This window comes from Tyto alba, unplaced genomic scaffold (assembly GCF_018691265.1).
Source record: "Tyto alba isolate M040663 unplaced genomic scaffold, T.alba_DEE_v4.0 Super-Scaffold_6, whole genome shotgun sequence".
NCBI lineage: Eukaryota > Metazoa > Chordata > Aves > Strigiformes > Tytonidae > Tyto > Tyto alba.
This window is the reverse complement of record NW_024881327.1, coordinates 32,625,296-32,697,384: the sequence shown is the minus strand read 5'-3', so window position 1 is coordinate 32,697,384 and position 72,089 is coordinate 32,625,296.

Genomic DNA, 72,089 nt, shown 5'->3' with positions numbered 1-72,089 from the left:
GGAGTAGTTCTCTGTTAGCTCTTTAGATTCTGCCTCATGTCTTAAAGAGACAGAACTATCAGAGATTAATCTAAAGAGACACTCAAATATTTTACCAAGGGGCATTTTACTTAGTTGGGTTTTGTAATAAGAATCAGTCTTCAAAAATACTTTACTGAACACAGGTTCTGTTTGAGAGGTTTTGGTTTTGATAGACTTCCCTTGGAAATGTGTTTTAGCATTTTTCTAATCACTATTGATATTTTCTTACTCTAAGTAGAAATGTTAATTTATGTCATGTTTATCTAAAAAAAAAAAAAAAACAAACTAGAATATATATATAGTTAGTATTAAGACACAAAGCAAACATTTCAATGTAGAATGGCTGTAGCTTTGAAATCAGATTTCACTTTAGGGACAGGATTTTACACAATTTGTTTAACTAGTTATTGAATACATTTTGATGTGTAGCTCTAGGAACAAGAGATCTATAAAACTATTTGGAATATAATTTATTGTTTCATATCTTATCACTAAGTCCCTTCTGCCTTTTTTGATGTTCATTTCAATATTATCATCAACTTATGGCTTTCTTAATATAGACAGTGAAGGAACTATCTTGCATTATTTACAAGACAAACTAAAAAAAAAATAATAAAAAGAAGAAATGTGTTAAAATAAGTAACAGATAAGATTAGTTTTTTTACTAAAAAATGAAATGGAAACATGTGCAATGTGAGTTTCAGCTCAGTTCATTAAAATGTTAACATTTTCAAGTATAAGGGATGCATGTTCATATATGTAGCATTTATAGGCAGAATATTGGCAGAAAATTCAGTTATAATAGTTGCTTATATATTAATTTCTAATAGAAATACAATGAAAGCTTCTGTGAACCCGAGAAAATTGAAGAGATTTGTGAGACTCTTAGGAAGGAATATGTTATACAATGTGCAGTATTTGCTCTGGGATGCAGTAGTGGCAATAATTTATGTGCAAGACAATTAAAATATTCCAAATCATCCAATTCAGAATTCTCTGCTATACTTATAAGAATCCAGAGCTTATTCCCAGGTGTTCTTGTTCAGTCGCTTTTTCCACTGGTTTATGAAGGATTTTTCAGATTCGGGCATTCAGAAACTGTAGGCAGTCTATTTAATAACCAGTATTGTGGATTTGACTGGAATTGTTAAAATTGAGATTTAAGACAAGCTTCTGAATTCAGTTGCCTGATGTTATTTACAGGTTTTTTGTGAAACTGTTTAGTGTGAAATGCATAAGTAGTCTCCAGAACCAATTAATTTGTTAAGAATTGGACTACAGCATCATCCTCTCAGTCTTTTTCTTCCAAATGAATGTTAAGTTTCTTTTTGCAAAATGGAATTGGTTCAGACTAATAGTTATATGATTTGGATCATTAGATGGGACTGTAGGGAAGTGAAAGCTTGGTAACAATTTCACAGCTGTGATCCTTAGAACTTGGCTTTCTGGATAAAGATTATGTTTTTATAAATGTGGTCTATGTTCCTTGTTTCTACACATACATCTTTCCTATTACCTTCAGTAATAATTTCACTCAAACCTTTGCCTGTGTAGATCCATTTTACATAGACAGACTGCTACACATGTTGTTTCTGTTCTTGACTGTATTTACATGGTTTCAATTTATCTATCATCACAAGATTTTAACAGCAGTTATTGTGGATTTCTTTTGATTAATTTAAGAGTAATCCCATTGGATGCGCAATAAATAAATTTGTATTCAACAATAACCTCCTCTGCTGGTCAGACCTTTACCACAGGAGGGTTTCACACAGCTTTGGAGGAATGTCCTCGGTTTGAGTGGTGGGGTTTTTTGGTGGCAGGGGAGGGGGCTATAGGGGTGGCCCACTGTGAGAAGCTTCTCAAAGATCCCCCAGCTCCACGTCAGCTCCACTTCTGTTTGGAAACTGAGCCAATCAGCTGTGCCTCTGCGATAATGTATTTAAGAAGGGATGTGGTGACGAGCAGTTGGACTGGTGAGGAGGAGTTGCTGCAGCTGCATGAACACCAAGGTCAGTGGAGGAACGGAAGAAGAAAGGAGAAGGGATGTGTGCCAGAGAAGAGACCCCCCTGTATCCTGTGCTGAGACAGCAGGGTGGCCCCGCCCTGCCACACATGAAGATCTATAGTGGAGCAGACATTGATTTATGGCCTGTGGTTTCCGCCTGATTGATCAAGGTCTCTGTGCCTGAAGAAGACCGGGGTCTTGTGGGAAAAGGTAGACCCTGCTGCTGTAATTCAGCACAGGGAGGATTGCAGCATGCGGGGGTGTCCCACGCCAGAGCAGCTCGGGAAGGGCTGCAACTATGGGAAGGACTCCAGTTGAAGAAATTTGGTGTCCCATGCTGGAGCACTGTGGGGAATGCTGCTGCCCGTGGGAGGAACTCATGTCGGAGAAAGTTTGTGGAGGACTGTCTCATGTGATACGGGGATCACAATGGAGCAGGGGGAAGAAGTTCCAGAAGCTCCCCCCACCGAAGATGGAGAAAGTGGCAGCACTGACTGCACCCCCTATTCCCTGCCCCTGCACTGCTTGGGGGAGGCGGTAGAGATATCGGGAGCAGAACTGAACCCAGGAAGAAAGGAGCAGTGGTGGGATGGTGTTCTCAAGATGTGGCAATGTTTCTCACTGTCCTACTCTTTTAAGTGTTTTTAGTATCTGTAATAAATGTATGTTCTTTTTTTTTAATTCCCCTAACAAGTCTGTCTTTTGCTTGTGACAATAATGGGTGATCTATCCCTCCCAGTTCTACCCCAAACCCCAAGCCTGGCTCATCTGTCCCTTCTCATTGCCAGAAGAGAAGGAGGAGAGATTGTCTCTATGATGTTTTGCTGCTGACCAGGCTCAAATCACGACACTGAAATAAGTGAGACAGGTGAGGTAAAAGGCCTGACAGGGCCCTGAGGTCACCACCAGGCCTGATTGTCCCTGACCATCACTGTACTGCCTCCCCTACCCTTCCCACAGCCAAGAACCTCAATTCAGCCTTCCTTCACCACACACAGTCATCAGTCCCTGCCCCAGCAACACATTAGCAGGGCTGGTCACCAGCTCCCCACTGCCCTTCCCAGACTGGCCACGGGCCCAACCAAGACAGACCCCACATGTGGGCTTAGTCCTGGCCCTGTCCAGCCATCTTGGGGCTATATCTGACTCTGGTTTCTCTCATCAGGCCTGATCTTGGGTCTGCCTCCAACTGCCCTGCAGCCTGAAATAAATACCACAATGTGAAAACGATGCCTTGCCTGCCCAGAGCACCTTGCTCTGTTTTCAGAAAGTAATTGTTATAAAAAGTGAAAATGTAACAAATAAATGGAAAATATGTTTAAGATGTCAAAAATTGCTGATTTACAGAGGTAAACATGGAGTAAGCCTCTAGGGTGACTATTACCACTCAGTTCCTACAACAAAAATAATCCAGTTACAGTTACAGAAACAATCAGTTATTGGGGTTCAAGAAAGCACTTTAAAATATATTAATTTGTCATGTTTTGTCATTTGCTTTTACTCTGAAATACCCCAAAATAATACACATTAAAAAGTAGTACTGTCAAGTTTGCAGTGAGTGGTACAGAGAATGATTAAGTTGTCTTTCCACCTACAGCTTGGGGGTTCATCATTGTAGCATATTTTCTTATACAGTTCAAAAGATATTTCATCAATGAAATACATTAAAGCCATTTTCTCACTGTTACAATGTTTATTGAAATGTCAAGTCTTTTTGCTAAGGAAAGTGATATAAGCTGATTAAATATAGTTGGAAGCTTTTGATATTGAGTAGCCAGTTTGATTTCCATCTCTAACTGATTTGTAGTAGTCTGTGCATGTTTCCCCAGTGGATGGTGTCACTTCTGAGCTCCTGTACTGTACTATACATTCAGTTACAGTTCAGAATAAGTTGTAGGCTGGAGCATTATGAAATATGATGTAAAAAGCTTTTAACATTTTAATTATTTTATATGATTTTTTAATAGTGTGAAAATAAAATTTTAAAAATCAGTAAATTTTGCAAATAATTTAAGTGTTGACATCCAGACAGAATGAACGTAGTGTGCTTATGGATGTATCTTTTCATAAATTACTAGCAACCTGGATCATATCAGGATATATAATGATAATATGGCCACTTCTGTCACTTCCATCATGTGACTAAATCAATGTTGGAGGTAAATTACAGTTATGTAAATACAGTCTATTCTCTACAAAGAAAATAGTAGTCTTTCTTAGAACCTACTGTGTTCTAAAAGTTATGAATGATTGCCTCCATGCTTTGATGTGCTTCTAGGCAAATGGAATTAGTCTGGAATGCTGGATTTATGCAGTGAAATTTATAGAAAGTGGTCTTATTTTCATGTTTTTTCTCAAAAGAAAGGTGCCCAAAGTAGGACTGATGAGTATTTTAAAGTTGCAATACTGAAGATTCCCACCTGACTGTTCATTTGAAAGCTTGAATTCCACAAGCACTAAGGTATTATCATCAGAAGCACTAGAGACATCAAGGTATTTCTGAACATAGGCAAGGATTTCAATCCCACGTTTTCTACCTCTTGAGAAGATGCTATAACTACTCGTCATAGAAGAAAGAAAACCCAGAGAAATAACTCTGGGAAGAGAAACTGAGATTTAATTATCCTGAATATATTTTTCTTGCTACAAGCAACTAAGAATCCTATTTCTGCTGTCACAACACATCTTTCATTATTTTCCCTATAATGATACAAATTCATCTGATTATAGTGGATTGACCCCATGCATTTACATCCCATAAGTATAACCCTGTAGCCCAGTAATGCAGTTCTGCCCTAGCTAGTAAGAAGTTCCAGGATTTGTGCTGAGTTTGCAAGGTCTTAGGATGGAGACATGTAAGATTTGCTCAGTCTGAACTTCTGATCTGCCTGGATCTTTGTTTTCATTTCATTTATCTGTAACAACGTTTTTCCTAATGACCAGGTGGTTATGGTTAATTTATTTTACTTTTGTTTACTTTAGCATGCTAAAACCTTTTTTTTTTTTTTTTTTTTTTTTTATAGTTAGTAGCAACAAATAGTTGATATGTGTAGAATAAGATGAAAATAAGATGGTTTTGAGCCTACAGCAATGACCCAGTACAAGTACCTTACAGTAATGATGCAAGTGCGATGATGCAGCCCTGGTATGACAGTAGAGACCTTGAGAAGTGGGGACAGAGGATGCAGTGTGTAGGACTACAGACATGAAATGGTAAGAGATGGAGCCCAAGCAGACACCATGGCTAAAAATAACTCCCCAGTGATCAACTGAAGTAATGGAGATGTTGAGCTGGACAAAAGCGTTTTACAGTTAACACAGAGAGTAAAGTAATATGACCAAACGTATGTAAACCATGATGTATATGTTAATATCAAATGTAATGTGGACTTGCAGATCAATGGAGAAATAACAAAGTGCAAAGGCATGTTAGCAAACATAAGAAAAAGTCCAAGCAGATCCTAGTGTGAGGAAAAATAATCCATCAACATCATGCTCCTCCTGGTGAGGTACTTGGGATACTGAGGACTCATGCTACCATTCTCCTCCCAACACAACCCCACTCCCCTCCCCGCCCCATTCTGAAGCTATCCACATTAGGACCTCAAGCAGCTATGAAAAGATAAGTGTAATTTCAGGAAAAAGGATTAGATAGTAAGAAGAATGTGTATAAAAATATGAATTATATTATTTATTTTGAGATTTTTTTTCTCATTAATAGTAATCTTTTTCTCTTCTTTTCTCTTTTCCTTTTTTTTTTTTTTTTTCCCCCAAAATTTGATCTTGAATAATAATTCCTTTTTAGACTGTTAAGATTTCCACCATATTAAAAATAAACTCTTGACTTTGCAAAGGTGCGCCTTCTTTTTTGCCTATAACCAGATTTGTTATAATAATATAATACAGTAACACAAAATAACAAGGCTTATGTTGTGGAAGTTGTAGGTTTTGGTATCCCTAGGCAAGGAAGAAAACTAAATCTTTGGTGCTATGATTCTGACCATATTCCCTAATCTTTTTCTTATAAAGTTAGTACAGCCCTTTTTAAAACCTACTGTGTTCTAAAAGGTGTAAGCGATTGCCTTTATGCTTTGAATCCTAAGTGACTGATGTGCTTCTCTGCAGTCCTTAGTATAGAATTAGTATAGAATTCAGCCAAGGCCTGTGTTACTGTCAGGAAATGTTCAGTGGTTCTGAGTCCAAGCAGAACTACCTGGTTCATAGTCACATAACTAAACTTTCTTTTACTCAAAGATAGACTACCACACTCCAAGGACCCATTGGGAGTGGTACATGTCACGTATATGCTCTGAGGGTGCCCAGGATTTTCTGGGAAAAGGCCAGTTGACACAACAGAAAACATTGAAAGGAAGTGTCAATTAAGTTAATTACCTAGTATAGGTACTTGCAGAACAATGCTTGAGCTCATACTTTAACTTTGGTTTATTTAAAGTGTAGAAATATTGTAATACAGCTCTTAACATTTATTCTTGACCAGCTCTAAGTAGCTGTATGTATTAGGTGAAAAGAGGTTGGGATTGTATTCTGAGACAACCAGCTCAAATAGCTTTCCCATGTCATTGGTTTCAGCTAAAAGGCTGGTATTGTGACCTTAAACTGTTTTTTAGGAACACAAGATTTCTATTGTTAGGTTATATATTTTTTTTCTTTTTTAAAAGTAAAAACAAAGTCGAGGTTATTATTTTAGAAAAACACAGTTCACTCATCCTATAACAAATTCAGGATCACAGAGAAGATGCATACCGATTAAAGTTAATATAGACTGAAAATTTAACTTTATTCAGAATAGGATTGTTCCACATTTTCCCATTTGAACGTCTCCACAACAACAAAGTATTGCAATCTTGTGGTACTCAAAGATATGTTTTAAATTTTAGTATTCTTCTAGGTCAAAGTAAATCCTTAGTGATCCTGAAGTATCTGGGTAATTTAATGTTCACTTATTTCCTGGTATGAATTTCTAAATACTTTATGTGAAACTCATTTTCCCCCTTTCTTTTCATATATGTAAAATATTATTTTGATAAGAACTCAGTTTGGATACCTTTACCATGTTTCTACTCCTGCTATCTCTGTTTTTAATTGATACCCCTGATTTATACTTCCATCATTTTTTGTCCACAGGGAACAATTATTGTACAATCATAACAATGTTGAGTAATCAAATATTTATATGGAACAAAAGTTAAGAGCTTTTTGATTGCTTTCACAATCATAAAAGTGTTATATAATTAATTATAAAATGGATTTCAATAGGTTTTGGCTATAAATAGGAGTTTATGGAAAGTGACAAATTCTGATTCAGCAACTGACATTCTAATGATACTTTGGACCTGATGGAGTCACTATCTACATACATGTTATTTTTTTTCTATTTTCTTCTGAGTTGTTATAAACCCGGTTTGTGGACTATATGAGGAGTCACTTTTTAGTGCCACATAATCATTACTGTGTTTTCTCTTCTACCTTCACATTTGCCTCTTCAAATAGAAATTGCTGTTAGAGTGTTTCCATTACATGATTAACCCAAAATTAATATCTTCAGCTGACTATTCCCCAGTTAGAACATAATGGAATATTTTTTCCAGCCTTCCTTACAACCTATTTTCCTGCAAGTTGTAATTTTTAGCTTGATTTTTTTCACTTTTTACATCAAAAATCCTCTAGAGATTTGATCCCACAGCCAGCTGAAACAGACATTGGTAGCTCAAGAACATAAATTGTCTCATCAAAATAAAATACCGTTGAGTATTCCCATGTATTTATGCTACATAGAACTGAAAAAGATACAAGTTTGTGAGAATGTCAAGAGAAGCTGTTTCACACTAAAAGTTACAGAAAATTCTAAGGAATGAAGGAATGAACTAAAAAATTCCTTAATGCTGAGTTTTATAGTGTCAGTTTTAGATAGTATCCAGAGGTGTTTTCCAGAAAGTTTTGCATGTCTTTATCACAGCAATGATATTTCACTAGTGACTCTTTAGCAATGATTCAACCTGTAAGCATTTGTTTTTGTAATCAACGGGCATTATAAAATATCTGACAAAGATCTCTAATGACAAGAGGAAAAACACAGGTAAAAAATTAAGGAAATTTTATTTAAAATATTTATTTTAAAAAGTAAGGAAAACGTCTGTAAGGAGTTCTATTACTGTTTTTGTCCCCAGCTATGAATGAGTTTTTTTAACTATAGGATCCAGAACCATTATTATATTAAAAAAAAAAAAACAAACAACAATGGATTTTTAATGAAAGTAAACTCTGAAAAAATAACTAATATTAATGAATTTTTTGATGGCATTTTAAAATTTTTTATTTATTTTTATCCATCCCAAAGAAAAATGCCATTATTGCTACTTTCTGGTACTTCAGGAAGACCTGAAGTTTTTATTCCACAGAATGAGATGAAAATATCTAAGAAAAATCTAGTCATCTCATCATGTTTTATGTAAGAGAAACATAGACACAAGTGTAAATATCATAAACTTCTTAATTGCCTTATAATTTTGAAATAACTTGGGCTGCCCTAAAGCAAGGCATAGACCTTAATAAAGAATAAGTCTTTATGACTGTTTCAATTGATTGCTTTTGAACAGAGGAAAATGAGGAATCATTATGTGCACTAATAGTATCATTCTTTTAAGTTCAGTTCAGTTCAGTTTAATTCATGTCACCTTACTCATGACAGCAATAACAAATAAAGAAACTGAAGATGGATTCCTGAGGATAATTAAGCAGTGTTGATCTCGGGAAAGTTGTCTTTTCAATTAAACACTGATTGCATTGTTCATAACAAAACTACCTCAGCATGACAGAACTAATTAGTGACCATCTGAACTTACTTAGCCAAATGAAAAAAGCAATTAAAAATGCCATCATCACTGAATCTACCACTGAACAGCTGGTTATATTGATAAGCAGTACAGCAAGTTAAATCTACTTTGGAACACAATGGAACTTACTCTGCTTGCTAAGTAGTAATTAGAAAGCAATAATAGAATATGAGATTACTGTTGAGAAACTGGTATTATTATGCAAACAACTTTCAAAATACAGTTTGATTCCCCACCCCACCCCCCCCCCCCCCCCCCCCAAAAAAAAAAACAAAACCAAACCACAACATTTTTTAAATGAGAAAAGTGGATAAAAATCTAAATTTCGCAAGAGTGGTAGTGATAAAGCCTCTAGAAGGTTTTCACAGATTATATATTCTGTGATTTGAAGAGGTTTGTGGAGTGTAAAAAGCGTGATAGGGCGTATCTTGCTTACCCTTTGCAGTAAGGATGACCACTGAAATAGACTGGAACAAGTAGTTCAGAAGTTCTTCTGGTGGATTAGTCAGTCCTATAATTAACTTTCTTATACATTACTTCCAAAAAGTAGTTGGAAAGAAAAAAACAATAACATATCCTCTCAATATTTTGAAAAAGATTCAAAAACTTACCAAAAATGAGGAAATAAATAGTTGATATTATTTGTATTTTTTTCTCTAATATGTTTTATTAAAACACAAGCAAAGTAGAAGTTTTAAAAACTTTATTTTCTAGTAAAAGGGGTTTTGTGGGATTCAATGTATGTGTGTAATAAGCTTTCATTGAGTATGGAAGAGTTGTGTACCTTATATATATAAAAAAAAAAAAAAAAAAGATGTAATGACTTTGTCAGAAACTTGAAAAAGAAAACAACATAAAAGTTTGTCAACCACTGATTTTGAGGTGGCATGTAATAGGTACGATATTTTTTCTAGGCTTTCTTACTGGTGACACATACTCAAAAAAACAGATGCTTCTCCCCAGCAGGTCAGTCCTTCAGTCCATCTTTTCTTGTAAATATAAAGTTAGTATTTGTGCCTTAGCAACAGAGACACTGATTTATATCAAGATCCCCATTCAAAAAGATATTATTCTGAAAAGGTGCTGAAAAATGTGATCCAATATTTGAATATTAAGATATTTTCAATATTTGCAAATATTTGCAAATATCAAGGTACTGGATTACCTAACATACCCTGCACAGTTTCATTTGTAGGTCTAGGGACACAATTCAGGAAAACACTAACCATTCTAGTCAATCCCTAAACAAGGGAAAATTTAATGTTAAATACATTAATGCTACACAGAATGTTTCCAGTATACCAGATGACTAATTCAATACTAATTGTAGGAGGCTGTGTTGGAACTTAGTAGGTTATGGCTCAAATACCCATGTGTTTTTTTCATGCTTCACAAAACTACTTTTTGTTCCATGTTTATGTTTAACTGCTTCTTTTATTATGTCCCTTCATTAGCCCAAGACTGACAGCTATTGCATGATTCTTACTGCTTTCTAGATTTAGGAAGCATAGTAATTTATGAGGACTATTGTAGATTTTACCCCATAACAGTAATAGAAGAAAACCACCAGTAGTTAACAAATCCTGTACGGTAGCTACTTGAGTGATGATAACAGTATAAGTATTACCTTAAACTTTTTTAAGAAGAGTATAGATCTGGAAAAGAAAGTAACAAAAAAAGGATGTGTGGACAGCTTTTTAGATACAAGTTTTGTTAGATCCAGAGAATGCTGTCATGATCTTTGGAAAACAACAGTTTGTTCTGCTTGCCATATAGATAAGGAGTAATCTTGAACACAACTCTGTCCTTCTCCCCCAGAATTAATAATTATTGTTTTCTGACTTTCTCATAGTCCCTACCAAAGATATCCATAGGTAGTTCTTCTCTTGGCTAGTTACTTTAAATATAGGCAAGCCCACTCTCTAGATAAACAAACAATTCATATAACCCAAAGGCTCTATAGTTGTGATTAAACTTTGCCATGTTATTTAACCAGTTTCATTTTATACCATATAAAATATATTTTGGGCATATAGGTCTTCATTGCAATTTTGCCCCAACCTGTTCAGTCTTACATTCATATGAGTCTTTTCTTCTGCTCTTTCTTCTCTGCACAGTTCTTTCTCTTCATTCTCCTCAGCACCTCCAACATTTATTTTATCAATTACAACTCAATTTTTCAAAAAGATTGAAGCCATATAGCCACTCTTTCAGGTTCCATCAACTCTCAGAAGACAGGGAAACAGACAGATGAAGAAAGACTGTGTGGAAAGCTAAGGCAAAACATATTTTCTCTTAGATTATCAGTCTAAACTGTGGTGCCTGGTATTGGAGGAGACAAGGCGCTCATTACAGTTTAGTACAGGGCAACAGGACAATTATCTCAATTTAATACAATGTAATGGAGTTTGACTCTCTCAGTGACATTAGCCAAACACATCTAGAGCAGTAGGATAAATTTCCTGGTAAGCAACAGGGAGAGGGATAAAACAGAATAGAAAATGTAAGAGCAATAATCTGGATCTCAAGGACAAAAGGCATATATAATTCTTATCACTCTCAAGAATCCACTTTTTGCAGAATCAAATCAGCAAAATGATAAATGAATGTATCAGCTGGGTTTCCTGCATATATATATATTAAAAAAAATAAAAATGGTAAAATTAATGGTCTTTTCAATTCATGAAATGCAAATACTGTATAAATTAAACTGTTTATCTGTAGAGGTCTGTCGCATAGCTTTGGTAAAATTGCTTTGTTTTCCTAAATGGACTCTGTAAATGTTTAATTTATATGTTGACGTTTTCTCTGACATTGAGGCATGACAATTTTCAAGGATGCTTCTACTGCTGAACTTGGTTTTGTTTCTGCTGATGTTCTTCTGCCTTTATTTATATTATGAAGCCATTAGAAGACTTGCAATCAGGTTGCTTTTTGCTAGATGAAAATGAAGAAGTGTAACAACAATAATAATTTAGTTTCATCTTCCAACTACAGTTGTCAGGTAAGTTCTTTCTTTAGAAGTTTTCAACCAAACTATAATCTGAAAATAATTTAAAGGAAATGTTTTGTGTTTATTTTACTGTAATTGGATTGAGTTTAGTATGAATTAAGGTTTCAGTTTTTTAATGATTTATGTGTAAAAATGTATCGTGCTTGTCTCACTGGGAAAAAGAAAGCAGATCACATTTGTCATATATCTTAAATAGTGTCGTATTGATTCTCTTTGTCTATTTTAAATATCTTAAATGGAATAGATTATATTTTCGTTGTATGGGCAAAAACTTTCTGCTTCCTGCTCAACTTCAGCCTCATGGATTCGCAGACAGAATATGTGTTTATTTAAACATATAACTAACCAACTGCCTAAAATCAAATATCTGCCTTTTCCTATGTTTTAATCACTACAGAAATATTGTCTAGTAGTATTTTTGAAGGATGAGAATTTTGGACTAGAAAATTTCTACAAATTCATACAAAGTAAGAAATCATTGGAGCTAAACACAAATATTTCACACAAGGAAAGTCAAAAGTATTATATTTATTACCTCTGTATTGGTTTTGGTGATTCTACTTGTCATTAAGTTAATGCCAGTAATAACAGGAAATGACTGTTAATGGCACTTCATTAGAATTCCCTTTATGTGTTGATGGTACATAATTTTAGTGGCTTTTATTTAATTTGCTTTCCATTGTGTTCAACATTTACCAAAGGAATAATAGTAATAGCAATAGCAATAGTAATAATAGTAATAGTAATAATAAGTGAGTTCAAGTTAGCATTGCAATTAATCTTAACTGAACTATTGCCTAGCAAATCCAGTTAAGGATGAAGACCTCATTATTTTGCATATAAAACAGATAGGTAGTTTATCTCACCCTATATTTACTTGATTTCCATATCTCTTTAGAACAATATAACTAGCTTGTTAACAGGAAAGATGCCATTTTAACAGATGGTTGAGAGTGTAGAAACCAAAAGACCATGAATGAACATCATATGCATTTGCTGAGAGCATGAGTCCCAGTCAGAAGCACCCAAACATCTGCCTGTCCTAAGGTTATCAGCCTATGGTTGAGGGGATGTGCCATTACTAATCTATTTTTTCAGCAGAGATGTTTATATGAAAACTCATCAGTCAATCACTAAAAAAACCCCAAAGAATATTCTATTAGGGAGAAAATAAAATACAAATTAAATTGTTGCCTTATAAAATTTCCTAGATAAAATGAAAGGAGCCAATGGCTCTAGCTTTTTGTATATTCGTGAGTTTTTACAGTAGTTTATAGGCACTTTGCCATAAACAACTGTAAGCTCAAGATACTGTTGTATTCTTTCTCCAAGCTGTTCTGACCAAGTAATTTTCTGTCCATTTAAAAATGCCTTCAGCTATAATAAATAAGAAGCTTTTCTCAGTGGTCCAATAGCAGAGCATATGTGAATGAGGAGAGATTCTCGCCATAAGACAATTGTTACCTTTAAGGCTAAGTATATTAGTAATGTACCACAATAATTATTTATAATATTTTTTCTCTAACAAAACAGTCTCTAATGCCATCAACTCTACCAAGTTTTTCTTTTCTTTTTACATTACTATAATTAAATAATAGCAGAGGATAATTCTTTTCAAAATCAATATAAATAATTATCTCCCTACTAAATTTTTTTTAATTAGAAAATTAATTTCATCAGAACATACATATTATCATAACATTTTATTGATTCATACATTTGTCACCTTATAATTTTGAATTCTTACCTGGCAATTAAGTCATACTTATAAGAAATAAAATCTTCTGCAAGTATTTTATTTAATGATATTTGTATATCTATCTGATTATTTTTTATATAAAATACAAAAAGTATATATTAAAAATATATAAACCATTATATTATTGGCATTATGACTTTTAATACACTCCTATGAATTCTGTACAGACCATGTATTAAAAGTTACTGATAATGGGTTGTAAATGCAATAATGGTAAATGACATTATTAGTCACTAGACAAGCTGGGCCAAAAAAAAGCTACTCAAACTAGATTTAACATTTGTTGAAACTACATATTATAGCATTTATTGAGTAAGTACCGATGAGGAAATTGTGTAAGATATACACATATTTCTTTACAGTGCAAATTAACAGTAGGTTTTCTGACTATTTGATATCCTGTTTTTTTGCTTATCTTCAGTCCATAAAATTGCTCATTGAAAAGGTTAATAAACAGACTGCAAAAGGACTACGAGTAATAAGCTAAAAAATATTGAATATTATGTGAAATCTATTAAGATTGTATACACAATAATTTGTTCTATTATACCTATTTTTAAAAATGTTTGTTTCAAACATATTTTCAAAGCTGCCAAAGTCTACAGTTATTTTGTTACAATGCAGTCTAAAATGTTTTTGATGATACATGTTACTTTGTAGTTCTAGAAAAAAAGGATTTGGGGAGAGGATCTTCATAGAACTGACGGAGATAAATGCTTTTTTAAATAACCAAGACCTAAAACCTAACGGGGTTTTATAGAGCCAGAATCAGTATTCTGAATGGCAACTTCAAATGAATAAGAGCACAGGTGTAAGAGCCTTAATGCAGGTGAGAAGGATTCTAGTGTAATCAGCATTCCACTTTTACCCAAATTACAGATGTTCTACCCAACAACAAGAAGAGGTAGGGAATTTTATTTATTTGTAAATGTACATAAACATATCATTATGTATATAGTAAATAAAATTTATTTATATAATTTGAAGCACTTGCCTTAATAACATGATATAGAACAAAATAGTTAATTACTAAAAGAAACAGTCATGAATAATCAATAGACAAAAATGTGTTTGTAAAAATGTATTTTATAAATAATTATGTAAAGAAACAAAAAAACATTGTAATTGAAACACTTCATGTAAGCTGAAGTCATGGTGGATTCTGAAAGAACAAAGTTTGCTGTGCCTGTTTTTATCATTTGTAGCATAAAGCTTTCTTATTTATAACAACAATTTATTTTACAATTAATAGACTTTTCTTCTTCATTTTTCTTCCCTTTTCTTTCCTTAAATCACCTCATTCAGAAGGATAATAAAATATATACTTACAGTTAAAAGAATGCATCTCTTGATTTCAACAGAAATAATCATGTATGTAAAGACACTTGTGAACATAAATATTTCATTGAATCCTTGTTATGTGAAAGCGGTCTTCATGTAAATGATCAGCAGAGAATACAAAATTCTTAATCTTAAAGACAGTATTACCCAGTTAACAGAGCTTACTTATTACTGACAAGATTTGAAAAAAAAAAAAAAAAAAAAAAAAAAAGAAATACAAGCTTTCCTTAAAATTAGAGAAAAAGACGATAGTGGGCAAAGATATCAGTTGGTAAGTTTTTCCACAAAATTCATGAGGTCTTGGATTCATGAGGACTGTGAAATTAGGCTAATGGATGATTTTGAGTTTATGAGGACTATGTTGTGGTGAAATGAGTGTAATGGACACAACAGCTATCCTCATAAATAAATGACATCTTACTCTTTTGGTCTCCATCTTGGTAAGTTAGTAATGCAATTTTTGATTTGCAAATGTAATTAGGGAAATATTTGAGATATATTTACATCAAGAAGGTTCTTTCTATCCTCACTTTTATAGTGATGTTCTCTAGGGAATTTATGTTTGGTATAGATTTTAGATCAAGCATATGTTAAATTTCAAAATTGTGGATAAGTTAGGAAAAAAAGCTTGTTTTATTTATTTGTCTCCAAAACATTTTTATTTATTTTCTCTGTTTTTATTTCAGACTGTATTCATTAGTAATCTAACATTTTATTTGCTACAGATTAATTTTCAATAGATGTTTCACTGCTTTGAAGGGGAAAGAAAGGCAGAACTCTAAGTACTCTTATTTAATTCTAAGGCAAAGTTCTAAATTCTTAAAAAGATCCCTGAGAAAATTTCTTTATGGTGTGATGTATATTAACATTTAGTTTCTCTAGTTATTTGAGAGATTTTATTAAGCTCCATGAGGTAAGAGTTACTAGTTGCTCTGTTGCTAGTGTGGTACTCTAGGACTGTCATTTCAGGTATATTGTGTTTTATCATTTAAATGCAATTAGAGGAAGAAGCCCACCATTCTGTACCTGTTTTTTGTTTGTTTATTTTCTACATTTCCCTCCCCCCACCATATGTTCTTGATATCCTTAAACAAAGAGAGTGTATTCAGTCTCAGTGGGAATGTGCAAGAGCCCCTGAAATAGAAATAATGATTTAATAAGCAGTAACAAATTCTGTGGCTTTAACAACATAGTAGTTCTCCCTGTCTGTAGATATGTCCCTCAATATTAGCCATGTTCTGGAAATACAGGTTTCTAAGCAAGGAGTAATACCAAGAATCTTGTTTAAACACTAATTTACTATTTTCCCCCCTCATATTACAGAAATTTCCTTAGTGACACTTATTACACAAATTCTTCTAGGGGAAATAAGTACAATTATTTCTATTAGCAAATGTTGTGACTGTGTCAATGAAGGAAGAAAAAGCACTAGTGGAATAATTACAAGGGAAAAGAAGAAGATTTTCCTGTTAATTACAGAGAGAAAAAGAAGCATATAAAACCTCTTTAGACTATTCAAGATTAAATTACAAAAATAATCCTAAATCATATGCTTTTCTTTCTCAGCAAGCACAATATGACAAGTTCATTATTCTGAACAGCATTCATAAAACTGATATTTGATCTAAAGCACGTAATCAAAATAAGAGACTTATTTAAAAATCTGCATAGATGTTGCGAAATCTTTTCATGGAACATTTTACATTTAAAATTATCTGGGGAGATTCATATTTTCTTTTCTGAAGACAGTAGTGGTTCAATTAGCTTCAGAATGGATGAATGGGTTAGTGAGTTAAGTGACTGGGTTTGTTTTATGGTGGTGAAAATCAAATAGGAAAATTTAGCACAGTTTCAACAAGTATCAGAGTAATACAAGAGAGAGGAACTCACATTCAGTTCTGTAAAAAAGCCTCCTTTTTTCCTTCTTTCTATTTCCTTGGTACTTGCAATATAAACATTCTTTGATAAAGGTCATACGATCATTTCAGAAATTTCAAGGATTGTAGTTTATATGTAAAATAACTTGTCGTGGTTTGAGCCTGGTCAGCAGCTAAACACCACGCAGCCACTCACCCACCCTCCCCCCACTTGGGAATGGGGAGGGAATCGGAGGGGCAAAGGGAGACTCGTGGGTTGAGATAAAAAGAGTTTAATAACAGTGACAGAATAATATGGTGACAGTATAAACGGGTAATGTACAATACAATAGCTCTCCACCCACTGATCAACACCCCGCCTGTTCCAGGCTAGCGATCCCAAAAGGCACCATGGCAACACTCCTGGAAGTGAGAACACCTCCTGGCTCACTCCTTCCTTCATATAGTGAGCATAATGTCACATGACATGGAAGAGCAGCCAATCCAGGCCCAGCACTCCAGCTGTGCTCCCCCCTGCCCCCCACACGCCCACACACAGGGAGGGCACACGGAGCTGGAGAGTCCCTGAAATCTCCAGCTACCAAAAGAAACGTGAACTCTATTCCAACCTGAACCAGGACATAAATAATAGAGAAAGAAAAAATATATATATATATATTTAATATATATATATTTAATATATATATATATTTAATATATATATATTTAATAAACAAACCTTGAAATTACATTGGAGTTCAATTTAAACATTGAAGTTAACTGATATTTTCATTTTTGCAAGCACTCCCTTAATTTTCTCTAGTTATTTCTTATTACTTTCATAATCTTACTACTATGGAAACCGCAGTTCTTAAATTAATGTTTTTCTGGAGAATTAAATAACCAGGTTACCACTAGATTAGATGTTCAAAACTATGTAGGTATTTGTCACAAAAACCTTCCATCTCAAAATATTTGTAAGAGTTTAATTGTAATATAACAGAAAATCCAACTCTTACTATGAATAGAAACACAAGCTATGTATTGGATGTAATGTCAAGGTGTTGGCAGCTAGCAGGGACCGCAGTGGTGGCCCCTGTGAGAAGAGGCCAGGGGCTGCCCTGTGCTGGACACAGCCTGTTTCAGCCATCTCTGCAATCAACTTACTGCAGGACACAGCTTAGCCCATCAGTCAAGTGTGTGGCACCTCTGGGAAAACATGTTTAACAAAGGGAAAAACACTGAACAGGCAATGAGGAATGAGGAAAAAAGTATGAGAAACAATTCAACAGACGTCAAGGTCAGTGAAGAAGGAGTAAGAAGAGGTGCTTCATGTGCTGGAGCAGAGATTGCTTTGCAGATTGTGGAGAGGATCATGCTGGAGAAAATATCCACACTGCAGCCCATGGAAGACCTGACACCAGAGCAGGTGGATATTCCCTGAAAGAACTGCTGCTTCCTGTGGAGAGCACATACTGGAGGAAGTTTATCCTGAAGGACTTCAGTCCATGGGAAGGACCCATGTTAGAGCAAACATGAGGGGAAGGATTAGCATAGAGGAACTGTTCTGGACTAAACACAACACCTAACTCCCCAGCCCCTTGTGCCAACTGGGGTGAGAGGCAGAGGAGCTGGGAATGGATGATTGAAGTTGAGACTGAATAAAATGGGATGATGGGGGAAGGTGTCTTAATTTTTTGTCTTTGTTTCTCATCATCCAACTCTATTTTTAATTTGTAATAAATTAAAATAATTTTCCCCAAGTCAAAACTGTTTTTCCTGTGACAGTAATTGGTAAGTGCTCTCCCTGTCTTTGTCTTGACCCATGAGCTTTTCCCACAGTGTTTTCTTCCCCTATCCTGTTGAAAAGATAGTGGGTAGGTGTATGGCAGTCAGCCAAGGTCCACCCACCACAGGCCACTACTAATATTCCAGCCTTGTCAATAAGTCATACATGTCACTAATTTTGTGTCAGTTCTAATTTATGTTTATATCTTTTTAAATTCCATAAAACTGTTTCACAGATTAATTCTCATTTTCTTTATGAACTCTAGTAAACTACTCTAGGATATTACAAAGCATTTATGAAGTGTATCCTCCTGACTGTTTTATAATAGACTTCATTATTTCATTATTACTTTCTAAAATGATGGGTCCGCCCACTTGTTCAATGTAAAACTAGGTATTTTGTAACTGATTTTGAAGGCAGGATGCAGAACAGTGTTTATTTTTTCTTATCATGACAATTTTCTCTGGTTCACCTCTCTATTTGACATTCCTTAGGCTTTTTTGTACGAGATGGATCCAGGAAGCTACTGGACTTTGTGAATATTAATAAAGATACATGAAAATTTCTATCTTCTAAGAGATGATAAAGATATGCAGTATTACATCTAACAAGTGTGTTCCCATGGGCACTAAGAATATGATTTAATTTATTTAATTGGAAAATTAAAGGAAATAAAACTGCAATCCCCATGGGTAATGGATTTGATATACTCTAATCATCTGTTTGAAATATAAAAATTCCCATGATACAAATATAAATTAAAGTATTGTAAATTGTGGATCAGGTTGTAATCCTATTTACATGACAGTAAAGCTGGAATAACAAAGTGAAAATCAATGAAGTTACTTTTCAATGTACATTATCATACACATTATGTAAGTTTAAATACTTATGCAAAGCTTAAATTTCAGTGATGCCAGCAAGACATATTTCATTGTTATTATTATAAACATGGCACATAGATACTATCTTCAAAACTGTGAATAACTAAATATATAAGTTCATTTAGTGTTCATTTTAATGTTCGTTTAATAAAAAAAAGTTTTAAAATATATTTTCATACATAAAATTAGAATTAATTTTGCAGCCTTTTTGATTAATCAGTTAATATCTGGCAGTCAAAAGAAAATACACAGATGTTATCTATGTTGCAGTATTAACTGAGTTCTGATAAGAGACTACATAGTGTAGAGTTGTGTATATATATATATAGAGAGAGAGTGAGTCATGCCTGAAAAGTTATGTCGCAAAAAGCAGTCTGTCAAACAGCCTGGGATTTTTTTGTGTGTTGCTAGTGTTGCTAGATCTGCTACATCCTTAACTGAGAAAGGTGGATAAAATTAGGGCTTGAATTTCACCTGCATTACCTTTATCAGAGATCACATATAACAAAAGGAGATCCCTCTTTAACACAGTATCAGAGTGAATTTGTGAATTTGTAACTAAAATTTGGATGTCATTAATTATACAGTCACTGTGGAATTTTAATAAAGAAATTTCTGGAAAACATATGGCTGTTAATATTTTACCACTATCATTTTTTCCAACAATGAATGTCAGAGCTATTCAAGTTCATCTTCCATGCACATGTGGAAACTGTTTAAAGTCCATTACCTAGAAATCATTGTAGACAGACTAAAAACTGTTGTGGAAATAGTGGAAGATCCAAAGGCTGTGAACAGCAATGAGACAGCTAATAAGAATCTTAAATTCTGTTACTCAGACGAAGTAGATGAAGATATGTAGAGAAAGTCTGTATTAGTATTTAAGGAAGTCTCAATGGCCCCCTGGGAATACTTTTAAAGAAAATAATTTAGAAACCCCAGATGTATTGGTGAAAAATATTTTTCTGTCACACTGAAATGATAAAACCATTTGTTTTATCTGTTCCCAGCACTATAAGCAAAAATTATATAAACATGTTCTTCAGCATAAATTTACCATAAAATTCATTTAGTTACTTTTTTTCTCATGTTTCACTTTGTCTTAGTTTTTCAATCAGTTCAAAAGCTGTTATTTTTTAGTAAAGTGTTTTCTGATATCTTTTATAACATCTCTTTTGTAAATGTTTTGTAAACAAACACATTGTAAAACATTTAATTCAGAAACTAATAAAACATGATATATATCTTAAGAAATAAAGGTGGTGGTGATATGTCCTGGATTTGAGTGAGTGGTGGGTTTTTTTTGGTGGCAGGAGAGTGGGCTATAGGGGTGGCGCCCTGTGAAAAGCTTCTCGAAGCTCCCCCAGCTCCAAGTCAGCTCCACCTCTGCACCAAAACTGAGCCAATCAGCTGCTCCTCTGCAATAACATATTTAAGAACGGATCTGGCAAGGAGAAGTCAGACTTGTGAGAAGAAGCTGCAACAGCTGTGTGAACACCAAGGTCAATGGAGGAACAGGGGAAGAAAGGAGGGTGGTGGTGTGCTGGAGGAGAGAACCCCCTGTATCCTGTGGTGAGATGGCAGGGCGGCCCCCCCACCACCACCCATGAAGATCTACGGTGGAGCAGACACTGATTTATGGCCTGTGTTTTCACCTGGTTGATCAAGGTGTTGTGCACGAAGAAGGCCGGTGTCTTGTGGGAAAAGGTAGACCCTGCTGTTGTAATTCAGCACTGGGAGGATTACGGCATGCGGGGGTGTCCCACACCAGAGCAGCTCAGGAAGGGCTGCAGCCGTGGGAGGGACTCAACTTGGAAAAAGTTGGTGTCCCACACTGGAGCACTGTGGGGAATGCTGCAGCCTGTGGGAGGGACTCATGTCAGAGAAGGTTTGTGGAGGACTATCTCTTGTGAGAGGGGGACCACAATGGAACAGGGGAAGAAGTTCCAGAAGCTCCTCCCACCGAAGATGGAAGACGTGGCAGCACTGACTGCACCCCCCTATCCCCTGCCCCCTGCACTGCCTGGGGGAGGAGGTAGAGATATCGGGAGCAGAACTAAGCCTAGGAAGAAGGGAGGGGTGGGGGGAAAGGTGTTCTCAAGATGTGGCAATGCTTCTCACTGTCCTACTCTGTTACTTGTTGTTAGAGTCTGTAATAAATGTATGTTCTTTTCTTTCTTCCCCTAATGAGTCTGCCTTTTGCTCATGTTCATAAATGATGATTTTTTTCCCCATCCCAGTCCTATCTCGAATCCCCAATCCTGGCTCTCTGTCCCTTCTTATTGCTGGAAGAGAAGAAGGCGGAGAGAGTGGCTGCGTGGTAGTTGGCTGCTGACCAGGCTCAAACCACAACATGATGGTTCATTTTTATTTTTTTTTTTCCATGAAAGGCAACAGGCTGTAGAGCAACCAGCAAACTTGACAACAGTGACCTGAGGAATATTGGGTGGAGGCTTATCTTTCTTCTGATGCATCATCCTTTTCGTAACTTCTCTATAAAATAATAATGAAAATGGTCTAATAATGAGATTTACCTAATTTTCTTGGAATTTCTTGATTTTTACAGTAGGACTCTGGTTCTCTAATTTTAATCTAAAAGGCGAGAACATTTACAATTACATAGACAATAGTCTAACAAGAAATTCACATCAAAAAAAAAAAAAAATTCATCAGTATCCCTGTGGTATTGCAGAGTTTAAACACCTCAGAAGTGTAGCCTTTCAAGTATGTTTCATTCCTTTTGGAAAACAATTTTCTGGCCTTTTGAAATAGAGGAACACAAAGTTTCAAGGGATTTCATCATTTCACTCACTTTTACTTTGCTTTCCAAGGTGGAAAATAGATACACCAAATTTCACTTTATGCATATGGAATTTAGAATATTTCTACTTTTGCAATCCCACTAGACATGCCTTTAGAAAGCTCCTTTATTTAGATGTCTCTCTGCTTCTAAATTACCTCAATATGTATGAAGCTCACATACTCCTTGTGTGTGACAATTCCCAGCAGCTTCTCATGATGTATTTGGTTATCTTAATGGCTGTGGTTTTATCTCAATTAGCTGTATAGCACTACAGTGGTTCTGGCATGAGGAAAGACAGTGAGACTACTATTTTACTTTATCCTGACTGAAAATGAAAGCTAAAGTTTTAAGAAATATTTATGAATTAAAGCTTATCATAAAATATCTTACTGAAGTTCAAGCACAATCATTTTGAACATTTAAATTAACATTGACAATATTTCTTATTATATTGCAATCCCTTTTTTAGAAAATCAAGATCTGATTTGACAGCAGGTGATCTCTGTTAGGGTCTTTAAAGACCATTGAATCAGATTTTTGTAAGAAGATAGGTACTTTTGCTAGTGATAGGCCATCAGAGACAATCATGTTCATTCAATGGCATGACTCAGGAAAACTCCTAAAATATTGTCCCTCTGTAATGCAATAAAATAATTCATTTTTAAAAAATAATATTATGTAATAACTTGGTGCTGTTCTTTAACTAGTTATGTAACTTAAAAGTTGAAAGATATTTGTGAGCATGAGTTATCTGTATGTTTACGAGCTGTATGTACCTGAGCTGCAAATTGACATGATGATGTTTGACAAAGCAATGACAAAACATTGTTCATTAGTAAATGTTAGGAATATTTCTTCTTTTTAAACAGGTCTTAGAAGTTCTAGTTTATTTATTAAAAATGCTTTCTTTCAATGTTGAGCTACCTTGTCTACTTCAGTATGTGTATGCTGCTCAGTTCTGTGAGGTTGACACTTGCCCTGGGTGAGTTTGAGCTATGGAAGTTAATAGAATCAACAGTTGATTGAGGCTAATTTCTCTTACATGTTACCTTAGTTACAGAAGATTTGGAATATAAGATTCCTGCTGAAAGTAACATTTTTTTTTTCTGGTGTTGGTTCACTGTGAATGCTACTAGAAACTAATAAATAATGTTAATGTATATCCTAGATTACAGTGTTATTTCTAAGAATTAAGTTGACTGCTAAATGGAACAAAAATTTACCAGGAATTTGAAAATCATATACTTTCCTCTCACCATGACATTTTTTTCCAACAAGTAATCACAGAGGTAAGGTTAAGATCCTCTGAAAGATGGCTGAAACCAGTTGCATTCTTTTGCTGTGCCTCTGATTTACTATCATGTCTAGGAATTTCTTAGACTTTAATTTCCAGATATTAAGGTTTCTACCTATAAACTTTCCATATGTTTGGTACAGACTCATGCATTATATCTGTTCTGACAGATAAATATTGATCTGTGCAATCTGAGAAAATATGTTTAATTAACTTTTAAAATCTCCATTTCAAAAGTAATATATAGCTCCTTTGTACCCTTTTTGAGAAAGAAGGTAAAGCCTGTGGGATGGAAAGATGAATATCCCTAGATTAGTTTAGGATGTTATGCAAGAGGATGTTGGGAAAATAAAATAAAATAAATCATTAAAAAAAGATGGGCTAGTATATATTTAAGAAACAGCATTTCTAAATATCTGAAATGTTTAATACACAGTATTTCTAAGTGCCTATGTTCAGCAAAAAGGGCTAATGAAATATCCATGGAGAAGATGAGTGATCTTTGAAGTGCTGTTTATGCACCTGCACACTCTATTAATGTCCTGCTGTCTGGAACCTACTGGGAAGTTTTCTTTTGCCTAAATCAGCAGACACAGGTTATGGCAAGTGTCATTGAGGGACTCCAGCCTGGGGCAATAGCAGCAAAGAGACCCTAGGAACGTGGATGTTACAGTGGTAAATGTTATATATTACCAGCCTACTCACACACAAATTCTTATTTTTTCACTCATAATTTCAACAAGTCTGAAAGGCTTCAAGTGTTCTCCAGCTTCTCGGGATTTTTTCACCTTGTTGTACAGCTCAGTCTTTTCCTTATTGGGTGTAATGATGATTTATAACAGCTGAGGACTTGTTCATTTTTTTTTTTTTTTCTTAAATTTAGTATTTCCTTTTTTTCTCTGAAGCGACAGGAACCAACACATCAAAATAAAAATGTTGTAATTGTTTTAGGAAGTCACTGGCCAAAATAAATATTTATCATTTCTAACATTTTTGTGTCTCTAAAACCTAAAATGTTTTGTTTAATCAAAACTCCAGATAAGACTTCCTTTATTTTAGGAGGTGAGTAAATTCTGTTTTGAAATTAAACTTCTGATTTGAAATTTTTAGGAAAAGTTAGTTAATATTTAAATTGGCAATATCCAGGATTTTTCACTGTTACTGTCAGGTAAGTGTGCAGCAATCATATTGCATTAAAAATGTAAAAAGGATATGAACAAGCTCTTTATTTCATGCTAATCATCTTTCTGTACTTGAACATTCATTCTACCTTTAAGACATCAGAAAAACTACTTTTATACACCTTTTCTTGTAGACGTCAGACTGCCTAAAGCAAAGCATTACTGGCAAAGTAATAACAGACAGACATCTATGGGTGTTTACTGCAACAATCTAAGATGAAAATATGAAGTAGTAACGTCAACAAGAGCAAGTAAAGAAAAGGACCCCACAGTGACTTCATAAGTATGAATTTTATGTTTATTACACATTTGTTAAATGCAAAATTATCTGCTGCCTTTCAGCAAACATCTGACCTTGAAAATACATTTTTCCTGTTTTACAGTATTGTGCTGACAGTAACATAGGGCTGGAAGATACACCCTGTTAGATGGAGATTGTAAGTATATGAATATATTAATGTCGTGGTTTGAGTCTGGTCGGCAACCAACCAACTCATTTGGTCACCCACCCTTCCCCCCTCCCCACCTGGGAATAAGAGAGGGAATTAGAGGGGTAAGGGGAGACTCGCAGGCTGAGATAGGAACAGTTTAATAATGGTAATAAAATGAGAACAATGACAATAATAGGAAAAAAAAAAAAAAAACAAACAAACAAACAAACAAACAAACAAAAAAAAAACAAACAGGCAATGCACAATGCAATTGCTCACCACCCACTAAACAATACCCAGCCCCTTCCCGGCTAGTGACCCCGAGATACCAAGATCCCACAATCGCAATCCCAGAAACGAGAGAGAGCTCCTTCCCGACCACCCGTCCTCTATATAGTGAACATGACGTTCCATGATATGGAATATTTCATTGGCCAATTAGGGTCAGGTGCTCTGGCCGTGCTCCCTCCCTGCTTCCCGTGACCTTGTGCACTGGCAGAACATGAGGAGTTGGAGAGTCCTTGAAGTCTCAGTAGCAGCTGAAAACATCAGTGTGCTATCAGCATTCTTCTCTTACCAAACCCAAAGCTAAATCCAAAACACAGCACTCATCTAGTCCCGGAAAAGGAATATTAACTATTTCAGCCCAAACCAGGACAATTAAGAATCACCTCTATATTTTAAACAAATTCACTTTGTTCTGGAAAGGTATTTTCAGAACACAACAGTCTCAGTTATGCCAGAAGAACACATTTCATAGCTGGTCAGTGTTTTGTGGATTGGAAGCCTGAATGTAAGTGTTAATGTCATTTTTTTTCTTTTTCCTTCTGAAAAACACTCCCATCTCTTCAAGTACCCACTGACTTCCTTTCCTCAGCCTCACTGGATTGAATATAGTTATCTGTGGTTCGAAATTAAATCGGCTGAGCAAGCTCAGACATTTTATTAAGCTCTTAGAAGTGCCTTTCTACTAATTTATTCTATTTAAAAAGAAAAATAAAAACATTTCTTGATATATCATACAGAGGAGACAACCTTTATTTAGTTAGTTTTCCTGTTCGGCCTACCTGGTAAATGCATAAGAATTTGATGCCTGGAAATAGCGCTGTGTAGAGATGCCTAAGTCATGTAGCAGATGTTAAAAAAAAAGACAACACCTGAAATTCTACTTCTTCCAAGGACTTTAAATTTCCTCCTCAGCCTGAGAGAGACAATAAAATTGATGTTAAGACTACCAAACTTTTTCCAGCCTTTGGCAATGCAACTGGGTACAAACAATAGGTCTTGTTACTTTTTTCCAAAGATATCAAGTGAATGAAAGAGTGCCAACCAATATCATAGGCTGCTTGCTGTATTACATATTCCACATAACTGAATAATTGAATACTGACAGATTTGTCCTTAATTATCAGCTAGCGTGAAATGTGAATAGTAATAGAGAATATTGTACGACTGACCCCAAAAAGTTATTGAAAAAGTGAAAAATACCACGAAAAAATTATAAGACTCTAAGTATCATTATCTTTTTGTCATTAGAATTTTACCTTTAACATTTATATCTCAATAATTAATAAGTATTATTTCAGAAAATAGTAAAAATATAGTATATTCATTGCCTTCTATCAATTCATTTGGTTTTACTAAAAATGTAACGGTGTATTTTGTATATATGGGGGGAAGGGAGAGAGTTCAATGTTCCTTCTGATGTTGATGTCTAGTAATTAAAGAAATCTGAGTGATCACTCAGATACCTGTAGGGATGCAAGCAAATGACTGAACATTAGTTTGGGCAGAGGTCTGAGTATGTAATTTATTTATGAACTAATGCATTAATTCATGAGAACCTGGAGGTGTTATGGGGATAAGGGCTTTTTATTCTATAATCTTTCCTTGGGAAATGTAAAGGTTAGTAGTCTTAGACAGCTGGTGCTTGAAACACTCAGTCTGAAGCCAGATTGGTTTGCTTTTTTTTTGCTTACATGTACCTCTGAACCAAATGTTAAGTACTGGCATCAGTCTGTCATAATAGATATGTTTGTGAGGATTTAGGCAACATTTTGAAAATGTTCTAGACTATAATTTACCCCAAGTAAACCCTTTTTTTTTTCAAAAAGAGGTCAGTCATTTATCTAACATGCAATTGAATAAAAGTTGAAAATGTAAAGTGACAAGACTTGAATTACGTGAAAGTGTAACTAGATGAAAAGCAGCAAAGAAAGAAAAAATTTTTGTAAATATGCACCCCAAAATATTATAGATTTTTTGAAGCCTTTTTTTCTTAAAAAAAAAAAAAAAGAGTGATTAATGTACAATATGTACAATACCTTGTATTGTCCTTGTAAAAGACGCTATCTTTGTCCTTTAAAGAACAGATGAAGGGGCAAGAGACTGCAGCTCTATAAGGTAGAGTAGAAAGGCTAAAGCATCATTCATGCTGCTTCCAAGGTTATGCTGCAACTTTTGATACTTAAAAGTAAAGAAAAGAAATATCCAAGGTTATTATTTTTAGACTCGTATGGAAGATATTGGGTCCTGTTTCTTTTTCTCTCTTTTTTTTTTTTTTTTTGTTTGTGCATATGACTGTTAAATATTCTTTCTAGATTGATTCTAAAACTAGAATTCACTGAAGGAAAACAGTTGCTAAAGAGAATACTTTAGTCAAGAAAAAAAAAAAAAGAAAGTTCTAGATATGGAATCTAATTTCTGTAACTGCTTCAGAAGAAAAGGAATGAACCTAATTGTCCAAATCCTTTATTTCTTCTTTTCATAACTCTATGATTTTTAGTTAATTACAAGCAGTTTAACTAACAAATACCCACTTAAAGCTCAGTCCTAAGTAATTATTTTTTTTTTCAAATTAATATAAGCTTTATTGACATGCTAGCAACAATTAATATTCAAAAGCAAAGAAAGCAAAAGCATATGGTATAAAACTGATTATTTCTAAATTCTATTCCTTAATTATCCCGAAATCACAAGATACTATACAATTTCACAATCTAGTCCCAATATTGCATTCTATTTCTGTTCCTTTAGAGAAAATTAAGTCCGTCTCTTCCTTTAGGGATTTCCACATTAAATAATATAGTTTATATAAGGAACCAGTGATTTTTCCCTTTTGTCTTGACCATGCAAATTCAGTCATATACAAACAAAAATATGTATGTAAAATGTATATACTATTATGAATAATATGTATTATACTTTTTAAAAAATGCAATTATTTCTCTGCTATAGTCTTTCCTGGCAGGGTTTCCATTCAAGCTTTCAATATCTCTGTGTCTGGTAGCACAGCACGGGGAGAAAAGTGGTATCCATAACAAAGTTAGGGATGACTAGACAGCATTTATCCAAGGAAGACAATGTGAGCAGGTTAACATTATTGCAAGGCTTCTTTCCATGATCTTTGAAAATTATATAATATTCTGTTATTCAAATAGTTGCACATGATCGTGTTTTGGGGAAATCCTACTGTACCTGTCAATTAAATACTTGAAAGTATTTACACCAGACAGTTTTATTGTCAGCTAATTAATATCTTAGAAGAATTCCATGATTTCTTCCTAATTAAACTGTGACTATTAAAACTACGATTTCTTCCACAAGAAAATATTATTTGTTTAAAATTAACTTAACCATACATTATTCATGTAAGAGGACAACTTCAGTGACAAAACTGCAGAATATGAGGGATTTTCTATTCATGAATAAATTCACATATTACTATAGTAAGAGCAGGTTTCTTGCCTCATCGAGAAGCTTTGTTAGTAATCCAATAAAATAAGAGCATAATCTATCTTCAAAAATTTTACTCAAATCTACAAAAAGACTCAGGAAGAAATGTTGAATGAACCACTATTGTTTCTGTGTGTTTCTTCATTACATTTGCCTTACTATAAAAGGGACTCTAAATTTAAGGATGGTCTTCTTCTAATTTTTAACAGTAAAATTTTCTTTTTTACACAACTTCTTTGTTTCTAAAGTCAGCAGAGTCATCAGGGTATATATCTGATAATCTTAATAAAGTCAGCTTTAACTATATTTAAACAAAATGAAAAACTATTTAAAATATTAATTTTAATTTGTGGAAATGAAATAGATTAAAAGTGCTCACTGGTTGATATTCAAGGATGATCTCCTCCAATCTTAAAAAAAAATCCTTACCAATAAGCAAAAAATCAAGCAAAGACTCCAGAAAGTGTGCATAGATGAGCAAGGAGTTCCTGACTGAATTCAGACATACAAAGACAGTGTCCAAGAGGTGGAAACAGGGGCAAGTGGCCCAGGAGGAGTACAGAGATGCTGTCCAATTGTGCAGGGATGGGATTAGGAAAGCCAAGGCTGATCTGGAGCCAAATCTGGTGAGGAATGTAAAAGGTAACAAGAAAGAATTCTATGAATGTATAAAAGGTAAAAGGAAAATGAAGGAAAACATAGGCCTGCTACTGAATAGGGCAGGGAAATGGCTGACAAATGACACAGGAAAAAACAAGGTGCTCAATGCTTTCTTGGCCTCAGTTGTTCCTGGTAAAATCTGCCTTCAGGAATCCCAAGCCCCTGAGGCCAGAGTGAAAGCGTGGAGCAAGGAAGACCTTGGTGGAACCACTGTGAGGTCTCTCTTATTTATCCTTGAAAGGTCATGGTGAGTGGGAGAGGTTTCTTAAGCCTGGAAGAGAACAAATGTCACTGAACAGCAAGGAGGAAGAAGCAGAGAACTACAAACTGGTCAGCCCCACCTCAATCCTTGGAAAGGGAAGTAGTCCTGGAAAAGTTTTCCAAACATATGAAGAACAAGAAAGTCATCAGGAGTAGTCAGCATGGATTTGCAAAGGGGGAATCCTGTTTAACCAGCCTGATTGCTTCCTACAATGACATGGCTAATGAATTAAAGGATAGTAGTAGATGTTGCTTGACTTTGTAAAGCCTTTGACAATGTCTCCCATAATGTCATGATAGACAAGCTATGAAAGCACAGTTCAGATAACTGAACAGTGAAGTGGACTGAAAAATGAATAATTGGTGGGGCCTAGAGGGTTTTGAACAGTGACACAAAGTCCAGATGGAGGCAAGACCCTAGTGGTGTACCCCAAGGGTCAATATTGAGTTTGATATTGTTCAACTCTTCACTAATGACCTAAATGTTGTGACAGAGTGCACCCTCAGTAAGTTTGCAGTGAATGCAAAACTGAGATGAGTGGCTGGAGGAGGAATTTATCACCAGTGCACTCCAGGAACCTTCTGAATTGCTTATATTCTGTTGTGCTGTCCCTCCAGAAGATATTGGCATGGTTAAAGTCCTCCATTTGAAGTCCTGCAAACTTGAGATTGTTCCTATATGTCTGTAGAAAGTCTGATTCACGCATTCTTCCTGGTCAGGCGGCCTATAGCAGACACTCACTATAATGTCACCTTTAACTGTCCTCTTTAATCCTAACACGAATTCTCATATGACTCTTATTCCACCCCCAGGAAGAGCTCCACACACTCCAGCTGCTTTCTTACTACGCAAGAAAGGACAACTCCCCCTCCTCAGCTTCCCATCCTGTCCTTCCTAAAGAGGCTATATGCTACCAATAAAGCATCCTAGTAATGGGATCCATCCCACCCTATCTCCATGATCCCAATAAGATCATAGCTCTGCAACTACATGCAGATCTCTAACTCATTGTGATCATTCCCCATACTGTGTGCAGTCTGGGGCATTATGGGGCACTTGTTCCTTACTCTTTGCTCAGCAGTGCTGTCTGTTATTCTGTCATGGATGGGTGGTGTAGATAACTTAAAGAGTCACCATCAAAGCTATTAGCTAAAGTGGTTTTAATATAATGATGTAAAAGTGCAATTTAACAAAGTTCAATGACAAGGTTCACACTATTACTATACAGCACAATCATTTGAACAATGATTCAGAACTGCCAAAGCACAAATCAAAGTTACCATATTACAAGGTTATGAATTATGTTGGTTGCTTACCAATGATCTGCCCTTAGTCTCTCTGCCTCAAGGAGCAACCTTGAGAGACATCCCAGCTCAAGGCAGCCAGCTGCCTAACAGGAAGAGCTCAAAGAAGGCTTACTTAGGCTCTTTCAATTTATGAATAAAGTGTTTGGCTTGTAGTCAAATTACATATGATAGGAGAGATATGCATGAGACTCCTTGTACCCATGACTTTCTTTTTTCCTTGATAAATGAGTCTTGGAAAAGTCACTTGCTATTCATGTGTTAATTGCATGATCAGTGTTCCAAGCTCATATGCACTGATGCTCACTGCTTCACTCTGTTCCTTTGTGGATTTTCAGAGAACAGATTAAAATTAGAGGAGCTCTTGGCCCAGCTACAGCTCAGACCTTTGCCTCCTTTGGAGCCTGTACAAAACTACTGCTAATTTAGTTAAGAGGTCAAGTGCATCCATCACACACTGCCTCACAGGACAGTGGCTTACTCTCTCCCTCTCTCTTTATTCTTAGCTTAAAATCCTCCTTATGAGGTCAGTCGAGTTACTGGCAAAAACATCTTTGCCCAGAGGTGGATTCCCATGTCTCCCAAGCAGATGCTGGTCTGCAGAGTCCCGTGGTCATAGAATACAAACCTCCACCATGTTTGAGACTATTACAGTGGCACAATGTCAACTGAGGTCCCTTTTCTTCCCATACTTCAGCATGTTCTTCTGCACAAACTGCTGCATTGTTGGCTGCCTCTAAGACTTGTGTTCTGTGAATGGCTCTTATATAGGTCTCTCCTAAACACCAGTTAAAGGGTGCATGACCCTCCTTAATCAGGGGCTAACTAGGTCAAGAGCAGCAGATCATGCTTGTTAGAAACTGCTAGAACTTCCTTGGACCCACACCCTTGTGACTCCCCTTAATTCATCCTTTGCAGAGAAGTCTCTTGGACCCCTGTTGGACCCCCTGATGGGGTCCTGATCATGAGTCAGCAGTGCACCCTTGCAGCAAAAAAAACCAACAGTCACCTGGGCTACATTAGACAGTGTTGCCAGCAGGTCAAGCGAGGTGATCCTTCCCCACTGCTCAGCACTGTTGAGGCCACACCTGGAGTAATGTCCCCAGTACTGTAGAGAATTGGAACTCATATTTGTAATGTAATTCTGGTGACCCTACAAATGGGTCAAAAAAAAAAAATTCTAAGATCCTCCCAAGACTATACAACTGGCAATATATATTAGGAAGTAAATAAAGGATAATCACTCTAAATTATGTTGTTAAAAGAGAGCGCTTGTTAACATAGTCACTTTATTATTATGTCTTTTCTTCCTTATATAACTTTTGAGGTATAAAGAAACTGAAAAAACACAGGAGCTATATTTGTTCTTAAAGAGACAGTCCCTGATCAATACCAGAGTAGGCTTCCAAAACCTTTTGCACATTTTCACATTGGTTTTGTTTATGTGTCAGAGAATCATAGAATTAATCATAAAAGTATAGAATGGTTTGGGTTGGAAGAGATCTTAAAGATCATCTAGTTCCAACCCCCTGTGCCATGGGCAGGGACACATTCCACTAGACCAGGTTGCTCAAAAGTTCATCCGACTTGGCCTTGAATACTTCCAGGGAGGGGGCGTCCACAGCCTCTCTATGAAACATATTCCAGTGTCTCACCACCCTCACAGTAAAGAATTTCTCCCTTATAGCTAATCTAAATCCACTTTCTTTCAGTTTAAAGCTATTACCCCTTGTCTTATCACTACAATTCCTGATAGAGTCCCTTCTCATCTTTCCTGTAGGCCCCCTTTAAATACTGGAAGGCCACTATAATGTCTCCACAGAGCCTTCTTTTCTCCAGACTGAACTACCCCAACTCTCTCACCCTGTCCTCATAAGGGAGGTGCTCCAGCCTGCTGATCATCTTCATGTCCTTCCTCTGGACCCGCACTAACATGTCCATGTCCTTCTTATATTGAGGGCCCCAGAGCTGGATGCAGTGTTCCAGTTGTGGGGTCTCACGAGAGCAGAGTAGAGTGGGAAAATAACCTCCCTCAACCTGCTGGCCACACTTCTCTTGATGCACCCCAGGATGTAACTGTCTTTCTGGGTTGTGAACACACATTTCTGGCTCAGTCAGTTTTCCATCCTCAATTGCTCCCAAGTCTTTCTTCACGGAATTGTTTTCAATCTACTCATCGCCCAGCCTATATTTGTGCTTGGGATTGACCCAAATCATGTGAAGAACCTTGCACTTGGTCTTGGTGAACTTCATGAGGCTTACATTGCCCCACCTCTCAAGACTGTCAAGGTCCCTCTGGATGGCATCCCTTTCCCCCTAACCTCTATATTATCAGCCTCACCACACAGCTTACTGTCATCTGCAAACTTGCTGAGAGTGTACTCAATCCCAGTGTCCATGTCTCCGAGAAAGACGTTAAATAATGCTGGTCCCAACACAGACCCCTGAGAGACACCACCCACCACTGGTTTCCACTTGGAGCCGTTGACTGCAACTCTTTGAGTGCGACCATCCAGCCAATTCCTTATCCACTGAGTTATCCACTTGTCAAATCCACAAATGTCACAAGCTGAGTGACAGCTCTGCCTTCGGACTTTGCAAAGGGAAGGTAAGCTTTCTTCCAACCCTAGGGTGACAGATTCAACCAGCTCACAAGATGGAGACTGGACTCTTGTCTTTGCTTGCGTCAGGAATAGGAATCTTCTCCTTCCCTCTGAAGGGCCTCTATGTAACATGTATGGTGCCCTGGGAATGGAGAATGAAGAGAATGTAAGTAACAGGCAAGACCCAGGAAAGGCCAACCATGCAATGTTGGTCCACCGACCCACATTAGAACAAGTGCCACTAGAAAAGTACGCAGTTAGTAATTGGAGAATCCTTTCTGAGAGCCACTGAAGTGCCTATTTGTTGCCCAGACAATATTTCTAGAGAAGTTTGCTGCCTGCTGGGAGCTCACATAAGTGATGTTACAAAGAGGTTAATGAGCCTGGTAAAGCCTGCAGACTATCTATCACCTGTTCTTACTATTACAAGTAGGGTCAGATGATGTTGCAACAAAGTGACTCAGAAATATCAAAAGAGACTTTATGACCCTTGGAATGTCTTGTTTATCTGAAAAAGGCACACATGAGATTTGCAGTGATGGTCATGTGATGATTAATGGACATCCACCATTCAACAGTGGGTGCTTAACTGCTGTAGATCAATGAGTGTCAAATGTTACCCTTCAGAGTAAGATATTTTCTATCCTGCATGAATTTCTGTGCAGACTTTTAAATAAACTGCCTACACTATTAGACAATTTGACATAGATCATGTCTTAGCTGCATTAAGTGATGATGGTGTATAGACAGTTGGTTCAAATAACTGTATATTGATTACAGCTGATGTATATAGTCAACTCACACACACATTGTCTGATCTGCCAAGTTGTGTGGCATCTCTTAGTTTTTTCACTAACCCTTTATTTCTGTCACTATCAAACCCATTGAAAACAATTGTCTCCTGTAACACAGTAAGAGTTTAGTTTTCAGGGAGAAGTGAATTCATTTTATAGGAACATTTCCAGGTTATTATTGAAGCTGGAAGAGAATCATTTATGAGACCAAGTATTCATGTTTAACACTTGGGTAGAACTTGGATAAAAGATATTTAAAACTATAATATATTATAATATAATAATAAAGGGAGACATAGCACAGGATGGTGGATAACCTGATGGTAAATGTGGCATCTCTATAGGATTCAGATTGAAATACCTGTTCTGCTTAAACTAGACTAGGGCTTTGAACTCAGATCTTCTCAACTGTCATAACTGCCCTGATCACTTACCTATTGTTATGTAATTATTACATTGGTTTAATTAAAAAGTGTAGGTTTTACTGAGTCCATATTTGACAAGGAAACAATAATTTGGAGAAAAGATTCCCAATCACCAGTTAATAAATAGTTACATATTTTTACCACATTATACAGTTTGAGAGGTAAGATTTTTAGTTAACTTTTTTAATGTTAGTGAAATATTTAGTTTTCATACATCACTTCCTTTTGAAAAGTAACAACGTAAAATGCAGAAGGCACTTCAGTTTACAGAAAATTTCTCAGTGAGAAACCTATGTATCATTAAAGTCCATAGATATCTCCGCTCTGTCATTCCATCACTTTTCTCAACTGAAAATAATAAAATGTTACTTTTCTTTTTTTTTCCCTGATATCTGTTTTCTCAGTATTACCCATCAGAGACTATGTTCAGGACACTTCCCAACAGCTTCAGTCTGGAATCATCATTAGACATATATTCGAGTATTGATGCCTAGCAATAGGGATATTGTCACTGATACATGTGTTGCAAACACTTAATTATAATTAAATAAGCACCTGACTGAGCTGCATTATAATGTGATTAAAGACTTGCTCTAAGAAATAGTCAGGATCTGCTCTGCTAGTTTTACTTTCTAATCTTCTAAGAAGGGATTAACATTAAAAAATCAACTCATTATTTCTCTGCTCCTTCATTTCAAGGTGCAAATAATATTTGAAGATTAGAAAGCTTACTTTCTCTTCTGCCATCGATGTTGCACAAACTAACATAGTCTTTTCACATAATAATTTTATCATTATAGTCCATTTTATAGAAAGTCATATTTACTGCTGCTATTTGTACTTACATTGTGAATTATTTGGGGTTTGTTTGCTGTTTTTTTGTTTTTTTTTTTTTTTTTTTTTTTGTCATTAGATGCAGGTCTGTCTTATCCACATAATAAAATTGATTGAATCTTTCATTGCTGTCCCTTTCTTTAACCTAATCTCTTTTCATTATCTTAATCAGATAATTTAAAATTATTTCCGTGAACATTCATATGAACTGAACGGAAGTTTTTTTGTCATTAATAAAAAAATAAAAGCCTTCAAAAAAAAAGAAAGGTGCTATGTGATTGATTACATTACGCTCCCACAAACTCGGCATGGTAAATGTTATGTGCTCACAATGGTAGAAGCAACTACTGAATTGCTGGAAACATATGCTGTGTCCCATGCCACTGTCCGGAACACTATTCTGGGCCTTGAAAAACAAGTCCTGTGGCGGCATGGCACCCCAGATAGAATTGAGTCAGATAATGGTACTCATTTTCGAAATAATCTTATAAACACCTGAGCAAAAGAACATGGCATTGAGTGGATATATCATATCCCCTATCATGCCCCGGCCTCCAGGAAAATTGAGCAGTATAATGGGCTACTAAAGATCATGCTGAGAGCAATGGGAGGTGGAACTTCTAAGCATTGGGACACACATTTAGCAAAGGCCACCTGGTTAGTCAATACTAGAAGATCTGCCAACCAGGCTGGCCCTGCCCAGTCCAACCTTCTGCTTACTGTAGATGGAGATAGAGTCCTGGTAGTGCACCCTAAAAACATGCTGGGCAAGACCATCTGGGTTATTCCTACTTCAGGTAAAGGTGAGCCCATACATGGAATTACCTTTGCCCAAGGACCTGGGTGCACTTGGTCGGTAATGCAGAAGGATGGGGAAGTCAGATGTGTGCCTCAAGGGGACTTAATGTTAGGTGAAAATAGCCAATAAACTGTATTAGATTAATCACCACACCACCCTATCAGTGCTTTGTTATGGCAAACATGAACTTGGATGAAGTTAGGACTGGTTTCAGCAACTAATGCCCAGCGACTGCCACAGACTGTGAATACAGACAGCATCAGCTGCATCAGCCACCAGCTCCAACTACAACGGAGACTGTATGCCATCCTCCTGCCAGGTCCAAAGACACCTGCGCCCTACTGACTGGGCACCGCTCCTCCTGCCTGAAGGGACTGTTATGACAGATGGAACCTGAAGCTATGGACCAAATGAACTCATGATACATTCTGCGGTGATGGCCCATGGACTGAGGGAATGATATCTGTGTGCACATGTCTATGACCAAGCAAGAGGATAGTAATTAATTAGAATGTATTAGAAATATGGAACGTAGAGCATAACGTAAATGATATGGAATAAGGGGTAGATACTGTCCTGGTTCGGGCTAGAATAGCGTTCCTGTTGGTTTGGCAGCAGGAGGAGTGCTGCAGCACACTGAGACCCCAGGGGGTCCCCAGGTCCTAGTGCCCTCACCTGTGTGCAGGGGCGGGGGGAGCACAGCTGGAGGGCTGGGCCCCGATTGGCCGATAGTCCATGTCATGTGACATTACGCTCACTATATAAAGGCAGGAGAGGGCTGGGAGAGGCTGTGGTGCTTTTGTGTTTGGGATCACCAGCTGGGAGCAGGTGGGTGTTGGTCTATGGGTGGTGAGCAGCTGTACTGTACATTACCTGTTGATACTGCTGTCAGTGTATTATTTTGTTACTGTTATTAAACTGTTTTTTATCTCAACCTGTGAGTCTCCCTTTGCCCCTCTGATTCCCTCCCCATTCCCAAGTGGGGGGAGGGGGGGTGAGCGACTGTGTGGTGTTTAGCTGCTGAGTAGGCTCAAACGGCAACAGAAATATTTGTTGAGACTAACAAAGTATTCACACAGTTTATTTTACTCTAAGGTACTTTAATATTTTTTTACTAATCATTACTTTATTCAAATCAAATGTGATATTTTTATACCTTGCATATCTCAAATGCTTTGCTAATTGGGTAATTTAATAATTAAATAATATTTTGCCAATTATTTCCCCAAATTTTGGGAAATAATCCATTTTAAATTGTTTTTCAGTTTAGTAAGGAGATTTTAAATTTAAAAATGAGAAAAGCTTAGGCGTATATTTTATTGAGCATCTGTATTACCAAGGCTGAAGTTTAAAAGATCCATCTAAAATTCACAGGATACAATGGTAGTTCCAAGAGACGTTACTTCAAAGATTATCTTTATTCTAATAGAAACACAAAATAAAAAATAAAATCTTGGGCTTGTTCTTGAGCATCTATGATGAGGGAAATATTTGCACTATTCCTGCAGATAAACAATGGGGTTTTAAGGTTTACAAATTAATAGACTTTATTTCATAGGCACTTAGCTTAAGTTAAAATAACAGGATGAGAACTTACCTTGGAAAAGGAAAATTTGTTCTGCCATATTCGCTGTAGAACTGGGATCAGCGCCCAAAGTTCTTGATGAAGATATAAGATATCTAAAAGTTTTGTTGATACAAATTTTATGTTCCTGTTATCACCTTTTAATACCTTTTTTTAAAATATTGGTCTTATATTTGTAAAGTGTTTATACACATGTTCTTTTCAAATAGTATTTAGTATATCCTTGAGTAACAAAATATTCATACTTAGTACAAGTTCTAAGCAGTTTTAGAGAATCCTTATGGGAAAACAGACTGACTTAAAATGTACTTTAATGTAAAACTATGACTTCTATACAGGGCTATTCTGGAAGTACCATGTGAAGTAAAGCTTCAGAACAGGACTAGCTTTCTGCATATGATTAGAGAGACCAAAATTATCTTTCCCTTGGCACATCTGCAAAAGACAGCACTTAAAAAATAAACTCTCTTTGCAGGCTATTGAAATTAAGCACAGTGATCTCATACAAAGCACAGTGCAGCTGGTACCACGGGATGAAGGCAGTTAAATCTTTTTAATGGAAAAATTAAGTCAGACCAAGCTTGCCTCCTTTCTTTCACAAAATATAATTATGTAAACTACAAAGCTCCATTATAGTGAATGTTTATAATTCGTAACTGTTTTTCCCTTAATTTTAAATAAAGCCTGTTAATGGTTGATGTTAAGCCAACTTATTTCCTACAGATGCCACAAACAATGAACAATCAAAAATCTGTTTCTGTTGTTTCATTCATAATTATTTCAAATTGTGGGAACCCATAATAAAAATCAACGTAATGAGCAAACACCATTGCATGTTGATAAACACCACAGTCTTTCAATTTCGGTAAAAAAACTATGGCATCCTAACTCAGAGAAATTATTTTCTTTCTCTACAATGATACACAGAATTTGAATTTGTGAATTTTTAATTTTAAAACTTCTTATGATATAAAATGTTTTCTAGTTCTGTTGATATCTAATGTGTCGAGTTTATGAATCTCTGCTTTGTTTAGACAATGTTACATATAATTGGAATACACACAGTGTTGCAATAATTCGAATGATTAATTGCTGTATTCATCAGAATGATGAGAAAATGCTTCTTTCTATTCTCTGGCTTTTAAAATTTGTAGGCATGCAGATTGTGATTCTGCATTGGACTCTACTAAGACATTCTCGTGTATAAATTAAGCTTTTATCAATCTCTTTGTGTTACTGCATGAGTCTGGAGGTCTATACTACTTTGATAACAAAGCTAGACCAAATTTATTCAAACCTGGAGGAAATAAAGAGTTACTAAAAGTCAGGAAGAAACCATAAATTTCATGTTTTAAGAATGTTTCCTCCTGTTTAGATAATGTTGAAACAAATGACTCATGGAATCTACTTTTTAATTTCTCACACATGTTTGTCAAAATGAAAGAAATTAACTTTAAAACATTGCAAGAACTTGAATGATTTATTTAATCCTTGAGATGCTACTAGAGCACAAGTCTCTACGTGTTACCTTTTTGGTTTGGAGGGGACAGAAATAGCATTTTGGATTTTAAAAAAAAAAAAGTCTGGCAAACTACTGTTGATGTAAAATACTAAACATTCTTCCATGTCTACAGGGCCCGTGAAATCTGCTGTCAATTATAGTATTGAACATGAGGCATCCTTCTGAATGCCAATATAACACTGGAAAGAAGGGAATATGATGTATCTTTTCATCAACACACAGCTATGTAAGTCACAGTGGTTTCTGGTTTAGAGGTATTCTGGGTTAACCCTGGTAGGCAGCTAAGGACCACACAGCTTCTCTCTGACACACACCTCAATGGGATGGGGACAAGAATCAGAAGGTTAAGGAGTGAGAAAACTCATGGGGTGAAATAAAAACAGTTTAATTAGTAGAGCAAAGGTTGTACATGCAAGCAAAACAAAATAAGGAATTCATTCATTACTTCCCATTGGCAAGCATATATTAAACCATCTCCAAGAAAGCAGGGCTCCATCACTTGAAGCGGTTACTTTGGAAAACAAATGTCATCACTCCTAATGCGACCGTCTTGCTCCTTCTTTCATCCAGTTTTATTGCTAAGCCATCATTTAGCACGGAATATCCCTTTGGTCAGTTGGGGCCAGCTGTGCCAGCTGTGTTGCCTCTCAACACAATGTTCCCACCCACAGCGGTGTCAGAAGTAGAAAAGGCCTTGACACTGTGCAAGCACTACTGAGAAATAGCTAAAACATTCCTGTGTTATCAGCGTTGTTTTCATCACAACCCCAATTAACACCATACAAGCTGTTATGATGAAAATTAACTCCATCCCAGCCAAAACCAGTACAGAGGTTTGGGGCTTTTTTTTTGTTGTTGTTGGGGTTTGGAGGAGGGGTTTTTATTTTGTTTTTCAACCGGATGCCCTGTGCTCTTTAGAATTATCATGATAGCTTAAGTCTGTAACTTTTGTCAGCTACTTAGCATCTGCTCAGCCCCATCCCCTTGAAAAATGTTCAGTTCTCTTAATTCTATTACCATTTTCCTTTCAGAACTGACAGTTCTTTTTCTACACTTTACTAAGTGGCTAATTATGCAGAAAAGTGAAATGCAAAGCAAACATTGAACAGCCAGTGCAACTTCAGACCCCTGTTTGGATTCTACTGCTCCAGCCAGAAACTGCCTAAGTGCAGAAAAACATTTCTGAATTTAATTTTGGACTCCAGTTTCCATAATCCATAAGAGTCCTGCAGGATGCCAGTTGGGCAACTTCTGTATCATTCTGCTCTTAAGCATGAAATTGATTTCCTATGCAATCATTGAAAATTCATAAGAAACAGTTCAAAATTATGTTTAATCTTTGCCCCCCAGATAAAATCAGTTATGTCTACATTATTGTAAGCAGATATACAAATAATGCATTCAGAAACCTTTTACAGACAATTAGTTTCTCCATTGAACTCTTTCTTCTTCCAGAAATGTTCCTCTTATTTCTTTAGCTGTGCTGTTTTGTTTTGTTTTGTTTTCTCATGTCTTTAATGGGTAAAATTTTCTTTTACTATCTTTCAAAAACCTTTTGGGTTATGAATTAAATTACTCTAGGACATTCTAACTTTTCTCCTAGAAAACATGGCAACTTCAAGGCCTCCAATCTGAACTCTGTGTCCCATCTTTCTTGGACCATAGTGCACAAAATGGCACAGTAACCAAGCTCAATAGTTATTAACATTATGGAAAAAACATCCATTTCTTCACATTGTCTTTATTTTCCTGCAGTAATTAAATCTGGAATTAATAGTAATTCTTTTATTAGACTTCTAAGATTCCATTTGTACTAAGCGTTAGGGGATGACCAAACCAGCAGCTTTACAAATGTAAGGCTGTTGCAGGTCTATGCCCTCAGGTTCAACCAGTAATGGGGCTGAGTATGTAGTCTCTATAGGCACACACATACAGAAGTACAACACTTATGCACAGATATAGCCAGGGGACATGCAGAGCACTCACATGAACACAAAGAGCAGCAATGGCTTCATTCTGTTCACCTCTCTGGCTGAGCAGGATGGAGGTCTGTTAGTGGAAATTTATGTATATATGTACAATGTGAATCCCTAAAGTAGCTGGACTCAGACACTTAGTTGCCCAGTAGCTGTCCTTGGATCTCAGGCTTCCCAGCTGGTAGCACTTGTATATACAAGCTCCCAAAGCTACAAGTCCACTCCAGTTGCTGGTATCAAGGCTCCCTTACTCACTTACACCCACACACACACCTACATACAGAGATGACTGGCGGTTGGCCAGGTCTCCCCTGATCAGTAGGCAGCCCCACTTCTTGATGCACATGCAGGTCTTGCAATTAGAACCTTCAGACCCAATGGTCTCTCCATTAGTTTGCTGGAACTCCCCTGGTCCTTCTGTAGCCAGCTTCTCCTACCCTTAGAGACACCAACACCCCAGGCAGCTCACAGGTCAACTTGTCTACTAAGCGGGTGGTTATGCTTGACCTTCACTAGCAAACACACATTCACTCACGTACCCACATTCTCCAGTTCCTGGCACCACAGATACATGGGCTCCTATGATCTAAGGTTACAGTTGCTGGCACTTGAATTTCACTTACTCCAGTCCCTACAGCTGCTGGCATGAAGTCACATAGGCCCTACAGACCCCAGTCCCAATCCAGTTAATGGCACTCTGACACCTACACACACATAGGCAAGCAGGATAGGGTGTCCCTCAATAAGGAAAACACCTAAAAATGGAAATTAGAAGAAGTCGTGAAGTTGATTAGTTAAAAACTATTTTCTTGTCAAAATTTGACTTAGTTGACTGCTACTATTAAATTTTAAAAATAAAAAATCTGATATGTTCTCAACAACAGCAAAAAAAGTGAGGTATTTATCTCATAAAAGATATGTAGTATAATAAACTTACAATTCTAGGTAACAAATATAAATTTATGATCTGTTTTCAACTCATGTGAAGCCTCAGCTTGGAGGTGCTCAAATGTCACATGGCTTTACTTTGTTTGAATTTTAGGTTTGTTTTTGTTTTTTGTTTTTGTTTTTTTTTTTTTTAACTTCCCAGAATTTCTTTTCTGTGATTTATCAGCACTGACTGTACAAATGAGCATTGACTCTTATGAACTCTTCCTATGTGAATCAGTGTACAATCATATTCTATTCAAGCACACTCACTGGGAGGAACATATTTTTTGCAATAATGGATTAGGTAGGTAACTTTCACTGGAGCCACGAGAACAACATGAAGGCAATATATTTTCATAACACATTGCCAAGAAATCCCTCTCACTTCCAAACAATAGCTTACAGGCAGGTGATGAATATCCATCTTCCTTGACGTAAAACAAAGTACCACTACAAGAAAGTTATATCTTTTCTGAGGAGAAGTGTCCTAGTCTCTGTGGGAACTGTTTCTGTTCTTTGCATTAAATATCAATGGCAGATATTTGTCTGGCATGTTTTTAAAAATATCTCATATGGTGAATTCCCCAGCCTCCCTAGATAGCTAAACATTTCTTATAATTGGATTTGCTAACATGAATTAATTTTTTTACAAATTAAACAATTTCATCATGTGGTACCCACAGTGAGCATGACAATTGATCACCATCTCCTTTATAACTGTTTACATTTTCAAAATCTGTCACCCTGCTCACTATTTCCCCAAATTAACCTCTCCTTCTTTACATTTTCATCATGCATCACATTTTCTAACATTTTTCCAGTCATTTTACTCTCTAATTTCTTAATCTTTTTAAAAAGTTTTATACTACAGAACATCGTCAACAGTACAGAGTGTAACAGTGTATTTACCTCCTATATCTCATATCTGATGTCTCTATTGACACATAACACAATGTGTCTAGCCTTTTTACAAAAACATATCAAGTTTGGAGACTGCTAAAAGTCTTCTTAAAGTAAAAAAATCATATATATATTGCTTCCTCCTTACCCAGTATGTCTTTCAATGTAGCAGAAAGAATTTGGTATAACATGGTTTGTTTCTGTTAATTTTATGTTAAAATTTATGGATAGTAAATGTTTATTTTAAAATGTAAATAGTTTGCTTAACATATCCTTGGTATATCGTCCTGGGTTGAGTGAGTGGTGGGGTTTTTTTGGTGGCAAGGGAGGGGGCTATAGGGGTGGCCCCCTGTGAGAATCTTCTCAAAGCTCCCCCAGCTCCAAGTCAGCTCCAACTCTGCACCAAAACTGAGCCAATCAGCTGCACCACTGTGATAACATATTTAAGAAGGGCCGTGGTGGCGAGCAGTCTTACTGGTGAGGAGGAGTTGTGGCAGCTGCGTGAACAAGGTCAGTGGAGGAATGGAGGAAGAAAGGAGGGGGAAGGTGTGATGGAACAGAGGCTCCCCTGTTTCCTGTGGTGAGACGGCAGTGCGGCCCCCCCGCCACCCATGAAGATCTATGGTGGAGCAGACACTGATTTATGGCCTGTGTTTTTTACCTGGTTGATCAAGGTGCTGTGCACAAAGAAGGCTGGGGTCTTGTGGGAAAAGGTATCCCCACTGTTGTAATTCAGAACTTGGAGGATTGCAGCATGCAGGGGTGTCCCACGGCAGAGCAGCTCAGGAAGGGCTGCAACCGTGAGAGGGAATCCAGTTGGAGAAAGTTAATGACCCGCTCTGGAGCAGTGTGGGGAATGCTGCGTCCTGTGGGAGGAACTCATGTCGGAGAAAGCTTGTGGAGGACTGTCTCCTGTGAGAGGAGGACCACAATGGGTCAGGGAGAACAAGTTCCAGGAGCTCCCCCCACCAAAGGTGGAAGAAGTGGCAGCACTGACTGCACCTCCCCATCCCCTGCCCCCTGCACCTCTGGGGGGAGGAGGTAGAGATATTGGGAGCAAAGCTGAGCCTGGGAAGAAGGGAGGGGTGGGGGGAAGGTGTTCTCACGATGTGACAATATTTCTCCCTGTCCTACTTTGTTAAGTGCTGTTAGTGTCTGTAATAAATGTATGTTCTTTTTTTCTTCCCCTAACGATTCTGCCTTTTGCTTGTGCCCATAAAGGGGGACTTTTTTCCTCATCCCAGTCCTATCTCGATCCACAAGCCTGGCTCTCTGTCCCTTCTTATTGATGGAAGAGAAGGGACATGGTGGTTGGCTGCTGACCAGGCTCAAACCACGACGTATATTTACACACAATTTCATTAAAAAGAAATGCATCAAAATCTGGATCTAGAACTATAGGAAAACTCTTTTCACTAATAAAACCATTTAGGTAGATGTGTCTATCCTTATTTCTCTTCTTAAGTAAATTTTACAGAATACCTTAATAAATGTCAGCTCTTCTCAGGGGTATTGTTCTTGCCAGGAGTAAATTAGGTTGTAAGATGTGTTCTGATATGTACATGATGTTCTACATTGATCACTCTCAATATATTAAAAAAAAAAAAAAAAAAAAAAAAAAGAGAGCATGTTCACAAAGTGAAGTAATTACAAAAACAAGGTCATTGCTCCTTTATCCATAAACTTTGACATTAGACTAATGTTGGACATGTTGACTGAAGCTAGGCATCTAATTTATTGAATAAAGGTATAATGGATATGAACAAGCAGAAATATATGTTCATATTTATATATATATTCATATAAATGTGCTTGACAATTTACTAGACAATCTGTATCTTTGTCTACCACATTCATAAATTGGTAAATAATTCAACATAGTGCAGTACCAAGTAGATAAGAAACCTCATTGATTTCTAGATCTCCTCCATTCTCTGAACAATCATCATACCTATAACTCCTACCAAAGGTATATTCAATTAATAGTTTCTCAAAGAACTAAAACAATAGAATTTTTAATGTTTCACTGTTGTACTTTGAGCTGTGACTTCTCCCAATTTCTCTGAATCTACTTCTAAAATCTTAATTCTTTACTTTAACCCAGACAGAAATTTCAATTCTACTTTTAAATTTTTAAAAATTATTATTATTATTTTCCCCCTATCTAGTTCCTCTGTGGACATCAACTTCATTTTAATCCTCTCTACCAGAAAGTCTCTGTCTGATATCTTTGCAAATCAGAGCTGTTCTCCATGTTGTTGTCTTTTATCTCATTGCTCATTTTCAAAAATACAGAGACTAGAAAGTAGATAAGCTAAATCTTAGTAGACGTTTCATTACCCTGTTATGACATTACAAAACATTAAGAGCTATATCCTATTTTCTCACTTAATTCTTGTGTGGGTTTACATATCAAAGAACTTTGATTTTTTTTTTTTTTTTATTACTCCTCTTATATTATTTGGTGATAGTGTGATATTACAGTATTAACATTTATACTGTCATCTGTGACATTTCCTAATATAATTACATGATGTGCAGGTAGAAGGCAGACATGCTCACTCAGCCTGACCTAGAATATATTTTGGAATGTCTTCCATACAGAAGATTCTTCTCAGTGAACAAAGAGCCAAGATAATAACTAGCGTTAACAGAGTACTATGACAATAAACTATAAGGCTCCTGGACCAAACAGTGAGACCATCTTGGAACTGTAAAATAGGAGCACAATTATTCTATCATCACTTATGTACCGTACATTAGTGATATTTAGGAAAATTATTAGGAAGTAATATTAACAAATTGTGGAATATTTTGGCTATATTTTTTTCTTGATTTTTCATGAGATCTTAGATTGACTTTTGTCTTTTATTTTGTACAGGTTTGTAGGGGTTTTGTTGCATCACAGATACTCAGGTCTTGAGATAGCTGGATTTATGCTGTTGCAAATAAGGAAGCTAAAATGAAATAATAATGCTTCTCCTCAGTGGGGCATGAGATTTGCTGAGTTTCTTATTAATTTTACAAACAGAAGTAGTGATGATTTGACAACTGGAATGCATTAGTATGGTGTGTTTATTTTAAGCTTCCTAGGCAAGCATTATAAAGTTTATTATAGTTTATATTTTTGCCCATCTACTAACTGTAGATAGAGTAGAAAATATCTGTGCTTATTAATGGGGAAAAAGGTTGTCATGCTATATTTGCATTTTAGGATTCTCTAGATATCTCAGGGTATTGAACTTATACTGCATAAGCTTGCCTGATTTTTATTGTTTTTGTTAGAGACAAAACTTTCAAAGTGCAACTGATGTTAATTAACTATCGCCTGTCCCAGTAAGAAATTTTTGTTAATTTGTATTTCAGTTAGGGTTTTTTTTTGTGTTATTTTTTCCCCAACTATAGGTTTAAATTGATGTTATTAATGTTGCTATGTGAAGATTAAAGCTAAAATAAAATGCTCACCTCACCAGCAACCTTACGTGAATAGCTGCTCAAAAACTAAGTTGTGTTTAAGATAAATTTTCATGTTTATTATAACATGATAATTATGGCTGAAAAATATCTTCTGCCTGGAGACTAGAAGACAGTATGAAAAATAACATTTTAAATGCCTTGTAGTGTTACTGAAATTGAGTTCTTAGGAAAGTGACCAGAAAACATGTCTTTGAGGAGTAGGAGGTTTTCCCATAGCTGCTAAACCAAGAATTACATTATATCTCCCACCACTACACCCTCTCCAGTTATCAGGAAAGTAAGAATGATGATGATCTGTTCACTATCAATGTACTTTAAATTACATATCATAAGATACATGAATCAAAATTTAAAAGTGTAAACAAACATTAAGACTATAATTTTTATACTATATTCTTATCTGTATAGTAAATTGTACTAACCACATTTTCTTATCTCTTTTGGCTATACAGAAATATGTTATCTATGAACTAATTCTCTATGATTATTGTAATGCACTGTGGCTAGTGTTATGATCCCAATAAAAATGGCATCCACATTCTGAAAGATATTAAGATACCATTTATTGGAAAAAGAGAAATAACATGCATAATCCAATGTTGTTTCATATGCTGACAACCCTGAGTTGGGCATCAACAGGTGGCAAGGCATCTCTGATCAGGGCAAGGCATGCTGCCCAGATGTCTGTGGAGAGGTTCACCAACATTTTAGTCCTTAGAGCTCTTATAAGACTTTCATAGTAGAAAACAATATCATTAATAATTTTTACTGTCAAGTAAAAGAATGTTCAAATGAGAAAATGTTGCTTTGCTTTGAGATAAAGATAGATACACAGGTGCCATAATCACTGGTACACAGTGGGAACAGCTACAAGCAACTCCATCAGGGTCTACTGGCCAAGACACCTTGCAGCCAAAAGCTACAGGTCTGATGGCCAAGATACATATATTTACAGCACAGGATTGTGCCTATTTGAGTTCATCATTATGTGAATCTCTAACTCCTCATGTACAGTGATCTTCTGATTAGGATCATTACAACTGTATAGGGAGACAAACATTTTAGAAGCTCTAATAAAAGTTATGATTTCCCCACAAAATTTCCTCCTCTCAAGACTCCAAACCTTAAAAACACAGTTGTTTTCAAAATGCCTATCTCTCCTATACTGTCTTTAGTTCTGTGTGATGTATTAGTCATGTTAATTTCTCAAATTCTTTCTTTATACCTATGGACTTTATTTAATATATGGTCCCTATGATAATAGCAAATGACAGTTTGACTTCTTAGCAATCAAAGATATGCAAATAATTGAAGATTTTTTATTTTTCTGGTGTTTACTTCTACTATTGTTAAACTTTAAGTTGTTACAGATGGATTTTAGTATTTGCTAGATGGAAATAATCACAATATTGGGGAGTCTGCTTAACATATAGCACAATTACTGAAAACAGCTAAAATTAAGTGTGTAATTAAGCTAAGATGTGAGAGACCAAACTATGAACTGTTTATCTCAAGTTGTTTGTCTTAAAAATTGCCTGCAAGGCCACAGAGATATTGCTGGTGAGAGATATCTCACCAGCAGCTGCGAGACATCCTGGTGCATATGCAGGATTGCAGAGGAGACACATTCTCATGTCATTGATATGGAAAGCACAGACTCAAATGGGGATAAAAAGGGTTGTTGAGATGAGGCCTGTAGGATTGTCTGATCGTCCACCACCAAAGCATGGAGAGACTTGGACACCCAGAATGCCATGGATCTAAGGTGATGACTATCCTTGCAACCCTATCCTGACTGCTTTTTTGATTTCTGCCTTTTCCTTCCATTCTATCCTATCACTACCTCTTTTTTTCTTTTATTTTCGACAATAAAATCTGTTTCTAGTAAATGGCATTTGACATCATTTGTGCCTTAATCTAGTTCTTGGGATCATATCGAAACCTCTCCTGAAATTAGATTAGGATATGAGTGTGTATTGAAAAAACTCATAAAAAAGAAAACCATGTGTTTTGCCTATAATCTTTTCCAGATCTGTTAAAGATTCTGAAATGCAACTTCCAGTTTTCATTTGGATGATAGCTCAAATCAGTAACTTTGAGATAGTTTTAGCACAATTTGTTTTAGAAGTGCTAGATATGTTAGCACAAGGCCAAACAGATTTAAGGGGAAAGGAAAAAAGATTCTAAAAATTGTAGGGTGAAGATTCAGTAAAATCCTGTGGCAACCTCAGTATTTCCAGAAATTATCACTGCAATGAATTTCAGAGCCATGAAATAGAAGGCAAGGTTCTGTATATGGTAAATTAAATTATATAGATGCTTCAAAAAGGATGTAGAGCAGTTAATTCACTGACAAATCAGAAAGGTTTATTGAAACAGTCAGTGGAAAACACTGAGCACTTCCTTGATTCAAGTTCATTATCCAGGTCCATTATTCAAGTTCATTATTCGGGTTTAGCATACAGATCTTGATTCTAGTCCATTATTCTTATATATATTGTATGTCTTTCAAAAACTGACAGAGATTATTCTTTGATTAAAACAGAAATGTAAAGCTGGACTTAACTGTGGTGCTACTATACACTTTCCCTGCTAATTTAAACATATATATATTATATAATATTTAAACAAATACAATTTAAAGTGTTTACTTGGTAAACAACAGACATTATTCAGTATCCACATTTGCCTTGAAAAATTTAGTATTCTGACAAAGTTTCTTTAATCCATGTGAAAGGATGCTTTCCTCTGATGTTTTTCTTACTGTATGAAAGGGAGTAAGCAAGGACTAGAAAAGGAACACAGGCAGAAGCATGAGTCCATAGCCTAATGGTAAGAGGGGATGGATTTTCCTAGACTTTTTCTTTGTGTTCTCTTACCTAGACTTTTTCTATATGTTTACACGGAAACAACCATTGGTTCATTCTTATCACTAAAGTACGTCACATCTACCTTCTTCTTATAAGCCTCATTAGTATGGATAGCAGTAAACGCTCTTCTGTGGACATAATTAAGTCTACGTGGAGGGCTTGCTGGTATGCAGGTGTCACATAGGGTTTCTGCTGTTTCTTTTGTTGTTGTTTTTGTTGTAATGCAGAGTGATATAGCTGTGGCAGCAGAACTTTGTAATATAAACCAAGCCTTAGGCTCTCAGTCTGCAGATGACCCAGTATAAGGTTGCTTTGCAGTCATTTAACATTTGGAAAATTTTCTTCACAATTCTGAGGTCTAGAAACTATGTGGTTGCTCTACACGTGTGTCGGTGGTATTACAGGCTCTAGGCATAGCCTGGGGCTACTTTTAACTTCCCTTCTAAATTCAGCATTTTTAATATATCATAAGACTCTTCTCTTCATAGATGCAATAAAAGGTTCAAATAACCACTGAGATACTTCACTTTTACAGTTTATCAGTATCTTCCAACCCTAGAGACACTACTTCCTTGAGTATATTTACAAAATATCTACTGTCCTTTTTGTTTTACTTCTGTACCTCTCGTCTTGTGTCACAAGGAAGCTGTATATGTAATTTTAGAGTATAATTTAAATTCATTACATCTTTGGAAGTTTTATAATTATTTTTTGTTCAGCAAAGCATAAATAAAACTTCTACGTATTTATGTGTAGTCATGGTAAGATAGCTCTTCATATATATCTATTTCTTCATACACCCACACATATCAGAAGTGACCAGAAAGCACTAGACCTTCAAAAAATCTATAGATGAAAACGTCAGTGACCTGTGAAATTTTTTGAACCCATGAAGAAGAAAGTTTCAATGAAATTAAATGATCAAACATATTCTTGCCAGCTTTAGTCTGTTCACACTGTATTAAAAAGATGCAGTTACAGACTTTCTCTTATCCTTTTATCTTGATCTTGTTTGAGATAGAGCAATAAGGTTATATAACTTTATAACTCTGTGTTGAATGATGTGTTGTTGGATATATTCAGAGGATAGAAATAGTCCTTACTATTCTGTAACTTTCACATTAATTTGCACAGTCAGTATTTCTCACCACCTGACTGGACATGAATCATACCTACTACCATGATAATTAATGACAAACACTGATATAAAATCAAGCAATTATGATATACTTGAGCTGGAAGCTAAATATTGTATTTCTTACAAATACAAATTTGAGTTTCCTATGATATCATTTAAAAGACTGTCACTACTGTCAACAGCTCTGGGTACCAACACCAGAAGAAAAAATATACAAGTAGATGAGACACAAAACTACAGAAGGCAGCATACCTACAATTAAATACTGAGTGAATTTAAACACAGATTTCTTCCTGACTGGACATTCTGGAGTACAGTTCTTGGAAAAATTTAGATAACATCTAGAAGCCTTAGAAATTTGAAAATAACACATAAAAAGTAACATTTATGTAATTAGGCATATCAAGTCATGTGCAAAATTTTATTTGTAGGGTTATAATTTTGAGTGCATGCTCAAATATACTTTAAGCTGTCAAACATTTTTTTTTTAATCCAAGTTATTGTATCTTTTTCTATATGTCTCTGCCTTTGAAAAGTTTCAAGTGTCTGCAACCTTGCAGCCTGATTTATGGAAGTTCTCAGCACATTCAAGTGTAATTCATGTGATGTATTTTGGCCATATGTTCTATACCTCAGAAATTAAAGCAAAGCATCCTAACATTCTGCATTTAATATTGTTACATCAAAAGACTAAACTGTATTATTTGGACCAATCATTGCATTTATTTAGTTATATTATTTATTATTATATATTATCATCATCATCATTATTATTTCCAATGTGTACAGTGAAAATGAAATTGCTTGTACACTAAGTAAATTTAGTAAAAGAAAATAAATAACATATGCAAAGCTTACATTTTCACTGTTTGAATAACATGCAGTATATCTTCATAGAGTCATATAATGAATGATTAATTTAAAGGGAAATGTCAAAGAGCTGTAAATTCTTTATTGAATGAATCAGGACTTAAGTGAAAAAAACATTGTGTGATTATGTAATTAATTACTGAATTAAAGAGCATAAACATGTCAGGACAAACCAAAGTTACAAAGGAAGCCTCGATTTTGACATTTTTTATGTTCTGAGTAGTCACATTTTCAAATTTATTATTCTCTTTATTCATGTGTCTGTGTTGTGTACATTGTATTTATATACTTATAAAATCATGTGTATCTTCTAAAAACTGTGAAACAAATTTTTGTTAGCAAAGATAGAAGCTCATTTCTAGAAGTGATGAACAGATGGGAATGTCTCAGACTAAGAAATAATCAGAAAGGTGATAAATATATACATATATATATACATACACAAAAGGTTACTTTGTCTCAAAGTCACTTCTAATGTGCATAAATTATCCTTGAATTACACTAGCCAATCATATAGAGCCAAATAACTGCAGGCTTTCAATAAGGCCAAGTCTACAGTTTTTATGTATTTCATCAATAGAAGTAAATAAGGACTTAGAGAAAAAAGACAACTTCCAGAAGGGAAAAAAAGTAATCCTTTTGTTAGGCATTACACATAATCTATACATTGTGAAAACAGAAAAAAGAAAAAGGAAGAAGGAAAAAAAAAAAAAAAAAAAAAAGGAAAGGAAACCAAACCCTAAATAACTTGTATGCTCTCTGTGATTTTTGAGCATATATGATTGTTCGACATTAACAGCTGGCAAAAAAACCTAAATGGTGACAGATTAGTTTGTACTAATAATTTTTTGTCTGTACACCATTTCTAAAAAGAGAGATGTTTGTTAATTTCCATACCTATCAAAAATATAGAAAGTGCTAAAATACTTTGTTAAAATGGTAAGAATTTGTTGTCTTTGTCATTACAATTAAGTAATATAATGTCTTACACAGCTCATTTACATATGGCAAAAGAAGAAAGGTTTTTAAGGAAGTGATATCACTTTTTTCTTTACATGAAGTATTTATTTTCTTTATTGCATATTAAAACAGAACTTGTTTTTCAGTTATTCACAGGCATTACCAATATGATGAAAAAAAAAAAATTACAAGAAAGACCAAAGAATAAACATTTAAATAAAATTCAAGTTCAATTCCAATATAATAAACAACTGTTCCTTAACAAAACACAGAATAGAAAAATCTTCCCAAGTAGCTGGGTAAAAAAAAAAAAAGTTTTCCCAGAGTATAGTGGGTTGAGGTATTCATTATAATAATAGTGTTAATTTAGCTAATTTAAGATACGATTGTTAAGGATTAATAGTTTTGACTACATAGTGACAATAATTTAAAAACATATATTTATCTATCAGTATCTGCTATTGTTTTATAACAATATGGTTATGAATTCCCAAACTAAGTGACACAAGGAAACAGATAAATTACTCCCTTCAAAAAAATTGTGGAAGACTAAAAGCACTAATGACACCAGAGATTAATGTGTATTTATGTATTTCCTAACTCAATTAATTGGTCATAAATAACAAAGTAATTCCTTTAACTTAATATTAAAGTTTCAAGGTTATTTATGTTTCTTTGTTGATTTTTTTGTTGTTTGTTTGTTTGTTTTTTTGTTTGGGGGATTTTTGTTTGTTTTTTGTTTTGTTTTGTTGTTGTGTTTTTTTTTTTTTTTCCTTTAGAACCAGAACTTGAATTTTTAGACCAGTCTATTTCTTTTGGCTCTTTGGTAGTTATTATCCTTACCTCATTTATAATATATTTATTGCACCTTTTATGCAGTTTGACAAATAAAAATAAAATAAATTTAGCACAGAAAATGTTCAGGTGTTTACCTTTTTTTTTGTTGTTTGTTAGAACTGTAAATTATCTTCATAAGTTCAGCAATTAAGAAACTTGTCTTTATATTTTACAAATATCTTAATCTGCATAAACATGGATTCTGAATTAATTTTTCATTTGCTGAAATATTTTTTTTCACCCTTAAGAGTACACTTAATATATGCTTATGTTCCCTGGAAAATCTGTGGCTTCCCTTTGGGGAAAATATATTTACTTCATAGCAGAATATTACATTTCTTAACGTGAAACAAAGTTGTTGTGGTCTCTTAAAGGTTCCTAGTTATATACAGTTGCCTGAATCCTTACAGTATTAAGAAACTCTGAACTTGTGCCTATGTCTTGTCTGGATTCACATGTTCATATGTGTCTTATGGTGTCATCAGCACAGCAGTGTTTGTTCCTTTGTGCCCACCTTATGGATAGAGGTCTTTTCAAGACATGCCTTGAGAAGGAAGAATCATCAGTCTTTCTTCTCCAACAGGTGAGCAGTTTTGTTCTTGGACTGCTGATTAGGGAGCATTGGGCTCTTACACATCTACTGAGGACATCTCTGTAGAGCTAGGGAGCACCACAACCAGAGGATAATTTGTGTGGAGGGGCTACAGGAACCCTGTGAGACAGCACAGTGATGGAGGTGATGTGCCATGGGGCTCTTCACACCTAGGTGAACAGTTACAGCCATAATCTATAACCTCATTTCATATTCAGGAGTTGGATAGGGTTTCTTGGTCAGTTTTCATGGAATATCTTCTGCTTTTTTTCTACTGAAAACTGAATATATTTATAAAGGATAGAAAGTTAACAAAATTACAGTAAAAAAAGACCAATGTATCGTTCAATATGTGTGGTCTGTGACCATTTTATTCAAAGAAAGTAAATATTCTATACTTATTTCCAGGTTTATAGATCAAATGTTCTTATATATAATTAATTTGAGAGCATCCCTCTGAATTTATTTATTCTGGAAAACTTACAAGAATGACCCAATTATGTCAGGAAATGAACACACACAATAGACAACTATTCCATATGTTTTCATCCACTGTTAGTTTACATCAGTATCCAGCATGTACCAAAACAACTGTTTGTTGTGAAAGCATTATTAGTTCCAAACAGATAAAGAGATGTCACCTTCACCTTCAATATATTTTTTTCTTTTTTCATATCATTGTTCTAAATGTATGAGAGCAGAAGGTAAGAAATCTAAAAGTAATTGTTAGGAAAAAAAAAAAAAGTTAAGACATGAAAAATGTTACTTACAAGTCTGTATCTTTTACTGGCTGTATGATGAAAGACCTGTTGTCTCATTAAAAGTTATAGACAGTACCTAACTACTTCATAATATTTTACTGGAAACATGTAATGTATTTTAACAAAATGCTAACCATTTTAGGTGGTATTTACTAGTAAATCTAATGCTTCATATCTAAATCAGAGTAAGTAATTAAATACACTAATATTCCCTGACTTGTTTGATTGACCTGACTTCTTTACATTTAAAAAACATTTGCTTTTAATGAACAGGTTATACTTTTCACACCTTTGGGCAAGCATTCAAACTGGGAATTACACATATACTTGAAACTAATCAAGTTTTTATTGGCTGAGTGGGACATTTACCTTGCTTTGTTTCTTATATATGTGTGTGTGAGGGTGTGTGAGGAATATGGAGGGGCAGAAGCGTCACTAGCAAGATTAAAACCTATGATTTTTCAAGTCCATTTTTCTTTTTGCTTGTGTTGCTAGCATGTGACTTTATCATAATTCCACTCCTGAAATTGAGTATCATGAACTTTCACCTGTTTCTGTTCCTACTAAGGATTGCTACCATCACATCATGGAAATTAACTTGAGCTTCTTGGATTAATACAGAATTCAGATGTTCTCTGAAACATTTGCTTCAGGCTAGGAATATTTAAACTATGAATATATTCCTGATGCAATACTATGTACTATAACATTCATAGGCAGATAGTTAAAAATATTTAAATATGTAAAAGGAAAATATCTGCATGCACACTCATATACAATATATTAGATACTTTACTAAATATTATATCTGTTACAGGACAGTAGAAACATCTTCAATAACAAAAATAAATTTCTATATAATCAAACTTCTACAGATTATTATTATTTTTTTCCTTTTCTCAACACTTTCTGATGTTCCCTGAGAAAGTGGCTCTCTAATAAATTTGAAAATGCCAGGTACTCTGTGAATTTGGTCTATACTTACATGAAGAATTTTAGATAATAGTGCATATTAAGTGAATCACCAAATATTTTAAAATGAAGAACAAAATTGTATGAGACTTGAATCTTACTTCTGTCAGCTCTCTTAAGATTACTTTTAGACCTAGGAAGCTTTGACAGGGATGGCCAGCAGTGATAAAGAATCAAAACAATGATAGGGGCTATGAATAAAATAAAAGGGCTTTGTAATCACTGCAGTATGAAAGGTGTGTAAAAACTGTCATTTCAAAGAGGCTGACATGTCAGTGACAAAATGGGTCATGCTAAAAAATATTTCTGTTCAAAAGGCGGTTTAAGTTTCACAACAAGAAGCCATTCATCAGCCAAATGTATTTGAGTTACTCTGAATTTGAAAATGGTCATTCTTTGCAGTATTTCAGTTTGCTTTTTACTGGAAAGAAATATCCACCCAAAATAACCTCTATTATCACAGAGAACACAGTGAAACTAGAGACTGACACAAGAGAGTTTATACTCTATTTCAGTTTGAAATAAAAAGAAAGGAAGAAGGGCTTTATCATGTTTCTTTGGTAAGAGCCACAAGAAATCTGTTTTACAGCAGTTGTTTACTGGATAGGACACGTCTGTCAGTAGGCTATCCCAGATAGTAGGAACTCCTGACATCTGAAGTGTTTAAAAGTACAACTGAAATATGATTTTATGACAGTTCATTATTCCATAACACACTCAGTTTACTAAGTTTACAACTGTATCTCAGTCAATATAAGTATATTCTCTGATAATTAACAGTATGTCATTATATTGTTTTCATTTAAATAACAATTTTCCAAAGCCACATCATGTTCTCACCTCCATCTCTACTTTTAATCCTATTCCATGCCTTCCCTGGACTGCCTGGTTTCTTATCTATCTTTCAGCCATTTTTTTCCTTCTAATTCAGTGGTTTTGAGCAGTACTAAGAATTGTCAGGTCTGTCAAACTTATGATAGAATTCTCTTTCATGATCCAGGTAGGAACTTCAGCCTCTGTTTCTGTAATTCAATTTATAAAGCAAAAAAAAAAAAAGAAAATAAGAAAAAACAAAAACAAAACAAAACAAAACAAAACAAAAAAAAAAAAAAAAAAAAAAAACCAACCAACCAAATAAACAAAAAAAAACAACAAAAAAAAAAAAAAAACAGGGAAGGGAAAGACATCTATCAATATATATTGAAAATTAATATAAAATGGATATATTCTGTACCCTGGCTGCTAAGAAGCTGTGTTAGTATAAAGTGATGTTTCCACAAACATTAAAGGACCAAAAGTACTTCAGATGGAGTATGTCATTTAGATTAAATCTAACATGACAAGATTCCCCTGAGGCTTCAGAAAGGGCCTGAATAATAATTCTAAAACTGTACTTTGTTTGGTATTCTATGATTAAAAACTGAAATAAAGTACTTGTACCAGTAATTTCTTACATTTTAGTCAGTTACAGAGCTGCTCTAAAGAATTGTATTGATTTTTTTTTTTTTTTTTTTTAAATAATGAATTAGATAATTGGGTTTAGATTCCTACATCATTGTGTTGTACTAGCATTGCAAATATGCATTATATATCTGTAGACTATCTTTCTGCAAGAATTTCTATTATGACGATTTCTGTTATTTTATAAAATAGATCTAATCATGACCAAAACATGTTTAGTCACTCAGGAACCATGACAAACTCTAAGGATTAGATAAAAACAATGCGATTACTTTGGAAAGTATCCTGGATGATCTAGAAAATTAGTATTTAAAAAAAAAAAGGAAAAGATAAAACATGTGCTCTTTAACATCCAAATTTATATATTGTTACATATGATTCCTATACATGGGAAATCTATTCCCAGTTCTACTATGCCATTTTGTTTTCCATTTTGATTCTTTCTCATTCAACATGTTTCTGCAATTGCAGATTGTTACATTAATTTGCGAATGTTTAAAGATTTTTAGATAAATCTAAGAGGGAAAGTAGAAAAATAATAATTTTGAAAAGACAGAAGAAATTGTTTCTTCCTGTTTCATTTCCCGTGTTATATAAATATAAAGAATCGGTATTGAAGGGTTCTGATCAGTGCTGTAATTCTTTTAATGATTTTTTTCTGATATTGAAAATTTTCACAGAAAAGCAGTAATCATTTTTATTTTCAAAGAGAAAAGAATGTATATATTTTGGGGTTTTTTCACTTTATTAAAATATTAACATGACCACTTTAACTTACTTTGCTTATTTTCTTTTCATCCAGACTTATTTTCTATTTTACAGGATATTTCCATACTTTTATTTTCTTTACACTGCTTGAGCCCAGCATCATGACCTTTCTTGGCAAGCTAAAGATCACAGATTTAAATTACTCTGTTATGGTGATCTGAGACTAATCAAACAGATCAATTACATTTTCTCTTTATGAACTATTAGTTCCTCTGAAAGATTCGGCAAATAGAAAGCCTTAATGCAGTTCCTTTATCATTCCTAATTCTTTCTATTTTTTGTATTATGTTGTTGCCCTCATTTCCTGATGCAACAGATAGAGAGCAAAAGATTTTAAGAGCTGTTGCCACAAAGCAAATAAGCTGAAGCCTCATCTTTCTTGGTTGCTTCCTAGTCAAAGTAAGTGTGAAAGCCACTTAAAAATATAAAAAACTTGCCAGGTAGCAGAAGAAAGTGTAGAGGTACGAACTGGGACTTAAATCCAAATCCAATATGCAGATATATATAACATATTATAACCAAGATACCCAAATTAGTTATGTAAAACTCTTAAAATAGTTAGATATCCACAGATTATTACTGTTTATTTTGGTTAATTATTTTAACATCTCAGTAGTAGCTGGCTAATGGATTCTTAGTACTGTTTAATAGTACTGCTGGTTTCTAACTTCTTACTACAGTAACACTTCATAGTTATTGATGTAAATCATGGCATCAGCCTTTGTAAGTTGACTTAAATAATTTGATGTCCTGGTTGGGGCTAGAATAACTTTCCTATTGGTTTGGCAGCGGGAGGAGTGCTGCAGCACACTGAGACCCCAGGGGCTCCCCAGGTCCTAGTGCCCTCACCTGTGTGCGGGGGCGGGGAGAGCACAGCTGGAGGGCTGGGCCCGGATTGGCTGATAGTCCATGTCATGTGACATTATGCTCACTATATAAAGGCAGGAGTGGGCTGGGAGGGGCTGTCACTTCTGGGAGTGTTGCTGTGGTGTCTTTGTGTTTGGGATCACCAGCTGGGAGCAGGTGGGTGTTGGTCTATGGGTGGTGAGCAGCTGTATTATATGTTACCCTTTGTTACTGGTGTCACAGTATTATTCTGTTACTGTTATTAAACTGTTTTTATCTCAACCCGTGAGTCTCCCTTTGCCCCTCCGATTCCCTCCCCATTCCCAACTGGGGGGAGGGGGGGTGAGAGCCTGCAGGGCATTTAGCTGCTGAGTAGGCTCAAACAATGACATTTGAGTAAGAAACATGGCCGTTATTTTGCTGTAGGTTTATTTTTGTACTTTATCATTGTACCTGACAAAATTGAGAATAACTGTTCCACGTTAGATCAGCTACAAAGTGATTCTTTCAGATCCCAAGAAAGCATAAATCAGCTCTTAGACAACATGTACAAATTACAATCTAGTGAAAACAATGGGCTCGTTGTGTTGACAAGTTTAAAACACTATATTATTTATTTGCATAACAAAAATAACTCAGAAAAATGAGGCTAAAATATGGATGGGAGATGACAATAAAGTCTACTGAAAAAGCCTCGTGATTATCTGTTGATTGCAAAAGAACAGTTTCTGAATGGGCCTAGCTGGATATTTTCTATAAAATTATTTTCTTTTCAATCACAACAGGTCTCTTCATGTTGAACAGACTGAAAATATCAGCTTGTCTATAGCTATTATACAGTGGGATTTCAAAGTGCACCCAAGCTTTATCTTTGCTTTGTGTCAACATAATTCATAGGAATATGCTATTCTTCCCACATCCTTGTTTCTGTGGGAAGAAAACTCCAAAGATGTCACATTATACTTTAGGTAAGATTCTTATTTATACCATCAGGACACCAGAGCTACTGAAAAGCTGCACAGAACACCTGCTGGCAAAATCTATTTATCTTTGTTGTGTCATTGGATTATTTTTGTCTTATCTTTATTTCTTCCTGTCAATTATACTTATCCCTTAAATAGCTTAGCTCTGTTTGTCTTATGATTCTTCTAGAACCTGACTTCCCTTCATCTTTAGATTAAAACTGCTTCCATTTCAGAAACTATTTTAGAGGTTGTTTCATCAACACCCAAATCACAGAATACCCTGTCTTGTGCCCAGGAAGACATGCTGTCCTCCTAGGAGGAACAATACTGTGAAAAAATTAGTGACCACCACCTAGGCTCGGCTGTGTTCAGTGACCTTTAATGGTTACTGCACACTGAGTGAGTCACCAAATACTTGGGTGTTTGTGAACATCAGTCAGACTCAGGAATACAAGTGCCAAATTGAGTACACTTCTCTGATCCCATAAGTGGTGCTAATAGAATTTCTATATTGATATGTGCAATTAGGTTGGCTTGTTTAGCTATTTTTAACACTATCAAAACAGTAGATTTTTAGGGGGGAACAGTAGTTTTATTTCTCTGGAAAAAAAAAATGTTTATCTTTTAATTAAATATTTCTGAAATTGTCACTGAAATAATTTCTTCTGCCTCAGATTATAAGGCTAAACAGAGAGAATTTAAGTAAAAGATAGAGAGAAACATTGCTATATGTATAGCGAGTCCTTAAAGAGAAAATGAGTATATTGTATTTGATTCTTTCTCACTTTAAAATATTGACTGTAAAATAATAGACAGAAATGAATTTATGAATAACTTAAAAACAAGAAAATAGAGGTATTTTATATGTTTCAAAAACTCTTTTTTTTTTTTTTTTTTTTTAATTGCGGCAGAAGTTTTAACCTGTTTCAAATCAATATGTTAGAAAAATAAATATCTATTGTATTAATTGTGTAATCCAATAACCTTTTCCTTTTTTTCTTTTTTTTTTTTATTTTCTTTTTAGTGTGTTTGGTTTAATATGCTTTTGAGGTGAATCACAGACATGGACTCTGGCAACTCTATAAGAGACAGAAATCGAAATCCCTTTATTGTCAATACAAGTGCATTTATAATACTTCCTAGCAACTGATCACACATAAACAGAAGGCTTTATTGGTTACATGCATTCTTCACACACTGTTTACACACCTAAGACTAATATTTGATCGATTATTACCCCCTGTCCATAATACACCAGACGATTCATTGGCTACAAGTTAGTTACTGCTGTCCTAAAGCCTATTGGTTAATTAAATCGTACAAGCACAAAAACAATGTTCCATACACTTTTAGCTCAAGGTAGAAAACTTTCCACTGTTTAAGAAACGACCAGATGTTTCCCATCAACAGTAGCCTGGCACGTTTTCTTCAGACAGATCTCAGCATCCTTATCTTGTTTTTTTACATTCCTGCTTGCTATTTCCAAGGCTTCTGGCCGATGAAGGTCAAGGTGTTCTCATCATTCATCAGCTGTACAGTGCTCTCAGTTCTTCCTCCTCTTTTCACATTCCTTCTGCGATGCAGCCAAAGTCTTGCTTTTGTCTGACGTGGCCATTGTCCTCCAAAAGCGATCTCACATGCTTTCAGTATGCCTTTCAGGAATAAGTTTTTATGTAGAATATATAACTAAGTTACAACCTGAAAAAATGAAAAGTCCATAGCTATTCCTAATAAATATGATAAATAACTTAAAACATTAAGCACATACTATAACAATTTAATATAACTTTATTCACAGTTGAATTGCTTTATTTTCAAAGTTATATTTTCAGTAAAATGAAAACAATTATGTACCACATTTCCACAATTAATCCTGTTCCTTCTTATACAAGTCTTATTAACCTTTAAATATGTGATTAATAAATTGCTATTTATGTATGAAAATTTTAAAAAACTAGTTAGTGTACTTAAGTATTTTATAGTTTATAGTGATGTTCATATTTTCTCCCTTCATAATATTAATAAAAAACACAGGACAAGCACAATTTTTAAGCATAAAAATATTAAGCACTGCAAATTACTCTCAAATCCATGTAAAATTCAGAAATAAATTTTGATGGGCTATGTTGTTGAATGATATATACAATCATGAATAATGACTGCCAATGATCTATTTCTCAAATTACAGAGTGCTATATGTTGAAATTCTGAAGACTTTCAGGGTGGGAGAGTGCTCTGATTTCTCTGGGGTATCAAGTAGTTTACATAAAATGTAAAATATAAATAATGCCCTGATGACTTGTTTCCTTCGGGAAATGAAGTCCTTTTCATTGTGATCTTAATATGGAAGATAATATTGCTTTAATTTTGATTCACTACAAATTCATATCACACAGTGCATACTGTGCAGTTTGCAGAAGCTTTTGTGATCAGGGATTTGATGTGAATTATGTAAATTAAGCAATAATAGAAACCAGATCCAATGTTGTATGTCAGAAACAAAACAGAACAGAACAAGTGCTTACATGAATATCAGGTATTTCACATTGACTCAGAAAATATTTATCGTTATTGTTTAGATTGCAGAGAAAATATTTGCATAAAACCTGCATTATTATATAATATGTATGAGTTTACAAATATGTGAGTGAATGCTAGTAAAGAAAATATTATTTTTTATTATATTTTTATTCTTTTTAATAAATTTAAACATACATTCATACATACTTTCAGCTATTTTCAGTTACTTCATGCTTTTTCCATCTGCTGTTCAAGATTTACTTTATATTCAGACATTTTTTTTTTTTTTTCATTCTGAGAATTTATTTTCAAGTGAGAAACATTATAAAGGCATACAATATCTTAATGCCTCCAAAAGGATCTTCAATTAAGATCTTTTTTATTCTTTCTTAAACGTGACAAGGAAATATATAAAGACTTTTTTTTTTTTGTTGTGGGTAGGTGAGGTTTTAAAGAGAATTCTAGAGCAGGCATGTAAGTCTGCTATCAACAAAGTAATTTCTTTTCAAGGGCAATTTAACATCCAAATACCAAAACCAGACACCAATTTTCAGTGATGCCAGTCTTCGCAGTGAATCTCTCAACCATCTTCACAAAGAGCAAACCTATCACTGAAAATCACTGGTTGAATTATGAAAAAAATCACAAGCACCATTTTCCTTGGAGAAAGAGAATTTTGTATTTACAAAAAGAGATATAAAATCAAACCTCTTTGCCAAAGAGAATCTCAATAATAATCCTTTAGGTAACGCTCCACTATGCATTTTCCTTTTATCTACACTGTGTACCTAAAAATATGGTTACAAAATGAGATTTTTTCCTTCCTATGGTTGTCTCCAGTCATCTCTTTGTGAGATGTTGTTGTGGTTTAGGCCTGATTGGCAGTCAACCACCATGCCGCAGCTCTCTCTCCCTTCCCCTCCAGCAATAAGAAGGGACAGAGAGCCAGGCTTGGGGTTCAAGATAGGACTGGGATGGGGAAAAAATCCCCCTTTTATGATCACGAGCAAAAGGCAGACTCATTAGGGGAAGAAAAAAAGAACATACATTTATTACAGACACTAACAACACATAACAGAGTAGGACAGTGAGAAGCATTGCCACATCTTGAGAACACCTTCCCCCCACCCCTCCCTTCTTCCCGGGATCAGTTCTTCTCCCAGTATCTCTACCTCCTCCCCCAGTGGCGCAGGGAATGGGGGGTGCAGTCAGCGCTGCCACTTCCTTCATCTTCAGTGAGGGGAGTGTCCGAAACTTGTTCCTCCTGCTCCATCGTGGTCTCGCTCTCACAGGAGACAGTCCTCCACAAACTTTCTCCGACTTGAATTCCTCCCATGGGCCGCAGCGTTCCCCACACTGCTCCGTCATGGGTCACTAACCTCCTCCGACTGGATTCTCTCCCACGGCTGCAGCCCTTCCCGAGTTGCTCCGGCGTGGGACTCCCCCGCATGCTGCAATCCTCCCAGACTGAATTACAGCAGCGGGACTACCTTTTCCCATGAGACCTCGGCCTTCTTCGGGCACAGAACCTTGATCATCTGAGCAGGAGCCACGGGCCATAAATCAATGTCTGCTCCACCGTAGATCTTCATGGGTGGCGGGGGGGGGCCGCACTGCCATATCACCACAGGATACAGGGGGGTCTCTGCTCCGGCACACCTCCTCCCTCCTTTCTTCCTCCATTCCTCCACTGACCTTGGTGTTCATGCAGCTGCAGCAACTCCTCCTCACAAGTCCGACTGCCCGTCACCACATCCCTTCTTAAATACGTTATCGCAGAGGCGCAGCCGATTGGCTCAATTTCCCAAACAGAGGTGGAGCTGACGTGGAGCTGGGGGAGCTTCGAGAAGCTTCTCACAGGGGGCCGCCCCGATAGCCCCCTCCCCTGCCACCAAAAAACTCCACCACTCACTCAACCCAGGACATTATTTTGAAGGTGTTCTCAAGATGTGGCAATGCTTCTCACTGTCCTACTCTTATGTGTTGTTAGTGTCTGTAATAAATGTATGTTCTTTTTTTCTTACCCTAACAAGTCTGCCTTTTGCTCGTGATCATAAAAGGGGGATTTTCCCCCATCCCAGTCCTATCTTGAACCCCAAGCCTGGCTTTCTGTCCCTTCTCATTGCCAGAGGGGAAGGGAGAGATCTGCTGCATTGTGGTTGGCTGCCAATCAGGCCTAAACCACAACAGTTTTTTTGCGCCTAACGTGGGGCCCGAGGGTTGTGATTTGATAGGGATATTAAATGGGAGAGGTAATGAGCAAAATACAGACTGAACTCCGTTAGTGGAATGATCTTTGTAATGTCTGTAGTTGTAATTGTGGGGAAATTTTTTTTCAGGTGTGGTGAAGGGACTATGGGTGGATGTTCTGTATTATGTCTCAGTATTTTGTCAGTTATGTTTTATTTGGGTGTGGGGAAGTTCCTTTCAGTCTGGTTTTGCTTTCTCTTTGTTCTGATGTTGATGTGTATACTGTTTTTTGTACTGAATGTTGGATCTCTTAATTCTTAAATACGTGATTCACAGAAGCGAGGGGTGGAATGTCCTGGGTTGAGTGAATGGTGGAGTTTTTTGGTGGCAGGGGAGGGGGTTATCGGGGCGGCCCCCTGTGAGAAGCTTCTCGAAGCTCCCCCAGCTCCATGTCAGCTCCACCTCTGGGAAATTGAGCCAATCGGCTGCGCCTCTGCGATATCGTATTTAAGAAGGGATGTGGTGACGGGCAGGGGGACTTGTGAGGAGGAGTTGCTGCAGCTGCATGAACACCAAGGTCAGTGGAGGAACGGAGGAAGAAAGGAGGGGGGAGGTGTGCCGGAGCAGAGACCTCCCTGTATCCTGTGGTGAGACGGCAGTGCGGCCCCCCCCGCCACCCATGAAGAACTACGGTGGAGCAGACATTGATTTATGGCCTGTGGCTCCTGCTCAGATGATCAAGGTTCTGTGCCCGAAGAAGGCCGAGGTCTCATGGGAAAAGGTAGTCCCGCTGCTGCAATTCAGTCTGGGAGGATTGCAGCATGCGGGGGAGTCCCACGCCGGAGCAACTCGGGAAGGGCTGCAGCCGTGGGAGAGAATCCAGTCGGAGGAGGTTAGTGACCCATGACGGAGCAGTGTGGGGAACGCTGCGGCCCATGGGAGGAATTCAAGTCGGAGAAAGTTTGTGGAGGACTGTCTCCTGTGAGAGCGAGACCACGATGGAGCAGGAGGAACAAGTTTCGGACACTCCTCTCACCGAAGATGAAGGAAGTGGCAGCGCTGACTACACCCCCCATTCCCTGCCCCTGCGCCGCTGGGGGAGGAGGTAGAGATACCGGGAGCAGAGCTGAGCCCGGGAAGAAGGGAGGGGTGGGGGGAAGGTGTTCTCAAGATGTGGTAATGCTTCTCACTGTCCTACTCTGTTATGTGTTGTTAGTGTCTGTAATAAGTGTATGTTCTTTTTTTCTTCCCCTAACGAGTCTGCCTTTGCTCGTGATCATAAAAGGGGGATTTTTTCCCCATCCCAGTCCTATCTTGAACCCCAAGCCTGGCTCTCTGTCCCTTCTTATTGCCGGAGGGGAAGGGAGAGAGAGCTGCTGCATGGTGGTTGGCTGCCAATCAGGCCTAAACCACAACAGATGTGAAAAGGCAGTTTACAAATATGGAGCTAATGATCTTTTAAGGAAAGCCTAATTCCTGACTGGAGATCATCTTTGAGTTTTCTTAGGAAGAATTCTGGGTTAAAGTGCCATTATTTGCATGCAGTATATTACATATGCTAAGGACTTGGTCCTAGATTCTTGGTTGACAAAGGTGATACAAAAGATAATTCTTCATCAGCTCCAGTACTGAAAACTCAGTAGTGTAATTCTGTTTAATGATAGCATAACTGAAATTGTTGCATAAATTACATTTTCTAATAATATGGAGGAATCTTTGTAGAATTCTGTTTCTTCATGTCCTCTGTGCAGAGCAAATGGGACTAAGAAAAGCACTGCCTGGACACAGAGAAGCAAAACTTGGCAAACTGTAGTTCCAGAAGTGGAAGAATCTGGAGACAGCAAAGTGAGAAAAACCCTATGCCCCTCATATTGAGTAGCTTCTAAACTAAACATGGATTTGATTAAAAGCTAATTAAGGTATGTATTTCAGCACTCTCCACAACTGCAGTAGAAAAGACAGAGCTGAGCTCTAAATCTACCAGGCCTCCCTCATATACTGATGAAATGGAAATTAAATTGCATCTTAGTTAAGTATCTTCGGTGAAAATGCACAATCAATTTCCTTTAATTCCATGAACAACATAATTTAAATCAATGTTAATTAGTAATTTTAGCTTGTAAAATATTTGGAGCACAGATTTTCTTTACCACTTGACTATCAAAATATACATCAGTACTAGAAGAACAGAGGTGTTTGAAAAAGACAAACAGAATCATTATAAGTCAAATGGAAGGCAATGATGTTGATACATGAACATCTTATGCACAGAGACCTGGACTACATAGTAAGAAGGTACCATTTTAGACTTCTCAGAAGAAAAATGTATTTTAAGCAAACCCACTACATGTTTCCAAATATTAACTTGTGAAATGTATTAGAAAAATGTTTTATTAACCAAAGAGTAAAGGGTGAGAATTCAAAAGAGATTAAAGGAACTATAGCTCCTTAATTATCACAGTTCAATGAAGTATATATATTTCAAGCTATGTGATGTATTAGCTGCCACTTAAGCATCTGTAAGCATGTAATTTCTGTGTAAGTAATAACTAAACTAAAGCCTACAAAACTAATTTAGAAACATGTGACTAAAAGTCAGATTCATGAAGGTAAAGAAAATCATAGAGTTCTTACAAGCTTTGTTTTCCAGTGAACATTAGTCACCATGTATCTATTATTCAGAACTACAATACTTACTTGAGAATTCAGCATTAAAATTTCTAGAACTTCGTAGATATACAAATAACATAATATATGCAGTACTTCTGCTCTGATTTTAATATTTTTACTTTTTCATTTGATTATAGAATATGATGAACTATGATACCTGTTATATCTTACAGCAGTATTTCCTTCTAATTAGAAGATATGAAAGGGAGAAGAGAACAGGAAGATTGCTTAAAGTTCATTAGATGACTGTGAGCAGAGTTGAGAAAAAAAATATAATTGCTTTTTATACATATGTGTGTGTGTATATGTGTGTGTGTGTGTCTATATGCCAAACTTTATCTTAAAAGATTATGGAGTCATCCCATTGCTGTCATTCATATAATCCAATATTGTAGAAAGGAAATGATGCTTTGGGGGAAAAAAATCTGCCATGTTCTCCAGCAGGCTGGACAAAAGACCACGGACCCATGAGACTGTCGTCTTATTCCATACACTTATGTCTGTCTTGTCCCAAGAAGTGGGTTATGAGGGAGTGAATCTTTTGAATTCCCCGAGAGCCTGTGTGCCAGCAGAAGAGCTGGTCTTTGTTCAGTAGAGCTGCAGGGTGGATGAAGTCATGGCAATGACTCAGAGGAACAGTTTTTCTGGTAAATTTGTTAACTGACAGTTTTAGTGAGTGAATGGAGACAATTTGGAAATGATCAGCTGATAACCTTTTGTAAGTGAATAAAGGCACTTCGTCAATGAGACTAACAACCTGTCACAATTTGTACAAAACTTTTATACTTGAATATATGTAAGGAGACAGAAAGTACAGAAAGAGCAGAAGGAGCAGAAAGAGGAAAGGAGGGGATAGGAAAAGGGGGAATCACCACCCTTGGATCCAGCATTGTTGTAGAGTAGCGAGCATGGTCTGTAGGTGGTGGGTCAGCAAAAACACAAGTGGGGTGTTGTCTTTATATAGTCTTTCTTATGCCTGAACAATAGGTTGTTCCAGAAGGTTCTTGGTTTCTCTGGCTTGCCCCCATGCAGTTGGGAAAGTTCTATCTCCAGGCCACAGCAGGAGGGAGAGAGAGGAACAGCCGCCACCCTACCTCTGCAGAGCTTGCTCTGCCTCTCCCTCTCAGTGCATCCTGCTCAAGTTGTTTGAGACATCCTCTTTACAGTTTCTTTTTTTTTTTTTTTTTTTTTTTTTTTTACAAACAGTTTGTGACAGTGTCATACTGTTGATGTTCTCAGCATGGTTGTCTTTTTTTCCTCTTTTTCCCTCTTTACTCTTTTTCTCCTTTTGATTTACCAAGTTCTGAAAAAGATATCTTGCTCATGCAAAGGAATGGGAAAATGAAAGTTTTTCTCCAGGCAACTGAGACTTCCTGGCAATAAATTGACTGGCTGAAAAGTTACAAATCCATTAAAAGGTTGTAGTGTCCCTTAGATAATGTATAAAACAGAAATGTTACTGTAAAGACATATCTCACCTGTATAATAAACAATCACCACTGCTGTACATTATGTCACACCAACTGGAATCTCAACATTGTTAAAAGCTACTAAATCTAGTTTGATAGAGGCAAGGCTGTTGCAGTGCTGTGTCTCCAGGTCTTCTCAGTGTCTTCTCAAGTCTGGACTTCTATTTCCTGAGGGATGCACACACAAGCATGCACACAGTAAGAAACAAACAAGCAGACACATGGCTGGCACAAAAACTAACATGGGCAGAAGCACACAGAACTCTTGTAAACATGAACAGCATGGATGGCTTGGTCTTGTTCCTTCCCTCTGTCTGACCAGGACTGAAATTCACTACTGGGATATAGATTTATACAAGTGGTATGGATCCTTCCTGTAGCTGACCTTAGACAGTCAGTCTGTCCCTCCAACAGCTGATCTCAGATGCTAGTTCCCCACAGTTGCTAGCACCTGAACATAGGAGCTCCTGAGGTTCAAAGTTTATCAGTAAAGTTCATTTGTGACTCAGACCTATACACAAACACTGAAATTTGAAGAAAACAGAAGTTTTCTAGGGAAACATACACACACCCTGGCCTCTCCAGGTGTTGGAACCCAGGCTTAACAACTCTTATGACCCATGGCCCCCTCTCCAGTTGTTGTTACTCAGAACTTTGCATGCATACCTACACACAGGATAGACAGAACTGACTGAATTGATCCTGAGAATTCTAACTTTTTATATGTTTATTATGAAGAAAATATCTAAATTGTTATTTTCCAGAAAATTAAAATATACAAATAAAATATTAAAGAGGTAGAAAGTAATATAAAAATTATAAATAAATAAAAGTAGGTCATGTATGCTGTGAATTAAAAAATACCCTAATTAAGTGGAATTCAAAAATATTTAACAAATATTCCCACTACAATATAAGGAAGCAGAAAAATCTATTAACATTTTTGTCAAAATGAATTGTTTCTGACTAGTTAGATGTTCCAGTGGAGTAAGTACTGTCACCAAAAATCCCTTAAAAAAAAATTAATTTCTCCCCAGAATCCTCTCCAGCACTACACCTGTCATAGAAAAATCTATTTCAGTGGTTCCTAGACATGGAAATATTTTGTTTTTTACTGGAAATAGCATAAGAATATATCAGAATTTTATACAAATCTCTTACCTACATATTTCTCTTCAGTCCTTACTTAGCAATTTAAATATGGAAAAGTTTGTCAACTGCAACTTTAACTTCTTGTCAACACTGCACAATAGTTTAGTAGGGATTCTACTTTAGCTTAAAAAATAAATTAAAAATCCTATTCTCGCTCTTTTTTAACTTAAACAATAATAATTATATTAACGTTTTACACATAAATTAATGTACCATCAAGGTGAATGAGTGATACACATCATCATATTTTGAAATTTTTCATAGAAGAAAGAGGAAAATAAAGTTTTATTGCGGAAGTGGGTTCTCTTAGTGTCTAATGCCTACTTTCTGTGTGTGATTTAAATATTTATAAGGCAGCTTGAACTCTACCAGTTCCTGCTATATATGCTCTTCAATCTCAATTTTTAAATGTGAAATATTTCATAAGAAATCAAATTATCAATTGATTTAAAAAATAATAGCAATATACAATGGAGGTTAGTCCATTTATTTCCTTTAATTTTGGAAAACAAAACCACAAAATATAACATCACTTGTTCATGACCATAGGAAGGTCATGAACTAGAAATATATTAGCAGAAGCAAGAATAGAGTTCAAAGGTCTTGTTTCTGAAAGCACTGGCCATGTTGGCCAGTACAATATTCTTTGTTTCAACTGTCTATTTTAAAAAGAATTTGCTTCACATTTTGAAACCAAAACATTGATGTTAGGGAAAGGAGTTTCAGATATCTGGAATTATTTAAAGCTCTTTGAACTTATGCCACTTACTGCCATTCCAAAACTTCTGACCTCCAGATAGAAGAATTCTTCTATGCAGCAGGTTGTTAAGTATCTTTGTTTTAATTTGAGTCTTTTTATGAATTCTTTGTGTTTTGTTTTGTTTTGTTTTCTTTTCTTTTCTTTTCTTTTCCTCTGGAAGCTCCAACATCTGTGAGTAATTTAAATTATTTCCCATTAAATACTTAGTTTTATGGATGGACTAATTGGAAGCTCACTGCTGTGACAGAGAGATTATGGTAATGAGTATTTTAGCCTTGGTAAAAGACTTTCTCCCTTTGGATAACAGTAAAAAAGTCATGGTCAAAGTCCAACTGGAAGTGTCTTCAACACAGACAAGAATTATGGTTCCCCATAAATCATTGTATATTATAAAATTCACTATTACAGAATTAATATGGAATTCCATACTCTCCTACTACTCTTATGACATCTCTACAGAGCATGAAAGTTAAAAAAAGATGCTTCAGATAAAGTGTAAGTTTTCTCAAGTGTGACTGCCCATATGAAGTACCAAATATATGCAGTACAACCATCACATTAAAAAATGTACAAAATAATTCCAAAAATCCAAACAGCAACAGCAAAACTCAAGCCTATTTTAAGGCCAAACATATACTAATTCAGTAATTTTGTTGTTAGTCACTACAAGTGTTTCATTGCAGCATTGGACCCATGTATAACAATACATACATCCCTGCTGTATGGTTATTGCTTTCAGAGTAATTTGCATAACCCTCAGGGAGAAAAGGAATGTATGTGGCATGTGCTTGGGCAAGTTAATGTACTAATATCTGAAGGGAACATCTGGTGGCAAGGGATGTCAGAAAAGTGTGATTTTTATATTTTGCCTCATTGTTTATCAAAATTATAAAAGGCAAAAGAAAATTATTGGTTGCAAAAAGAAAACCAGACGAGTAAAAACAAGTGAGATGAGTCATTGTTATTTTCACTTTCATGTACTGTTTTTTTTTTAGATTTGTCAGTTTGTACTAAAAACTTAAATAGCATGGACATTTATAGTTCATCCTGATGTAATAAAATTAAGGAAATTTTCATAGAAAAGGTAGATAAGTCACTTTAAAACAAAGGTACCATATCCAGCTAGAGTATTGTCCTGGGTTTGAGTGAGTGATGAGGTTTTTTGGTAGCAGAGGAGGGGGTTATATGGGTGGCCCCCTGTGAGAAGCTTCTCAAAGCTTCCCCAGCTCCAAGTCAGCTCTACCTCTG